Source organism: Papaver somniferum, chromosome 3, assembly GCF_003573695.1.
Source record: "Papaver somniferum cultivar HN1 chromosome 3, ASM357369v1, whole genome shotgun sequence".
Taxonomy (NCBI): Eukaryota; Viridiplantae; Streptophyta; class Magnoliopsida; order Ranunculales; family Papaveraceae; genus Papaver; species Papaver somniferum.
Genome location: NC_039360.1, coordinates 56,714,569 through 56,777,331, shown reverse-complemented (window position 1 = coordinate 56,777,331; position 62,763 = coordinate 56,714,569). Strand labels below are relative to the sequence as shown.

The window sequence follows — 62,763 nt, the reverse complement described above, 5'->3', positions numbered from 1 at the left end:
TTTAATTGAGTTTTCTGGATACAAATTCATGTTTCATGAGATTTGTTAATGTCCAAAGAAATCCTTATTTTCTTGTAAAAGTAAGGTCGCTCTTGTTGTTCTTTCGGGAATGACATTTTATGGGGGAGAGTTCTTAATTGAACTTGTGCTTAATTGCCAAATCTTTGTGGGGAGTGCGGCTGTGGAATATTGTATGAGTTATATTGTATCTTTATAAACTCTTTGATGAATACACTAAGTTTCGACTATGTGAAATCATCGAAACAAAATTGATATGTTCTCATTCAGTCATGAAGTATCTCTTTGAGAATTGCATTATGATCCCGCTAGTTTTCGTACCTTTACCAATTTATATTGAGAAAATGGGGAGAATTATTTTGTAGTTCACACAACATATACATATGGTTTATGGATCATTATGTAAAGGGGAGTGGTCTTCATTGTGAGATGAAGTATTGACTAAGGGGGAGTGATACATATCACCGTAGTATTATTATCTAAGTTGTGATACAATTGAACCTTGATGTTGTGTAATAATACTATGACACTGTATAACAATAATTGAGAACATCTGTTTTCTTATTGTTATGGATACGGATCTTCAACAAATATGATGCTGATTGAACACGTTCAGAATCACTGGAGTGCTTGGAATGACGAAGAATTCCAGGAATGTTAAAGAACCAAGGAAATCAAGCATTTGGATGAGAAGCTACAAAGTTTATTTATTTTGTAATCCATATGAATTGATAGATTTGTCACTATAATTGACAAAGGGGGAGATTGTTAGAGCACTGCTCGGTCGAACTCGCAAGCGTTGCTATCTCAAGCTTGTTTGTCAAGTTTATTTATCAAAACTATAAGTGTTGATTTCCAGTCTACTTACAGCTATGTCTCGGATTAGGATAGAATGTGTAGTTGAGTTTTAGACTTCACGACGTTCATCTATTAAAGACGAAGAACTACTAAGGGGAGCTTTTGGAACTTCATCAGCAAAAATTATGTGGAGACTTGAACTCATCTATCACTCAGAAGTCTATTCTATTATATATCCTATTGAGACAAAGTCGTATAGCTATATAGACTTTACATTATACATATTTGATATTTCGAGCTGAGTTTAACTCGCTTATATCTTTCTTGAAATATGTGTTGGAAAGCTTTTTGCTTTAACCACGTTCATCATTATTCTTGACGAAATTAAGTCAAAAGATGATCATGTGAAAATCTCCTGGTAATATCTTGTTATGTACCTAGGGTCCCCTGAGTATTATTTTGGGTGCCTAGAGAGCTATTAGTCATTGGTCCATTGTGAGTGTGTGTTGGCCGAGCAGATGTTGTCGCGTGTCTATCTTAAAGTTGTTGATGCTAGGGCTTCTGATTGGTAGGTATTTATTTTGTAATAGAGAGAGAGATTGGGTAATCTTAATGAATGAACTTCATCTTCTATGGCTGCGTTCACCTAAACCAGATCTTCTTCATTTTTTCTTCTTAATTCGTCTAGTCTCTTTCTCTCTACCGTCTAATCTTCCCCGTCTATCTCTGATACCCCTCTTTCTACCGGATCTTTATGGAAATTGTACTAATACCAGTACACATCTTTCATGATTTGTGTGAGACAATCATTTGATGTAGGATCAGAATGTTTCACATTGATCATTCGATCACTTGAAAATTGCTTATAAGCTAATAGTTTGTGTGAGACAGCTACTGTCGTCTTTTAAGAATGTTTCAATGATTGAAATTGGAGTTAAGAGCTAAAACCCATGTCTGGATACATTACGGTTTGTGTACTTAGTGTACGAACTGTTTTGACAGAATTCATGACCGAAAGTTTGCATACCCGTTCGCAAACTTATTCATCTGTTTAAGTTAAGGTGCTTAATTTTACATACTCGTTCTCAAACTGATTTAACTGTTGAAGTCCGTGAACCAAGTTTGCGTACCCATTCGCAAACGGTTTCAACTGAGTTCGGTCCGGAGCTAAAGTTTGTGTACCCGTTTTTAAACTGTCGGCTTGTGACCAGTGTCCGGAACTTAAATTTGCGTACCTGTTTGCAAACTTAAGTGGTTCAAGTTCTTAAATCGGTTAACTATGATTTCATACTCATGAACAAATGCATTTATAAATTAAGGAATGCAATCTTTGCAAACCGTGGCTAAAATGTTCATGAACTGATTCTTTTGAATCAATCCGATTTTGCTTCAATTGTGTCTTGTATACTTCTGTGAGAATATAAACAATTGAAAAACTCTACGAGTAACACAATTAGATTCATTTGTTTATCAATTGATCTAGAAATGTGATAGGAGCTTAAAATACATCATTTGAATATCAATTTCATATACTTTTCTTTACTATTTTCTCTTGTATTTTTGGGTATTATGCTTGTTTTGCATTTTGTAGGTATCTTGGAGTCATGTGATGTGAAAGAAGGTAAACCTGAGCTTAATTCATTGCTTGGTGAACTTGGAATCTACGGATTCGAATAGTGTAAAGACGCAACACTTTAATGTTAAAAATAAAAATCAAAAATTACTAGAGCACCTTAACATTTTTGCTCTAGACAGCCAACTGCATGTCCTTGGCTTTGTATTCATAGCAGATTAGTCGAGTTTAGTTATTTGTATTCATAGCAGAACTAAGCTGGAATTGCTTCCAAGTTTCTCTGCCGTTGCACCAAGTCATGCCACCGACTAGCAATGGTTCGAGTGGTTATGAGCTTCTCAAGATGAGTCAGATACGGAACTAAACCGAGGAACCAGTGGAAGAAAGATAGTTTTGCTATCGTTGATACAGTTGAGAAAGATTAGTTTTGCCGTTGAATGGTGATGAACAGAATGATTGTGATGAGGTTTACAGGCTTTTGAACTTGAGAAGAATCAGGACAAGATACACGAATTAACAAAGGATCTGTACATGGTTTTCTTTTCCGAGAGAAGTCAGGAAAGAAGAGAACTTGTCTCTGCTGTGTTACCAAGTAATGACGCTGGAAATGAATCAAATAAAAGGATTGAATGTTTTATAAACTTGGGTTGTGTATGAAATTTGAATTATGTGCAGGGAAGGAGATGGAATAATCTCTAAATCAACAGCAAGTTCATCTCTAAAGCAACATAAAAATGCACGTAATGTGTTTGAAGAAATGCCTGAATGACACAGCTCTTGCCAACCTCAACTGCACTAGATTTGCAGTCAGCTAGAGCATGGGTTCTGGGTCTGTTTACCAAGGGTTATTTTCGGCCTAGTCAAGGTTCTTATGGCTGGTTATGATGGGTTGAGCTGGTTTTCCATATATGGCAGTAAAGTAGCCTAAATTGTATAAGAGTTTTGAGCTATGAAAACGACTGAAGAAGTACTACTGCAGCCGTAGATACAACGGATGAATGGAGAGGATTCAAAGTGGTGTGTGAGTCCAGTTAGAAGATTAATAGTTGAGCTGGATTCAAGGACAAGTTTCCTGAAATTTGGAAAGAGTTTTACGTGAACGAAAGTGAGTTTATGGCACTGAAATTAGTGATGAACGGATGGGATTTGAAGTGTTTTAAAGTTTGTGCGTGATAAGGAAAGTTGGGTCTTTACCCGATTCGATTTTGCAGGAAGATATTGAGCTATAAAAGAAGACCTAACTCTACAGAAAAGATATATCCCCAATACCCCTCACGACTACTTCACCACCTACAGAAAGGAGCTCTGCTCCTCTCCAATCGCTTCCATTCCATCCGCCAGTTCTGCATCACCTTCACCACCTGCATATCCACCATTACCATCAGCATCCCATCTGCACAACATACATCCACCAGTTCCATTCATCCACCTGCATCTCCACAGCATACTATCACCTGAAGTTCACTACTACCAGCAAGTTCATCCAGTACCAGGCCTTGAGCAGCAATACAGCCACCACCGGAGCACTGCCAGGCCTGAGTTCACAACTACAGCTTCCATCCACCACCTACTCCACCTGACCATATTACAGGCAGCAGCGAGCTTGGGAAGTTCAACACCATCAGCTTCACAGTACGCAATCGCAACACAACAACAGTAGTACATCCATCAACCACCGAGTTACGCCGCAGCCTACCTGTTCGCGACAATCCATGGCATCCACTACCATTCCATATTCGCATCTCCACCTGTTGTTGCTGTTTCGGATTGCTTATTGTTTTGCTTCAGTCATTAACTCCGATAGCTAAATTCTTGTTTGGTTAGGGTTATTTCAAAACTATGTGACGTGTCTTTGATATTTTATCCAAGTTAATCTTTCTTTACAATATTGTTTTATTGCTTGTCTTCTACTATGCGTATGACCATGAGTTGTTTGCGAGTTATTTAAGTAGCCAATTAGATAACTTGTATGCAATACTAAAGCTAGATTTTAGAACTGTAATCTGTAATTGTTATGGTAATATAATCACAAGTAGCAAAGCATCAACGTTGCAATGGGATGTTGTGAATTTTGATGTGTATTTGACAACCCTAAGTTAACATGTCGAACTTACGAGCATGTGGTTAGGATCAATTCAACTCATAGAACATATCGGTTGGTTAAGTTACGCTAGAGAGCTTATTCAAAGTGACTTGATTGACTAGACACGAGTAGAGAACTTATTCTACGAAGTGACTTTGGAGTTTTATAGACTTGTTGAACTTATAACTTGTCTAGGATTGTTAGTAAACGTATTCTGAAGAAGATTCATGTTCACTAGTGGAGAAAAATCCCTAATCATTCTCATTCGCATTGTTCCATTCATATTTGTTTTGTAGTTTTTCCATTATTCATATTTTCAGAAATTAAATCGACAACTTTAGACTCAACTCTCCCTTAGGAACGAACCTACTTATTATTGTGCTACTTGTTAGTGTAAGAAGAGTAAAGAATATATTTTTTGTGAGTTTGACACCTCATCAAAAATTGGCGTCGCTGCGGGGGAACAGTCGGTAGTTTGAGTTGTTATTTAATTTTCTGATTTTGCATTTAGTTTTCGTTATAAACTTTTACTAATTTGTTTGCTTAGAATCTTATTTTCAGGTACAACAAATCACTCGTTTTGCGTGTGCACAATTGGTGACAGAGGTAAATCTTTAAACTAGTTGTGTGCATAAGTACTTTTCAAGATGAATCCTTTCGAGAGTAATGCATATGGCTCACAAGACCATGCATACTATGGTGATCAATTTAACTCTCAACCTTATTCTTATGACTTCCAACCATACTTAGGATATAATCGAAACCAATCTTTTGGATATGATAAACGATCACAAGGATGGTATGATAGTTGTACTTTTAATCAGTTTAATTCTAGACATGTGCAGATGCTCGATCACATTCTTTATGAGCTAAAGGAAGTAGAACAACTTGGTAGACAACCAACCGGACCTTGTTTCAATGATTCTAACCCAACTCCGGATCATATTTATGATCATTCTCCCATTCAAAGGGATGAGACTTGGGCTGGAAACTATGAAAGTGGTGTTTATCCAAGTTTGGCAGAGCAATCTTTAAATCAGAAATTTGATATTGAATCTGCCATGATGCACCAAATGCTTCAAACAGCAAAACAATTTTGTGAATTTCAGCTGAGTTACAATGAATCACTCCAAGAACTTCAACGGAATATAGACAACATCATAAATGATATGAATCAAATCCAAGAAGAGCGGAACAAAGAAGAGACTCAAACTCATTCTAACATTCCCATGGAAGCCAATATAGAGTATGATGATTCCGAGGAAGACGAATACTTAAGTGTTTATAATGATGGTGTAACTAGCTCAACTCTTGATCATGATAATGATCATTCACCTATTCAAAAGGAAGAAGTTGAGTCTAGAAACAGTAAAGTTATTAATGGTAAGACTTACGTTGTGTATGAGAGCGATGATGAATATGACTTCTTTGTGAATAACACCCCTAATTCAGAGATTGTGAATACTTTGAATGAGAAGTCAACTTGTGATGAAGACCGTAAGGATTACGATGACTTACTTGGAGCAGATTTCGATTCTGATGATGAAGATTTGCAAGTTATAGATGCAGAAGAAACTGATGAAGAACGGTTGAATGAGAATGATGATACTTGTGATGTGAGAATGGAATTATACAGCAGTACCAAGAATCTGGTAATACAAGAGATTTCGCAAGGTTTGTATAACCCTTTATATGAGTCTCTATCTAATGATGATCCTCCCAAACTTGAAGTAGTTTCTCATAGAGTTGTTAACCCGACTTTTAGGAAGATATCTCACTTGGGGATGAAATTGTGTGCTTCAAAAATATTATCCGAATTTCTTGCTTCTAAGTATCCACCATATGTGTTTGAGTCTAACGCCATGCAGGTTATCCAAGAGGAGGCGATAGAAGTTCCATCCACTTATGTTTTGTATACACTTCCGAGTGTGGAAAGAACTAAGGGTTGGGGTGACTCTCGTGGGATGATAATTTCATTTTTCCCACTATTTTCAGATTGTACGTTGATATATGGGGAATCTATTTTGAACATTACTCGTATGCGTCAATCAGGTGAACAATTCCAATTCTTACTCCCTTGCCTTTTTCAAGTATTCCTCATATTCTTTTTGCAATGGTTTGAAACACTGAGGACAATGTTTGATTTAAGTGTGGGGGTAGGGTTCTATAAGAAAAAATTGACGTATACAAAACTCTAACTTTTAGAGATTTTTGAACAATTTAGAATGAACACTAGCCTTTCTAAGTAGATGGATTTTTTTTCCGGCAATGAGGTATATTTCAACTGAGTCGGAATTAGATGCCAACTAAATAGCTAGTTTAGTGTTTATCCTCTATGGTTCAAAAGTAGCTATGAGTTGGAGTAAGATTTTGTGGGTATATCTCTAGTAAACCCTCACGAGACTATAACTCATCCACTAGGGAGTAGGGACACCTAGGGGTTTAAAGGCTTGTTATACATGCTAAGTGTAACCGCATCCCCAACGACATGGAGTTGTTGTATTTTAGTTTTGTTTTATTTTCTCGAGGACTAGAAAAGAATAAGTGTGGGGGAATTTGATAGGAGCGTAAAATACATCATTTGAATATCAATTTCATATACTTTTCTTTACTATTTTCTCTTGTATTTTTGAGTATTATGCTTGTTTTGCATTTTGTAGGTATCTTGGAATCATGTGATGTGAAAGAAGATAAACCAGAGCTTAATTCATTGCTTGGTGAACTTGGAATCGACGGATTCGAACAGTGTAAAGTCACAACACTTTAATGTTAAAAATAAAAATCAGAAATTACTAGAGCACCTTAACATTTTTGCTCTAGACAACCAACTGCCTGTCCTTGGCTTTACTAAATCTCAAGAGTTATTAGGTCGAGTTCAGTTATTTGTATTCATAGCAGAACTGAGCTCGGCTTGCTTCCAAGTTTCTCTGCCGTTGCACCAAGTCATGCCACCGGCTAGCAATGGTTCGAGTGGTTATGAGCTTCTCAAGATGAGTCAGATACGGAACTAAACCGAGGAACCATGGAGGAAAGATAGTTTTGCTGTCGTTGATACAGTTGAGAAAGAGTAGTTTTGCCATTGAATGGTGATGAACATAATGATTGGGATGAGGTTTACAAGCTTTTAAACTTGAGAAGAATCAGTACAAGATACACGAATTAACAAAGGATCTGTACATGGTTTGCTTTGCCGAGAGAAGTCACGAAAGAAGAGAACTTGTCTCTGCTGTGTTACCAAGTAATGACGCTGGAAATGAATCAAATAAAAGGATTGAATGTTTTATAAACTTGGGTTGTGTATGAAATTTGAATTATGTGCATGGAAGGAGATGGAATAATCTCTAAATCAACAACAAGTTCATCTCTAAAGCGACAGAAAAATGCACATAATGTGTTTGCAGAAATGCATGAATGACACAGCTCTTGCCAACCTCAACTGCACTAGATTTGCAGTCAGCTAGGGTATGGGTTCTGGGTCTGTTTACCAAGGGTTATTGTCGGCCTAGTCAAGGTTCTTATGGCTGGTTATGATGGGTTGAGCTGGTTTTCCATATACGGCAGTAAAGTAGCCTAAATTGTATAAGAGTTTTGAGCTATGAAAACTGCTGAAGAAGTACTGTTGCAGCCGTAGCTATGAAAACGGCTGAAGAAGTATTTGTTCCATTCATTTTTTTTTTTTTTTGTAGTTTTGCATTATTCATATTTTCAGAAATTAAATCGACAAATTTAGACTCAACCTTCACTTAGGAACGAACCTGCTTATTATTGTGCTACTTGTTAGTGTAAGAAGAGTAAGGAATATATTTTTTGTGAGTTTGACACCTCATCAAAGTGTTAAGACGAACAAGGTTAAGAGAAAAGTTCATATGGCTAACTTCATTTAACTATTATTGAGTCAACTCAATATACACGTTTAGGTACGGTTACCCATATCTAAATGAAGGTTTATTCATTTGTGTGTAACAAGCTAAAGACCATCTAACGGTGGAAAGATATTAGCTTGAATCTTGAATCAGGTTTCATCTAACGGTGAATATTGATTGCTTTGTTCCAAAGTTATCAAACCCTGATTTGAAGACTATATAAGGGAGAACTCTAGCAACTGGGAAACCTAATCCCCATACCTCCTGTGTGGCACTAGTTGCGACTAGATTCGAGTCTCCTTTAACCTAGGTTTTTCCTAAAATCATTATAGGTTAAAGACTTAAAGACTTCATCAGGATTCTGAAGCCAGACCCAACAATTTTCTTTGTAGTTGTGGGTTCTGATCTTACTTTGTTCTATCGTATTGAGTGCTATCTTCTTTAAGATTTGATCGAGATTTATCTCCGATAGGTAAAATATAAAAAGTAATCACAAAGCTCTTCGTCTCATTCTTTGTGATTCCACAATAACTTTTTCTGCTACCATATAGTTAAGTTATTGTGAGGTGATTGATATTTGTAGGCTGGTCTTCGGGAATATAAGACTGGATTATCAATTGGTTTTTGTTCACCTTCATTTATCAAAAGACGGAACAAAACTTCGTAGGTATTTCTGTGAGAGACAGATTTATCTATTCAAATAGATTTTTCTGTGGGAGACAGATTTGTTTATCAAGTCTTCGACTTTGGGTCGTAGCAACTCTTAGTTGTGGGTGAGATCAACTAAGGGAATCAATTGCGTAGAGTCCTGTTGGGATTCAGAGGCGTAATGAACGCGATTGTACCTTAATCAGTGTGAGATTGGTTAGGGCTCAACTACATTCCAGTCCGAAGTTAACTTGTAGTAGGCTAGAGTCTGTAGCGCCTTAATATAGTATGGTGTTTAAATCTGGACTAGGTCCCGGGGTTTTTCTGCATTTGCGGTTTTCTCGTTAACAAAACTTCTGGTGTCTGTGTTATTTTTTTTCCGCATTATATTTGATTATATAATTGAAATATCACAGGTTGTGCGTAGTTCAATCAATCGGTAAATCCAACCTTTGGTTGCTGATTGAAATTGATTGACGCTTGGATATTGGTCTTTGGTACCATCCAAGTTATTTCTCATATTGATCCGGCTCACAGATTTCTATCTGTTCGATTGCAGATTGATTTGAGAAATTGAGATATAACTCTTGGATATATTTTCCTTGATTGAGTCTGACTGTCTAGTTGATTCTCTTGGAATTATATTGGAGTCATACAGATTTCCTAAACAAAATATTGAGTGTGGTTGTTAGAACCCCGCTTTTTCAAATAAGATAATATTTTTTTCAAAATTAATTAGAAATAAGAGTGGTTTGTCTTTAATGAGAGCCTTCAACTAGCTAGGAAAATCACTGAACCATAATTGTGTTATTTTACTTGACCTAATTTCTTTTTCTAAATAATTTGCAACCTCATTATACTCTCTAGGCACATAAGTGTGTTTGCAAGAAAGAAAAGTTTTTAATAACTTTTTACAGTCAATGATGACATTATTGTTTGTCCATCTAAAATACTTAACACTATCATTTATTGTCTTTACTACATTTAGTCAATCTCCTTTCAAATGCAAGTTTTTAGTAACAGTTCTCTTGCCCATTTTAATCGCTTCTAGTACTTTTATAGCTTCAGCTTGCTCTTCATATTGAGTTATCGCTGCAATTAATATTGACCTCTACATTTTCCGGTATCAGAAAACAAAGTCAGACCATATCCCATAAAAAAAATCCTTTAGCAAAGATGTATCAGAATAATCTTTTGGAAGATCCTATCAACCACCACTTAGACTTTCTCTTTTTGATGTCCAACATCCAAGTTCAACCACGAATGCGTGGCATATTCCCCCAAATCCAACATGCGTCCAATGGTTTTGTTAGCTGTGATATGGAATTAGCACGGGGGTGCCAAATGGTTTGGCATTGCAGAAAATACTTTAACGCCAAATGGTTAGGCGTCTAAACGAATATTCTCTCGAAGAATAGTCATCAGACGCCATACCATTTGGCGTCAGCCCTGGACGCCCGATCATCTGGAGCCTTTTTGAATATTTGTTTGACCTTTTTAATACTACATTCCATTTACACTCTTGCGTTCTAATTCACACTCTCATTGATAACATTGGTATTGTGGTCGAGATTTAAAGGTTCAACGAGGAGAATCAATTTCACGAAGCTCAACTAAGATGCTTAAATGATTTTGTTAATTTCAGAATGCGACATGAGATAGTACATACATTGATTACTGAATTCTAAATCTAACTCACTTTTGTAGGCATCACGGCTGCACTTATCCCGTGCAACAAGCCTTTAAATCGCTAGGTGATCGTAACGGTCGAGTGGTGTCTCAGGAGGGTTTACAGGAGGTATACCCATAAAACCAGTAATGCTGGTGTGGGTTAATCTTCGTCTCCATCTTGAGGAGGATTTGGTGGTTGCGTCGTGTTAAGTTCCTGGAAATTTCCCTTTATGATTACATAACTTTCATAAAAATTAAAATATCTGTCGGTATCCTGAGCGCATTTTATGTTTGCATATTTCTCCTACAAAAACCAGCCAAAAGTAGGTTAAAGTTTTTTTATGTTTCTATAGAGGAGATCTGTTATGTTCAATATATTTTTTTTTATGCATACGTATTCTCTCACTCTTTTTATTGTAACACCAAGCCTACCCTTTATATTTGTCTTTGTTCTTTGATGAATGCTTATGAATTCTTGTGCATAGTTACCGAATACCTAGTAGACGGAACCAAATGACGCTGAACCTCAGGGAGAGTAATAACATTCACCCAAGCATTTGTGATAGAAACATCTTTCTCTGCGGTATACAAAAGCATTATAAGCATGTTGTACTTACAGAAACCTTGAGAAGTTAGATGAACTGATATTTTCAAAGGAGGTGGAAGTGGATATAGAGGAAAATATATTATTTGGTGTGTGTTGTTTGGCGTGCGAACAAGTGAGTTAATATGGAATACACCGTGACAATTGTGACTTTAAATCAATTCTTGAAACATGTTATCCAATCATTTTCTCTTCCTAGTGTAACAGTCCTACGCTAAAGCATTGAAGTTTAAAACTTATCCGCTTTTGAAAACTGGTTGAATGACCCAACAAAAAACTCTGACATGTTAGTCACTTTACAGGTAATTGAATTGTATTTCGTTCAATTTAAATTACTTCCATGAGTTTTCATTCACATTTTTATTTGTCGGAAAATAATAGAGGTGTCACAAAATGTCACTCTAGAAAATGTTATTTTTATTAATTACTGGAGGATATTCAAAAGGCAATGTCCTAACTCACTTAATTTTCTAGGAATCACGGTTGCACTTAGCATGTGCAACAAGCCTTTAAACCGTCAGGGCACCTTGGTGGACGAGTTCTATCTCGTGATGGTTTACATATAACTTACCCACAAAATCTATTAATCCTTCAAAGCTCTCGCTACAAGATTATCATCAATTTCACCCCTTAGTCGAAATCGATTTACATTGAATACTAAATCACTAAATTCGTGAATTGCATTGGCTATGCTTACATGTCGACAGAACAAGCTAGCTTCATTACGGTTGTTTGGGTTATTGGTTTCAGTGCAGAAGTGTTCATGTATGGTCTGCCAATGACTTTGACTTGGAACACCATTCATCCTGCGTTCTTCACCCCTCTTCGGGTAGTATAGTACCAAGTTTTTACAAAGAGATAAACCTTCCACCAAGGTAAACTCCACAGGATTAATGTAAGGTTGAACCATCTTTCAAAAAATTTAAGTAATATAAGTTTTATGTATGATACCATATGTATAAAAGGTGTGTGGATGTGTGAGTATATATAGGAAATTGAATACCGACAACTTTTTTCCCCGAAAACATCGTCCAACGGGCATATAAATGGATTTATTATTATCTGATATAAATGGTATATCAGTGAATTATTATTTTGAAGATAAGGTCCATCAGCTTTATAAATGGATTTATTTTTGGAGCAGAAGGCATCATCATCTTTACCAATAGATACATATTTCAGAAATATCGTCCAACGGGGAGTATCTACGTAAGTGAATTCGAATAAGGTTTCAATGATTTTATTAATTTCAAAATGCGACACAAGATAGTACATCGGTTAAATGTAATCAATACTCGTAATCCTAACTCAATTTTGCAGGCATTGCGGCTGCACTTAGCATGTGTAACAAGCCTTTAAACGCTAGGTGACCCTAACAGACGAATTCTGTCTCGTGAGGGTTTACAACATACCCACAAAATCTCTTATGTTGGTGCATTTTTATTAATCCCGATCTCCACTTTGCGGAGGATGTCCTTCATCAGTAAGTAACATTCACAAAACCTGAAATCATGTCCTGTTGATTCAAAGTGGAGTCTTTTCGCTTAGGTTTCCTACATGAAACAAATAAGAACTAATTTAGTATTTCATATTTCATTTAAGAGTGTTTTAAAAACATGTTTTTAACTGAATATCAGTTACAACATCATTCGTGTTGCAACCAGATGGAAGGTCTCTGAAAATTTTTGCTTGGATGATAACGTTTTGTTTGACCTCTCTTTTTATGGATCCAATCATGTGTCGTATAACTTGATTAGTTCTTTGGTGAGGATTCCCAAATCTACCTACAAAAATGTTAATTGATCCCATAAATTTCATTAGAGAGTGCGAGTTGTAATTTCATTAGCATCTGCGGCGTAAAAAATATATATCCAAGCTTGGATGATTGTTGTATCTTTCTTTGTAGTGAATCTAGCAACCATAATGACAAAACTAATTATAAAAAATATATGTAAAAAATAAAGTTGATGTCCACTACTGGGAAGTGTTATTCTCAGTACAAAGGACTGTATTTATAGGCAATTTTCTAAAGGATGTGTTGTCCCTAACACTCACTCTTTACTGATACGTGTTGTCCGAACTGCATGATAGTATTTTGACCTATCCTGACATTCATTATTATCGATGTTAATCATGCATCATGTCATCCCGTATAATGAATGTCATTGATAAGTCTTTTCGAACGGAACGCCAATCATCCTATCAAAGAATTATTTTCTCGAATAGTAGGTCCAACAACTTGGCTAAATGCAAGTAACAACACAAAAACACTTTCTTAATAACACTGTAACATTAATGGAAGCCCTGTTTAAGATTTGGAGATTTTATGCCATATATGGTGCAATGTTTATGATAAAACAACAACTTTTTATTAGGTTGAAGGAATGCGCAAAGTGATTGAAATATTAAAAAAAATAAAGATGCACGAAAAAATTATTAAGCTATGTCATTTTCGCAGGATCCACGGTTACACTTAGCCCAATTAACAAGCCTTCAAACCCCTGGGTGAACCCAGAGGACAAGTTTTGTTTAGTGAGGGTTTACATAGCGGTGCAACCATGAAACCAATGATTTTCCGGAGTTAGCCTTTACCTGTGTCTGGGGTATCACGTGCTAACAGTTCGGGGTCCATACAACGAAAGTTATGCCTCAAGTCGAGGTAGCAATTATGAAACACAGGTTGCGTTCCTTTATTTTCCAAGTATAAGTTTCGCGCATGTGTCTCCTGCAGTGAACCAAAAAATACCAACTTAGTTGGGAAAAATTCTCTTTCAGCAGGCATATTACGATAGAAAGGTATCTAGAGTGCAACAAAGAGTTGGAACTCCCTCTTTATCATGGTCATATGACACCGTAATGAGTTCCCCGACTGACCGTTATGCCTATAATCTCGGTAAAAAGTTGTGTTACCCGATTCCAGAGTTCACTAGATCTCATGTCTGTCGCGTTGGAAACGTCACAGTAGGTCCTAATAAGTGCTCCATCTTCCGCTGCGGAGAACCTACTAGCCATGTTTGGGAATGAAAATGGTAGAACAAAACCAAAAATAAAAGTAAAGGAGAATATTTCTAAATTGAGAATTTCTATTTCTAAAAGCGGGTGTGTATCATTGTCGAGGAGTATGCCTATTTATAGCCAAAAATTAATATACAATGTTCCCATAAAAAGATATATGAGTCACTAGGTTTATATGTCATAGAAAAGATTTAAATCTATAAAAGAAGGAAGAGAGATTCATGATAAGATAGTAGTTCACCTGCGTCGAGAAATTCAATACAATACCAGACTTGACAACACAATGTCTGCAAACTCGAAATTAGTATGGCGGGGCTCGAGGGCTACTCATAGTTTCATAACGTGGTGTCAACATCTCGTCAGATACACATTATATATATAGTAGAAAAAATAAAAGGTTTCTTTAATGCATTGTTATGTCTTGCAACCCTTCCTCATTATTCAAAATCAACGAGTTCATTTATAGGTTTTAAGGTCATTCAGAAATTGAAAAACCTTATTGTGGGGATATTGCACGCCTTTTACTTGACGGTTCTTCATTTTCCCCCATAACTCCTACAATAATGAAACATTAACGTTAAATATATTTTGTTTCAAGATAAATTAATATACATAGATTAAACATTCACCATTGTTTCAGTTGTCATTACTTCAGGATCTCGTGACGACATCAACTTGGAAGACATAAAATAACTACGTTGCTTCCTGGATAACCCCGTACCTATCATTTATGTTTTCCACTGTTTTTTCTCGAGTATTTCCAAAGTCTCTTTTGTAATAGTGCCATACACATTTCCAGGAGACTGAATTTGTTATCCAGCCTCGTCTAACTCCTTCACGCGAGCTTTGGGTCACCCAAGTTTCATGATTACCGAATCTTCCGCAGAATCAAAGACGGCCATTGTAGTTTTGGATTTTATTTTATTTTAAGTGTCTTCAAACAAAAGATATTTACTGTTTACAGGAGATGTATAAGGAAACAAAAGTTTTAATGTGTGAAATATCCTAAGATGCACAAGGCCTGCCCTGCCATATAAGCGGGGTAAGCGAAGCTTGAGGCCACACCAAGAAGGAGGCCACAAATTTGAAAATGCATCTTTTAGATTAAAATGATAGAAAAATGATATTATGTCAAATTTATAGCATATATGGGGCACAATGGAAAAAATCGACTTGCTAGGGGCCACTAATAAAAAACAAATTTTTGAGGGACTTTTTTTTTGGTATTTTGTTATTTAAAAACTTTCTACTTAACAAGGGGTCACTAGAAAAATTTGGCTTTAGGCATCCAGAAACGCAGGACCGGGTCTGGCTACCCATACTTTTATATGATCCAACTCACTTATTGGTCTCGACATCCAATTTTTGCTTTATTTCATTGTTTGCAAGCAACCTTTACTGTTTACAAATTACCTTGCTCTGAAAACTCAAAATGAGAAGACGTGTCAGTGCTTTTCATTCGTCTAAGCCATAACTTTACTTCGCAGTAGGGTTGTAAACTCGAAATGATTGGACGTATCACTATTATTCATTAATGTCACTGTCATTCATCGACACTAGCAGACGTATCACTCCTTCATGATATGTCTGACCCGATACTTTATCTTAGTGATATTTATTGCAACTTCTGGCTTTTTATTTAATCTCATCCGGTGAGCATAGTGTCATTCAATAAATGGTACGATAAAGACCTTGTAACTTTTCATCAAATTAATCATGCGTTCTAGTACTAAAGAAGATGTTGGTGTTGTGGAAGTCTAGATTTCAGTTGCAAATCAATGTCCCTCGGAGTAGGTGAAAATCAACTAAGCATTTTTTGGAATTGTGTTTTTCAATCCTTCGAAGAACTTATAGGGAATGGAAACAGTAGAACGAAGATCTCAACTAAAAAAAGATTCAATTTGATTACCATCGAAATCGATACTTTCGTTACAATTCTAGTTTAAGTAAACATAGCTCATCCTGCATTGTCCTATGAAGCTTCCGTAAGTAAACATATCTCCTTAATAAATAGTATATCTAACCACCACAACTATTAATAGTTATCCCAACTTACTTAACCCTTTTATTTTTTGATATACGAAAAACTAGAGCTCGGATCAAGTTTCGTGAAGACACAAAGAAACCATTTAACTATGATGAATTGTACAAGTTCTTAAAGGACATAGTTCCGGGCAACAATGTAGTATGAATACATGAGTGTAATTGACTTTTAATAAAAATATCGTGTAATTTTTGATGCTATTAGGTTGAAAACAAGTTCATTCATTGATAATTTAAACTACATAAGAGGTACAATGCAAATAACTTAATGCAACACTAGAAATCAAATACTTAAACTTATAACTACAAATTAATGCAAATAACTGTTAAGCAGTTCAATAGCACTAGTTATGGCCAAGACGAATCATAATCTCATTTTTCATTCATCTAACGACCACCTTGTCATTCTCGGGCAATGTATCCATATCAATGGCTAGTATCTTCAAGTATTTTTCTCGTTGTTTGTGTCTTGCTAACATGTCATTGTCGATTGGTAAAGTTCTAAGATGCCCACCATCATCGTTTTGATAAACCATCCTTTATTGAGTTTATTATCTTTGCCATTGTAACCTCTGTTGACTTTATTCTTTAAGAAAATAACACCTCTTTCAGTCCTTTATTTCTTGCTCTGGCCTCACGTCAGTTTCGTTTGGCTAGCTCTCTCCCTAGACCCCTCTCATATTCTTCTTCATAAAATGGATTTCTTCGTGTCACATCAGAAGATTCACCGGCCGTAGCTTGTGAACCTTGTAATATCATCCAGCATGATCCCTGGAAGGGTTTGTGGTGTTGCTGTTTCACGATAAAAAATCTCGGATTGAATTATGCGAAGTGCGCCTTCAAAAATTGGAATCAAACCCTTTAAACCCCTAAGTCATATAAGCCTCCACGTCACGCGGTGAGAATACCCACCCTTGGGTGAGCGTCCCCGCCCCCTTGAAAATTCTCCATTCCACTTTTCCTCAAATTATATGAATGTAACACTAAATACTAGTTTCGGTTAAAAAAACGGCATAAACACACCGGAGAAGAAAACAAAAGATAAAAATCCATTATCACGCCGGGAAGAGAAAACTGAAGCAAACTAAAACCCTAAAACCACAACATAATGTTTGATGAAGCAAAACGCAAACTTGCAAGGAGCATTAGACCTTCTCTTTTACTGAACAAAGATTCTATGTGCATATGAGATATTACAGGACTCACACAGGCAATGGTATGCTTCAAGTCCATAGAAGTATACTTCAAAACAAAACACACTAACTCTATGTCCGTCTCTTCTTAAAACTTTCTCTCCCTATTTTTTCTTTCGATCTCTTTCTTTCTCATCGTACACAGTCTCATCGTATGCAGTATGCTGTGATCTTGACTCACCTGTTTACCTTCTCGAGCAACAACAGTGATTCAGTGATTTTGGTGTGTTTGTAATGAAGGTGTTTTTTTTCTTTTCGTTTTTCTCTGATTTAGTTTGATTACCTCTAATATTTGAATTTTGGTTTTTGTAGGTTTGATTTGTAGGATATATATTTGAATAGACTGAAATTATGTTTTGGCACAATAGGGATGCACAGAATGTCTCATACAAAAATTGATAGCTAACTTTCGTATATTATTTTTATGTGTTTTTTTTCTTCTTTTTAGATTCTTACTTTACGTTGAACTTAATTATATTGTTGCGGGTTGTTGATTTTTTCAGGTTTTTTTCACAGAGATTAAAATCAGAAAGATGTGTGGTTTAATCTGATTGATTCTGCAAAACGATTAGGTATTAAAATTATTAGCTTTTTTGTTTGTTTGTTTGTTTGTTTGTTTGTAATCTGATCGATTTTCATCTTATTGTGCAAATCTTCCAGTTTCTCAATTTATTGTGGCACTCTTCGGTGAAACCCTTATCCTTCATCCTTGGTGATTCAGCAAATTCGATCATCTCTCTCAAACGAAATAGCACGTCCTGGAGTGGTTTGTCTCTCAATTTGTATTTTATTTTTTCCCTAAATTTTGATTAGGGTTTTGATTATTCTTCTTGGTAGGGTTAGGGTTTTAGACTAATCGTGAGAGGTGCCGAAGAAAGTGAAAGTTTTAATAAGAACTGTAAGTATTCTCGTGGAGCGTCTTCTAATCAAGATTTAGTCGTCGTATTTGTTTTGGTGTTTTTGGTAAGAGACTGCACGTGCTAGATTATTTTTTTGTTTTTGTATTTAGTTCTAAATCTGCTGGAGATTCATATTTAGCTGAAATGAAGGAAAATCGTGTTTCCAGAATATTAGACCATTAATAGTGATCGAAATAAGATTAAACTTCTTTGAATAGAGTATTTACGTACTGAAACCGCTAATGTTGTTGAACTTAAATTTGTGGGTTCCTTATGGTTTGGGTACCAAGAAATGAGAATTTCGAATGAAATTCCATGCTTAGTTTTGATCGAATCATTTAGAATTTCTAAATAATGAAGATTATGAAAGTTTGTATTTTAACTATGAAAAAAATGGATTTTTTATGAACTTTTAATGTTTTTAGCATGAAGATTTTGCAAGTGGCGATGAAGGTAAGAGAAGAAAGTCCATTGTTTAGAAATATGTTTAGTTTTTCATTATCATATGAATTTCAACAGGGGATTCTCTAATAGAGATATTTGCTGAGGTTTATGAATCCCTAACGGAGATTTTGAAGTGGATTTAAAAAGCATTTTTTAATTACGAAATGTTCTAACTATTTTGTGTTGGCTCTGCTTTTGATTAACATAGCTAGACTACCCAATGGCAGGTGGGAGCAGTGTAGTCAATATCGGCCGATACATCGGGGATATTTTGGATATCGGCCTTGGAGCGGTAGGATAAGCATTGTATCGGCGATACGATATCTTGGCGATAATATTGTCCGATATTATCCGTATCGGCCGATATATCGGGGATATTTCGTGATCCTATTTTTCTTAATAAACATGACGAAAATGATGAATGGTTGGATCCACAGAACTTGGAATACTTGGCGGTAGAAGGTGATAATGTAACTTTGGATGATTTGCAAGATATTCTTGGTAAAGAAAGTCGGTCAGTTGGTAGTAGAGGTGCATGTAGCTCTCGAAGTAAGTCTACTTACCCAACCGACTCTGAGTATGATGGATATGATACTGATCAATTGATGCTAGACACAGATTATGGACTACTTGATGGAGCTAATGGAGTTACTGAAGATGATGATATCAATAGTGGCTCGTATGATTTTGAATAAGACTGTAATATCCTTGTTTAATTACCATTTTAGGTAGTAAACTTTAAAGTTGTTGAAATTACTCTCTTGTTTTTGGTTTGAACTTTTAACTTGTTTAATTACCATTTTAGGCAGTAAACTTTTAAGTTGTTGAAGTTACTCTCCTGTTTCTAGTTAAAACTTGTTTATTTATCATTTTAGGTAGTGAACTTTAAAGTTATTGAAGTTACTCTTGTGTTTTTTGATAAAATTGACGGTAGCTATAAAATTATGGTCTCTAAATTTGGAATCGATATTATATCGATATTTGAACGATAATATCCCTGATATAGAGTCGTACCAGTGTATCGGTCCTAGCCGAGATAAACCGATATCCGATATTAACTACATTGGGTGGAAGTGTCATAGTTGATGGAGTGGCTAGAGGAGATCCATAAAAGGAGTAGCGTTTGGTATTTTGTAAACACTAACTCTATCTCTAATTATGCTCTCTCAGTCATGCTCACGGTGTTTTGAATTTTAACAACTTTTATACTCCCGGGTCACAAATTCACCCACCTGTAGTGACAATTAGCTCTTATTTTCAGTTCGTGAAATAACATGATTCATGAATACTGTATCCTTACGTTTGATTACAATTCGAGACAGTTATTGCGGCTTCACGTCCTTTATGCCTCTAAGTGAACTCTACGATCCTAGCAGAGAATTTCTTGCCAATGATACAGTAATCATTGAAGCCGAGATTATTGTTCGTAAGGTTGTGGATTATTTGAGTTATGATTAAAAAAAAAAGAAACATGCTTTGTTGGTCTTAACAATCAGGGTGCAACATGTTACATGATCTCTCTACTTCAGAAAGATCAGGGCCTGTTTGGTACAGTTTTGAAAAACAGTTTTCAAAAATAGTTTTCCACTGTTTTAAAAATATACCCTTTTTTCCTTGTTTTCATTTTCTAAAAATTGTTTGGTAAACTGTTTTTGAAAACAAGGAAAACCAACTAAATCAGATCAAATGTAAAGATTCGTCTAAGAGATAGTGATATTAGCCATGACTCACTTGCAGTCATTCCCCATCTCTTACTTTGTTCTGAAAAGAAGAAAATAATAAAGAAAAGAAAAAAAGAGAAAACACAGAAAACAATAATTTGTTGTTTTCATTTTTTTGTTTTTAAAAACAGAAAACAGATAGAAAACATTTTCTGAAAATGTCCTTACCAAACGCGTTTTCTCCTATTTTCTGTTTTCTCTGTTTTTAAAAACAGAAAACTGTTTTTGAAAACTATACCAAACAGGACAGATTTTCATGCGGAATCTCATTTTCAATCATTATAACTTGCCCTCTGGAAGCATTCCTCTGGCTTTGCACAACCTATTTTACAAGATTCAATACAGTGACAACAGTGTTGCAACTAAAGAGCTGAAAAGATGTTTTGTACATGACATGTATGATTCTTTCCTGCAGCATGATGTGCAAGAACTCAATATGGTTCTTTCTGAAGAGCTCGAGGATAAAATGAAAGTACGCACTTTCGGCTGATCTTAAACAAAATTACAAAGTACTTCAATACCTAGAGATGAATTGTGTTGGTATGTCTGACATCTGCCACTGATTTCAATTTGATCTTTGTCTTTTTGGTTAGGGGACTGTTGTGGAGGGTACTATCAACAATTTTTTGAAGGACACCATATAAACTATATTGAGTGCATCAATGTGGACAACAAATCTACAAGAAATGAGTCATTCTATGGTATTAATAACTATTACAGTTTGTTTGTGCTTGACTATATTGAGTCTGTGATAGTTTTGGGGTTCATTGTGCCGGAAATACAGCAATGAAGCTGCTACTACTGCTATTAAGGAACCATAATGGATGAAAGAGATTAGGACGGGGATTTCGAAGCGGAGACGAAGAAGAAGACTTGAATTTGTGATAATTCCGATAGAAGATTTGTGATGTTCTTGAGTGACCATCGATTTGAGATGAATGGAATGATATTAACAAGCTCTTACGAGTCACTGATTAGATCAATGAAAGTGTACCTGAAGTGGGAGGTGTCAAAGCTGATGAAATAAAAGTGTTTCCTTCTTCCTAAGCTTTTGGATTTCTTTGCTATCTTCCATTCAAAATCCTTTCACTTTTTTTTTTTCATTTTTTTTTTCTTTTCTACATATTGAACCATGGTGTATCGGAGACTCTCTTATAAAGGCTATGGGATGAATCATCAACGAAATGTACCTTCTGTAATATGATTTTGTGTTGTAATTAGGAAGTGATAAATTTCAATTCTTCCTTCTTTCCCCTCTCATTCGTCTATCAAGTGGCCATCTCCAAACGATAAGTTTTTGGCTGGTGGCAAAACAATGAAATAAAATAAAATTTAAATATGACATCTTCAATGGCGCTTAAAATTATGTCATATGTGACAGCCTATTGCAAAATGCATACGATTCTCTTTTTACGACTGTATTGTGGATTTTGGAGTCACTGTGAAAGCAAACGAAGATCAATTTGTGTTAACCATTTTTTTACAAATCCACTTATTATTATTTTACATATCAAATAAAAAATCCCTAACGCTGGGCGAGGCAAAGCCGAATCACACCAAATCGAAATCCGTAAGCATGCATTGGGACGTGGCGAGGCGAAGCCGAGCCATACCAAATCAAAAATCCTTAAACATGCATTCGGACGGGGAAAAGTAGTGTATGTCCAAACTAAATCAAAAAAATCTAAGCATGCATCGGGACGGGACGAGGCGAAGCCGAGCCATACCAAATCAAAAATCCTTAAACATGCATTCGGACGGGGAAAAGTAGTGTATGTCCAAACTAAATCAAAAAATCTAAACATGCATCGGGACGGGACGAGGCGAAGCCGAGCAACACCAAATCAAAATTCGTAAGCATGCATTGAGACGTGGCGAGGCGAAGCCGAACCATACCAAATTAAAAATCCTTAAGCATGCATTAGGAGAGGGAAAAATAGTGTCTGTCCAAACTAAATAAAAAATTCTAAGCATGCATAGGGACGGGGCGAGGCGAACCTGTGCTAAGCATGCACCGGGATGGGGCGAGACGAACCCGAGCTAAGCATGCATTAGGACGGGGCGAGGCGAAGCCGAGCCACACCAAATCAAAAATTCTAAGCGACAGAAGGGGTAGAGCCCCGCGACACCAAATAAAAATACATTGCGGGGGCGAGGCGAAGCCACATCATACCGAACCAAAAATATGGTTAAAAGAAGAAAAAAAATGACAGTGGATGATTTTCGGGTCCGCCCGGTGCGTAGCACGGACACAAAATCTAGTATCATATATGTCTTCATTTTTTCCATTTTCTCCATCCTCTTCGCATCCCACTTCCCAATTCCCCTTCGCGAGTCAAATTTATAAAGGGAAAATTCGGGGGAGACCCAAAAAAAATAATATTCTCACTGTCAGGTCCACAATTAGTTTTGGGTACAATGACGCCCATAATTATTTTCGTGACACCCATAATTATATGAAATTATTAAAAATGTATGCATGACAGGTTATGCATCAGGGGTATAATTGGCAACGCAACTTGGATATAACATATCTAAAAATCCGCGCCTTGGAATTTTATAAATTTTATATCGTTGGAAATCTTTTTAAGAGAGCTACGCAACGAGTACAAACAAGAATATCAAATTTTTGTTTTTCACGAAAAAATCGGAGGTGATCATCGTTTTAGGCAAAATTTTCGAAAACTTGATACATAACCATTATGCAGCCACCAAAAACGATGCATAACACATTCTGCAGACGCATAACGAATTATGCAACCATTTTCTTCACTGCATAACAAATTAATCATTTGGATAACAAAGTTATGCATCTATAACAAGTTATGTAACCATTTTTTTGGTTGATTTTAGTGCGTACATAAAAAAATTTGATGCATAATGCAGTATGCATCCATATTTATGGATGCATATCAGGTTATGCATCTATTTTCTCGATGCATAAAAGATTGTGCAACAATTTTCTCGATGCACAACGCATTATGCAGTCATATTCTCGGATGCATAACAGGTTATGCATCCATTTTCTCGATTGCATAACATGTTATGCAGATATTATTATAGGTGCATAACGTGTTATGCAGCCTTTTTTTTTGTTGGTTTCAATACTAACAAAAAGTAGTTGCATAACGTGTTATGCAACCATTCTCTGTACTGCATGACAAGTTATGCAAAAAAAAAAGGTTGCATAACTTGTCATCCACCTACAATAATAGCTGCATCACGTGTTATGCTACCGTTTTCGGGACTGCATAATAAATTATGCAACAAATTTTTTTAGATGCATAACACCTGCAACACAACTTTTTGTCGATCTCCAATCACTGTTAACAGCATCTCAACTTCCTTCCCAACATCTTCCAGCATTAAATTGAAAACGTATGATGGTGCAATGAAGAAGGCGCTCCTCATCATAACAACAACAACCTTCCCTCACAAATATCATGTGAGTCTTACTAATCAGTAAAGCAAACTCCCTCTCATTTCTCGGTCTAGGTGAATCTGTAATCATCATCAACCTTCAACAACTTCACTCCATTTTCAATTTAATATTATACTATAAATAAACAAACAACACCCCCCATGGATCCATTCCTCGAGTTTACTCCAACACAAAGCCTAATTAGTTTGTTAGTTTGTTAACATGAGCCTTTCTCTTTACCCACTAATTAACTTTCAATTGATTGATTGCAACATTCTATTAACCTCCGCTCATTCTCTAGCTACTCTTTAATTTGGAATCTTAATCCTACTTCGTATTTAAGGAGTTCGTTTATCTGCTAATGTTATTCACAGGAGGTTTACAACACCAATTTCCTAAATGAGGACTGCTGAGAACAATAATAAAGGGCGATAAACGAGAAGATGGGGACAACAACAAACACAAATGGGGAGTCTATCGTCTTTGATTATCCGAGAAGATGAAGAGGAAATTCAAATGCAAGCAGAAGAAGAGGAATGTTCCGTATCATCAGAATCACCATCTACATCTAATGAGGACCGCCGGAACCACACAAGCAGCAGTAGTAGTTCGAAAGAGTCATTTTCTTCTCCGCCGCCACAATTGAACTAGCCTATTAACAAAAACTCATCTAGTACCATTAGTAATGTCATCAAAGATGATGATGCTGAGAAACCCCATCTGGGTGTTGTAGAATCCAAAGCAATAGAGAACGTAGATACAATTCTTAACCCCATCTTCAAAATCGAGCAATTTCAGCTCAATTTCAACCTTAGATTCAAAACCCTAACTTCATCAACAACAACAATTGCAGCTGTAATTCTCCTTCCTCTTGTGTTCTTGAAGGTAACAGATGTAAAACCCCCTTTAAATTCTCGAATCTTTGTAACTTTCCACTGATTTTATCACCCAATTTCATAGAAAATAAATTGAAGATGAAGAAGAAGAAAAAGAAAAAAAGAACGAAACAGAATTTCATAAATTGTGGGTTTGAGAATAATTGTTCTCTAGAAAATGGGTGCGCGCCTTCAAATTTCTGGGTGTGGGTTTCACAGTGGGGAAGATCCGAAGAATGGGTCTACCTGTAGTTTTCACATTTATAAAAGGAACAATTTTTTAGGGACCATGGTTTTTTTGAGGGGACCATGGTTTTATTAGGCCACCTTCCCTATAGTTATAAGGGGTGTCCTAAAGCATTGAAATGACTAACCTACCCTTCACCTAATTTAATTTAAAACCAACCCAATAACCACCTATATATACATATAACCACCACCACCTCCCACCATCGCCGATTACCACCACCACCACCAACCACCGATTACCACCACCACCACCGCCGATTACCACCACCACCTCCGATTATCACCACCACCAACCACCGATTACCACCACCACCTCTGATTACCACCACCACCAACCACCACCACCACTATATATATAGCTTAATTTAAAACATTAACAAAGATATTCTCACAAACCCATTACTTGTTATTCATCTTTGGTTGAATAAATGAGAAGTAATCATTAAAATGAGTTGAAAATGGAAGTTGCAGAGAGGTTTAATGGAGGGTTTTTTCACAGAAAAGTTCGGTTATCAAGAATTAATTTTTTCTTAAACGAACTCAGAGTTCGGTTGATTCGCAAAAAAATACTTTTAACCGAACTCCTTGTATTAGAACAACACAAGTCCATAAGTTCGGTTCCTTCGCAAAATAAGGATATCACCGAACTTTAGTTTACGAAAATAATGAGAAGTCCACAAGTTCGGTTCGTTCGCAAAAATGTTAAGTTTTCTTTGTAACCGAACTCTACCTAACCGAATATTTGGGTTACCTACCATGTTAAGTTTTCTTTGTAACCGAATTCTACCTTTGAAACTTCATAACCGAACTCTACCTAATTCGCCAAGAAATAAATTTTGTAGTAACCGAACGTTTGCCTAATTGCATATATGCATATATAAGCCCAGTTCGGTTGATTCGCAAAATATGTTGAAGTTTGCGAATCAACCGAACTTCTAACATTAGGTTACTTTTAACCTGCAGTTCGGTTGAGAACTTGGTTGCGTTGAAGTTTGCGAATTAACCGAACACACAAGATGTACCCAAATAAATTGTTAAGTTCAAAGTTCGGTTACCTACCATTTTATCCTAGGTAACCGAACATTACACTGTACGACCAAAACCTCCATTAACGAGCGAGTTCGGTAACCTGCGTGTTTGGAAAACGTAACCGAACTACACTTTCAGGTGTGTTCGGTTACATGTTCTTGACATATGGTAACCGAACTGGCCCAAATCTACATAAAAAATTTCATTTTTTTTGAAAGTTTGGAGCAATTCAATCAACATTATCTAAGTTTGAAGCCTACCTGGGTACCCAAATACCCTCCCTCCGGTTGTGGTTGGTAAAATCTATCGTTTTTCATGTTTTCCTTCTTCATCTTCTCTAACTTTACTCTCTCAATAATTCTACTTCTTTAAAAAAAAAAACCATCTGATTTTTTAATCTCACTAATTATCTTTAACTTAATCATCTCACTAATCATTACACTAACTATTATTAACACTAACTAATCATCACCCAAAATTAATCAGGAGGGTAATTTAGATATTAATATAAATATCTAGATAAGGGGTGACCTAGATTTATTTCTAATGTCTTTACCCAAAATAAAACCATGGTCCCAAAAAAAACCATGGTCCCAAAAAAATCGTTTTATAAAAGCTGATCAACCAATTTTACTCCAGTACACATAAGACCAAGGCCCAGTTAACTTACTACCAACCTGGTCAGAATCTCGGATTGGAACCTCAATCACCCTGACTCACAGCCTAGAGGACATAGAAATACGTGTTCAAATTAAGATGAGGCGGGAGAAAAATCACATTTCTTCGCTTCTCTTCTAGGGTTTATCTTTCTACCCTAACCAGTGGCAGTGGAGACGGATTTTAAGCACACAGGAAAGTTTCCATCAAATCTTTAACACCATCAGGCATCCAATTAAATCAACGGAGCATCTCTCTTACAAAACCCTAAAAAAAGCCCCAAAATCTACATATGTGAAGCATAAATCAGCTTCAAATGGCTGTAAGTATGAAATCTGGTGCAGGAATTGGTGGTAATTTTGTTCTTACTCCACACAAAGTTTCAGTATGCATCCTCTTACAGATTTATGTACCACCAGATCAAGTGTCTGTGCCCTTTCCATTCACCTCAGTTTCTCAACACAATCGCCTCGGTTTGTTCTTGCTAGCTCTCACTAAGTCCTGTGATGATATTATGGAGCCACAGTTAGATGAGTTAATAAATCAATTGAAGGAAACTGGAGGAGAATTATATCATTGGTTAAATGAAAAATTAACACACAAACTTTCATCTCTATCTTCACCTGATGACTTGTTTAACTTGTTTGGTGATCTTCAAGGTTAGTTCTCACTCGTCATATTGATTGATCTTCTTGCGCTTGGTTTTTTTCGTCCTTCTAATGCATTTTGCTAATGGTACAAACTGATTCAGGTGTCCTTGGAGGCCCAGAATCAAGTGGTGTGGTTGATGATCAGATCATTTTGGATCCAAGTAGTCACCTGGGGATATTTCTGAGGCGTTGCTTGCTTGCATTTAGTCTGTTGTCATTTGAGGTAATACTAGTTTACTGTGTTTTTAACAGCTGACGTTGAAGAGAAGAACCTTTGCATATTATCACACATTTAAATCTTAATGGTTGTTCGCATTAAGAGTTTGTTTTACTATAGGTTTACCGGATTTTGTTGTTACTGAAACATGTGTTCATTTTCGGGTATTTATGTCTTGAGTCATTCCAATGTTTTTGTATTTGATTGAAAGAGTAATTATTAACATGTGTCGGTAGCCTGTGCAGATCTAGATCTTATAAACATGTGTTGGTATTGGGTTATGCTAATTGAGCTTTGCTTCGCATATGGATCTTGGGCATAGTCTTTGAAGCCTTTGACATGGTTGGCTTTCTTGTATATATGGATAGGTCAAGCTGTTTGGCTTTGTGAAGGGTCCAGAGTCCTTTTCATGGAGCATATTAGAACATAATCTTCTTAGTTCATTAAGTATGTGGCTGATATAATACGGGGCAAGTTATAAGGACTAAGGAGTTGAGGCCTGAGGGTCAATATGTATTTTCATTTGACTAACTTTATACTCCCTCTGTTTTTGGAAAAGAGATACTTTCACTTTTTCATTTTATCCTAAAAATAGGCCAAATTGAAAAAGTGAAAGCATTTCTTTTCCAGAAACGGAGGGAGTATTTTGTTTGCGTATGAACTATGAAACCTATAGTTGAACTCCAGCTAATATGTCAGTCACTTTTGCATGTTTCTAGTCATCCACATACTCTCTTTTGTAATCTTTGTATATTATTGTACAATTCATGACGAATATTTCTGCGTGAAACTTTCATGTATGATTGTCTGTTTTACTCTTTCTTTTTCACTGACAAAGTTAAATTTGTTTCTTGATACCTTGATTACAGAAGAACTTACATGTGTTGTTGAAATATTACGCAGGGTGTTTGCCACCTGTTGACCAACATAGAGACATATGCTAAGGAAGCCCTCTCATCTTGCTCCAATTATGGTTTGCCTGATGAAGATAATGATCTCGAAGAGATGTTGGAATATGAGGACACTAATCTCGAGAGTTTTCTTGGTAAAGTTGCTGAAGATATTGATGCTAAAATTAGAGTTGCAGAAACTTTTCCGTTCCACATTCATGCACCTAAATCACTTCTTGGATTGGTAGAAGAAGGTACAATCTGTTACAACATTCTCAACTTCTTTATATAGCCCTGATAAAATATTTTATCAGAAAAAGAGAACATAAAACTTCTTCAGAATTATAGTCTCAGATTGTCACTGTCAAGATTCCTCGGTTTGTGCTAAAGAATTTAATTATATTGCTGAACTGGTTTTTACTTTTACTGATCCATATATAGTGACACTGTGAATGTTATTAAAGAAACACGAATCCACCAATTGCATTTGAATATTTGATGTCTTTATGCATTAATTTCTCTTGCTTTTTGGCGCAAGTTAGTTGAATTCCCCTTCCGCCCAATTACGAATATCAGATCATTCCTTTCTTTCTTGCATATTTTTTCCTTCTGCTGCATGTTTTTTTTTCTCTCCTTCTGCTTACTTTTGGTATTGGATTTTTTGTTGTAGCTCAACATGTATTTGAGTTTATCTAAAATTCCTCATGTACTTGCTGATGTAGAGCTACACTCTGAGTCAAAGATTAAGCACACCGGTGCAGGTGGACATTCTAGTGACTTTGCACATGAGCCAACTGATGCACTGAGAGGCAGTGATAACAGCGGTGGCCTTTTCTTACGCATGAACTGGCAAGTGCAAGGGTACTTAAGAGAGCAAGCTGATTTGATTGAGAAGTAAGTTATCAGCTGTTGATATGCAATTCCAGTTAAATAAATAGATTTTGTGGGTTCTTTATGGTTAATTTTTCTCATGTGGCAGGCATGGTAGTTCGTTTTCCTTGAATGCTTTTGAGTCTATCCTACAGCAGGTTCAAAAATTGGCTCCAGAACTGCACCGTGTAAGTTGTTCACGCATACATGAGAATCATTATTATGTTCATCTTCAGTTTAGTGTGCATATCGTTCTCTCATGCTAAGAAGCCTGTTTAATTCTTGGTAGTCGAGTGTTCAAAACTTCGTTTCATCAGAGGTTATACTTTTCGTTTTTATTCCAGGTTCACTACTTGCGTTACTTGAATAATCTTTATCATGAAGATTACCCTGCTGCGTTAGAAAACCTTCACTGCTATTTTGATTACAGGTAGATATTCGTGCTTTCAAACTATCGTTGTTTGCCATTTTGGTACATCACATAATCTAACTCATTAGAATGGTTGTAAACAACTCAAAAAAATTATCTCTCTCTTGTGATGTATCGTAAGCAATTTTGTCATAATCAGGATGAAATCTTAGAAACTCAGACGTAGACATGCTCTTTAATTTCATGCTGTTACTGCAATAACCTTATCAAGATTTTTAAAAAGGTCAAATGCAGTTTCTTTATTGAACAATTATATAATCCCACAAAAAGTCACAGTAATCCCTAGGCGAGTTGGTGAAATCTGTTCGTTGACTCAAAAGAACTGGTGAAATTGGGGAGGAGTAAGTTTAATCTTCAGAATTAGGTTTCTGTATATCAATTGATAACTTGAATCTCTACGACACAAAGGTTATACGGATCCACAAGTTTCTAATTTTGTGGCTGGGAAATGTTACTATCAAATTATGAGCAATGTGTTGCCAGTATGTGATAGATTGCAATGTGGGTGGAAGGGGCTTACACAAATGGAAACAAATCGCCTCTAGTCCACTACTGATGGATTGTCTCTTTTAAGGAGATTATACGATAATGACGCAAGAGTATTTCCTGAATGTTTTCATATTTACTATAACTTGTACGAGAAGAAAGGACATACTCTAAGTTGTCTCTTTGACATTTTGCTTCGTGGTTGTCATGCATGAGTTTGGGTTGTCCCACTTGAAAAGATTAAGCTCTTTGTTATATTCCCTTTACACCGTTATGATCTATGAATGCAAAATGACTTCTGTTTTATAAGAAATATACTGTTTCAGTTAATATGCACATCCTCGTAACACTTGTCTGTTTTCATCGGTGCAAACTTCAACTATCATGTGCTTTCACATTAATAACCATTTACCTCTTCGAGCACAGTGCTTGTTTGGAACGGGAACTAAGTAGTCATTTTATTCATTATACTTGTTTTATTATTTATGGTAAATATCAAAACTAACTCAAAAGCTGTTTAATGAAATGATTCTAATTTATTTACTTTAATATGCATTAAAGTGCAGGGGCGGAAGGGATTGATATTACTGCATCTTCTCCTTTAGGTAGTTTTGGAAGGTACGGAATTGCTTTGTTGTGCTTGGGCATGATGCATTCTCATTTTGGGCATCCTAAACAGGCATTAGAGGTAAAATTGCAGAAGTTGCTCTCTTTCTCTCCCCCTCTATATATAGATATAGGTATAAATTCAATGATTTTTATCTCTCAGGTTTACCAGATCTCTCTCTTCTTTTATTCAGTTATGTTTTCTGTTGCTCTAAGCTTTCCTAGACTAAATCATGTTTTTTACCCATGTCCAGGTCCTAACTGAAGCAGTACGGGTTTCTCAACAGGTAATAATCTTGTTAGGCTTGGTTTTGTGGCTTGATTTCGTAGTGCATATTCCCCTGCACAGGTCCTCTCCTGTAATCCAGTTCATTTTGCGAACACATTATGTAAGGTAGAACATAGTCCTTACCACGTGTAATTTTTTTTTGCAGCATAATGATGATACTTGTCTTTCATACACCTTAGCAGCTATCTGCAATCTAATGTCAGAGATTGGTATTTCAAGTGCAAGAGGAATAATTGGCTCATCATATTCTCCTTTGACTAGTTTTGGTACTTCACTGCCCATCCAGCAGCAGCTACTAGTTCTCCTGAGAAGATCACTAAATAGAGCCGAGGATTTAAAGCTAACACGGCTGGTGGCTTCAAACCGCCTGGCAATGGCAAAATTTGATCTAACGGTAAAGATTCTCTACAAAATTGGTTTAACAAGCACAGGATTTCTTTTCTCACGTGATAATAGTTTCAATTTCTGATGACTTGATGCTATTGACGTGGAGGTTTTTAATTTCGACGTCATCACACACCCAAACCATCAGACTCAGCTGAGTCACTTCATCATAACCCTACGCCACTTTTCTGAGCAATTCTTTTCTCTTCAAGTAAAATATTGTTCTTCAAATCTTTGGATATGATTTGATTCATTTGCTTTGCATCTATTTAGCTTCCTTTAAGGCGTTCAGCAGAAACGAGACCGCTATCTGCTTCTCACCTTCCTGATTGTTTTTATGTGTGCCCATTTAGCTGTCTAGACTCTAGTTAATCTTAGATTTCCTAGGATGCTGAAAACATCAATAGTTTATGAGAAGTTTTTTTTTTTTCAGTTTAGATTCCTCACAGTAATCTATGCGTGCAAATAGTTTGCAGTTGATTATCTAGTTTCTTATTGATTCTTTTGGTGTTGCATTTTTCTACGGTGGTGCACCTCATTAGTCATTGTCCCTCTGGTAGTGAAGAACCAACTTCGTGTTGATACCTGTGTTCTGGTTGGTTGAGTCACTTCTTGATACCATTTTTAGTATTAAGAATGAAGCTTGGTCTCTGAGAATGAAGGTCCAACAGAAATTTCTTGTTTTTGATGGCGAATGGGAGGATGTGATAAACTATAGTCTGTGTTTTGTATATTGTAAAAGCAAGAAAGTTTGTTTGAATTTATAACTGTCCATTTCTTGGTTTCTCACTGGAAAACTTCTGTACTTGGCAGCATATTCAAAGGCCATTATTGTCATTTGGTCCCAAATCCTCTACAAAGCTCAAAACTTGTCCTGCTAGTGTTCTGAAGGTACTAAGAAAATGTCGTGCGACTTAAGTCCTGTTAAACTTATGATTAATCGCAAGCTAACTCTTTTATTTGCTTATTTTTTTCTGCTTAATGGATTAATGCAGGAACTCAGGTTAAGCTCTTATTTGCTTGGTGAGTTTGGATCAGATGGCTCGTCGCTTGAAATTGATGGTGTTTTTAGTACTGCATGGCTTAAGAATCTGCATAGACCAATGGCCTCGTCAGTTCTGTTGGAAGAAAATGAACCTGAGAGCGGTTATGATGCCTTCCGATTTGGTACACAACCAAGCTCCATTCCCGGGTCTGTACTGCAATTAGCTGGTTCTTCATACCTTTTGAGAGCTACCGCGTGGGAGCTCTATGGCAGGTGAGTGTTGGACGTTTATTATTCTTGAGTCTGGTAATTCGTTTGATGACTTTGTTTATCTATATGGTCACATCTCGCCCTCAGAGCGTTTGGATTCTAGAAGAATATTAAGGTGCAGTAGTGTGGCATTTATTCTGCTAGAGATGATTTCATGAATTAGTTATTCTTTAAAGATTTTTCATTAGTTATAACTGAATGAATGTTCACCGATTAACTGGATGTCAGACTCTGGATTTGTCTTCAAGCCCAAGCCCAAACCAAAAGCCCAATTTTGATATATTTCCAATTTCATCAGTTATAGAAATTATGTTACCAAGTTAGTTCATTGGTTGATTGTAACCCATGTTTACTTTAGTTAGTAACTATACTCTTTTATGACTTTCTGCACCAATGTTAGTTTATTTGGCATGTGGCATACTTTTATGACTCCTGTTCAAATGATGAGTCTACAATGGCTTGCGTGGCCCACATGTCAATCATCCGAGACCTGCATTCAAAAACAGCATTGTAACTCTGTAATCGATTGATTGCAGTTAGCAGTAAAATTAATGGGCAATAACTGTTGGCTTCTAGTCTTCGTATTATTCATTTACTAGCTACGATGTTCAGTTTCTGCAATGAAGCATATATATATATGTAAATGTATATTAATGGGTTAGAATGCACACTACAATTCTCTGTTGGGTCGTGTAAATACTCCACCCAATCCCTCTCCTAACTCAACCTCGAGTTCTTCAATTTGCTCTTAGTTGGTGTTTGCTTGCGCGGAGTTTCAGTTTAGTATTAGTTGGTGTTTGCTTGCACGGAGTTTCAGTTTAGTATGAGGGAGATGAAACCACTAGCTGCATATATATATACATACATATGGAGCAGCCTTAGGGGCCCTGTATAGTCTTTCTGAAGCCATTACAGGGTTTGGGCTTCCGTTATGCCTAGATTGTATATGCCAAGTGAAGTTGGATCTGAATGTCAGTTGACGTATCATTTTTCTTTGCATTTCAGTGCTCCCCTCGCCCGACTGAATGCACTGGTTCATGCTACTTGTTTTGCTGATGCTTCCAGGTGATTCACATGCTCAACCCATCGAAAATAAAGCTACTGCATACAGCTATATTTTTCATTTTGTGTTACCAATTAATCACTTAATTAACGAGGATTTTTTCTGACAACTATTTGACTTGTTTGGGATGCAGTTCCTCTGATGTAGCTCTAGCATATGTCAAACTTATCCAACATCAAGCAGTATTTAAAGGATATAAAGGTCAGTTTAAAGGCTTTAATCAACAAGCTATTTTTCGTATCACCAATTTTCTTGCTTTCATAACAGCCTTTTATAATTTGCAACTACGGGTCTGTATCATGCCCTAGTTGTTCTATTACTTCCTTGCTTCCTATCTACAGCAAGCAGCTTCTGAATATTTTATTGTGCATTGATAGCTGACAGAACAAGTTTAGAATCTGGATATGTTTTCTGATCAGAAATTGCACTTTGTTCTTTCCCAACTCCTCAGCTTTAAATCTCATCTTGTTATTTCTGCAGAAGCATTTTCTGCTCTGGAAATGGCTGAAGGGAAATTGTTTTCGGTGGCCAAATCGCGTATCCAGCTGCTTAAGCTTCAACTGCTTCATGAGCGCGCTTTACATCGGTTCGTTTTTTTAGGTTCTTTATTATTTTATTTTGAAATCTGCATTACGTGCAAAAGAACAAGTAAATATTTAAACTCTTTAATGTGGGGTGATTATAAACAGAGGAAATCTGAAGGTAGCACAACGAGTATGTGATGAATTTGGATCGTTGGCTTCATCTGTTACGGGTGTAGACATGGAGCTGAAAACGGAAGCAAGCCTTCGCCATGCACGTACGCTGCTAGCAGCCAACCAGTTTAGCCAGGTTTTTTGCTCCTCACCAGAAATGTTAGTGTACACTTAATGTTTGACCATTTGATGTTAAAAACTAATATTCTTTTTGTTACAAAGATAGAAGACGATGCTGCTTTAATTATGGAGGACCAAATGTTGATAAACTCCCCTGAATATGTGCTTAATCGGAGTTCTTACCTCTGTGAATAACCTAAGCGCTTAGTATTTGTTATCACCATATTGCATAATAAAATGGGCTGTACTTGAAGCAGTCCAACCTCAACTCTTAATCTGGTGCTGATGATCTGTCTTTTCCAGTTATGGAACTTCATAAGTTAACCAATTTCACCAATCTAGCAGTCAATGCATGTTTAATGGACATAGTTTGAGAAAGGTAAAGAGTCCCGTAAGAATAACTCAGAAATTAAACAAAGATAGCTGCAACAGCTTGCAAAGGTGATATCTTTGTACTGTTTATCCATGTGTCAGACCACTTCCAGTTCCACAATCTTTAATCTTAAGTATGTAAACAATGTGCTATTTTTTGTATTAATGTTGTGGGTACTTGATGTTTATTAGCAATCTGTAGAAATGCTAGCTGAAGATATTATATTTTACCAACAAATATTTTCTCTGGTTAGATACTGTTGTCAGGCTACATAATAATTCTAAGTGGTACTAAAAAAGAAATTAATGTTAATGTAGTTTTAGTTATTTAATCAGGTGGAACTTTTTGTGTTGCTTTTTGTAGGCTGCAGCTATAGCACACTCACTATTCTGCACGTGCTATAAGTTCAATCTACAGGTTGAGAATGCCACATGTCTTCTCATGCTCGCCGAGATTCACAAGGTAAACAATGTTTGTTTTTCTTTAATCATGTAGCTGGTGTACTATAGGATGGAAACTAAGTAGAGGACTATAGAACTATACTACTGGAAGAAGGCTTGCAATAAAAGATGTGCATCTCAATCAAAGGCTCGAATCTCAAATCTGGATGATTCAAGCATACATTATCTCTATATTTAAAAACAAAAAAAAGTGTGGTAACATTACTTAACCTTGGAGATGATAATATAGTAGAAAGAAGTGAAATTTGCTGTGTATTTAACTCCAGTTACCTTTATTCATGTTGCATAATATATGGAGAATTAGACAATCACCAACCATAATAAATGGAGGAGCATCCAAACTTTCAATAGCACTCCATAGCGGCTAAATATGTGCCATAGATTTTGTATTTAGCAAGAGCACATTAAAAAAGTGCACGATGGGTTCCCGTAAAACACGTGTAGTTTGAATTATCCATTTGCAGTTTTCTGTATTACATTTAGACATCCTACTAAGTGTATGCAAATTATAATTATTAGAATGCTAAACATCTTTTTCTCTCCAGAAATCAGGAAATGCCGTCTTAGGCCTACCTTACGCATTAGCAAGCCTTTCATTTTGCCAATCGTTCAACTTGGATCTTCTTGAAGCATCAGCCACTCTGACACTTGCAGACTTATGGTTGTCCCTTGGATCAAACCATGCTAAACGAGCACTGACCCTTATACATCGAGCTCTCCCAATGATTCTTGGTAACGGAGGGTTGGAGCTGCGTGCCCGAGCCAATATTGCAGTTGCAAAATGCAATTTATCAGATCCAAGTTTTTCAGGTACCATAATTCTTACTCACTTTTATGTCCTTGGACATTCATATTCTATTGTGAAATTTTTTGCGAAATGGTGCCTGAAGGCCAATATGTTACAAGAGGTAAACAAAGAGAAAAAAATAGATGTAAATGAAGAATCGTATGATAGAAGGACACCATCTGGTAATTTCATGTATATACAACCAACGAAATCAAGTTTAGCATACATGCACCGGGGAACTCCAGTTCTTCTCTTCTGGGACCCCAGCAGCCTGTGAAAAGAATATCTTTCTGCAATACATCTTTTATAAATACTGTACAAGAGGTAAACAAAGAGAAGAAAGTAGATGTAATGAAGAATCATATGAATACAAGGACACTTGCTGGTAATTTCATGTATACACAACCAACAAAATCACGTTAAGCATACATGTAACAGGGAGCTCCAGTTCTTCTTTTCTGACACCCCATCAGCCTGTGAAAAGTACATCTTTCTGCAATACATATTCTTGACATATTGGGACTACTTTTATTAGCTTTCAACTTTCAGGAAGTTTAAAGGTACTTCTGGAAAGAATATGGAGAGAGCAGTGGTGCAGTGTTACCAGATGTTGGGGAGAGAAGCGTGGGTGTCTCAGTGAGAACTCAGGCAAGTTGTGTGTCAATAACTTAACCACGAATATGGAATAATTTTCCTTCCGAGGTCTGGGTTAGGTTATAGATACTGTTGCTTTACGTGATAGGGCCCAGAGATCGAGGTCTACTAATACTCAAAATTCGTAGAATTTACCCTGGCATTAGGTATTATTGTCCGTTCATTTACATGCACAAACATCATGAAAGTGTGCTGCCCATTTCACAAGGAATCAGAATAAGAGTGAGTTTAAGGGGTTAGCCAGAGACTCTGAATAGGACATAAATGTAATATGGTCTTGGAAACTCCTTTAAACCAGTGAATCATTATACCGTGCTTACTCCAAGTAATCTTATCAGAATCTGATGATGCAAGTCCTAATCCAATATGCTTCATGAGGATGTTCAAATTTTGCTGTTAAAGTTCGTTCCTATTCCTACCAGAAACCTTATTCTTGGTTAAGGTCAGCAGGTCTAATGCGGTCCCTGCCATGGTTGTTATTCAAATAGGGATCCTTTAGGTGAGCTAGTCTGATCTTAATACAAATGCGTAGATTGAAATATGCACGGTGAAGATAAAGATGGTTATTCCTGAAACTGTTGGATATTAACTGATAATCTTGTTCAGTGTTTATATTTATCAATTTTTCACATTTTGCTGGTCTCCTAAGGTTTTCTTTCCCGTTTTTAATGCTTAATCCAGTTTCTGAAGATTCTGAAATGGTGTTGGATTCTTTGAAGCAAGCTGCTGAGGAGCTCCAAATTTTAGAGGTGAATCTATCTTTTAAGCTTTTACTTTGCTTTCTACTTAAAGTCGTCATCCATAGGATATCAGAGGTTATATAGCCTGAAACTCCTATATTTTGTCAGTTCCTCTGTACGAGTGCTCAAATGCTGTTCGTGTTTATGTGCTCGACATTGCAATATGTGTTATATCTCCATACAACAATCACTGGAAGGAATATCTTTTTCTTTATTCTGCTTAGTCTTCCTTCTGGATGTATTCCATATATGACTTTTGATTTTACTTTAAATGACCAACCAAAGGTGTGGAATTTTGTTAAACCTATGTCCAACTAGGCGAGTGAAATCAAATACTAGATGTAAATAGTAAATCGATATTACATACCCCAGATGTGCTGCTACTCGTAGAATGTTTTGTTGTTTCTTCCTAGTCTTTTCTTCTTATATTTTCTTCTTTAAGCGAAGATAACAGAATGATATTATATTGTCTTGGTCCTTGCAGTATAATGAAATGGCAGCCGAAGCGTTCTATTTGATGGCCATGGTCTACGACAAGCTTGGTCAACTGGAAGAACGAGAAGAAGCTGCATCTTCTTTCAAGAAACACGTGATTGCTTTTGAAAAACCGCAGGATGACAACAATCTGCTGTTTTAAATGGCGTTATAAGAGGACAGGCTGAGATCTCATCGACTTTTGTTAGTTTTTTTGTACACTGTTAACAACATTTTATCAGATTAATTGATTTTTTATTTTGGGTTGTGGGGTAGGGCTAGTTTTTTTTTTTTTCTTTTCCAGAGGTATAGAAAAGGCTTTTCACCATCGACAAATGATGTATTTGGGGATGTGGGGAGTATGTATTATTATTAATGTACAATGTAATTAGTGCCATACAAGATGGGGAATGCACCGAACTATTTCCATACTAATCAATGGTGCTTCGGCTCCTAGATTTAGACCTCAAAGGGTCGAGGCAAGGGGACCCATTGACCCCGTTTTTGTTTGTACTAGTGGCAGAAATCTTCTCTAAGCCGATGGAAACAGCTATGGAAATCAACATGTTCAGAGGTTTCAGAATTAATGCACTTGTATTCTTGGATGCCAGAGAACTTGAAATCTTTACAAGTATCTGAATCTATTAGGAGTGAATCTTAACAAAAGCTCGGTGGTGAGCATTGGAGTTGACAGGAAAATAAAGGTTCTAGCAGAGATCCTAAATTATGGTGTTGAACTAGCACATGTGATGTGAATCATGTGATCATTGAGAAGTTTCTGAAGTTAGCTCCATGGAGAAGAAGATTGTTCTCCAAGCCTCTCATGGTCTAGAATCTGGGTAATGGCCAATCAGGCTCATGGGAGGGAATTTTGGAACAGTATACAGGCTAAACACAAAGTGGAGCTAGACTTCACTACAACTGTTGAGAATGAGGTTTTTGAAAGGCAGTACTTCCTTGAAACCAGCTTTCCCAAAGGGCGAAGGCATTTAGTTTGGCAGAAAATAGAGAGGGAATGAGATTCTCTAAGCGAAAAACAAAGGAATGGAGGTCCGGCCTTTGTTGTTCTTTACTCAGTTGGGTCTTTTGGGGAGAAACAAACAAAAGAGTAAAGGCAAGAAAGAGGTAAAGAGGTGCAGGAAGGAGGACTTCATCAGCGAGGTGAAATGCTCTCTGTTCCATGGGGTGCAGCTCAAAACCTACTTAGGACTGTGTTGTTTAAGGAATCTATTACTCATTGGAAAACTGTATCAGAGTGTCTAAATCATTGTACTTAGTTCATTGTACTTGATTTTTAAGCAACTGTAACTGTAACTCAAAAGCAATTTATGAGTCCACTGAACTAGGGAGGACAATTACGACCAGACTGAGCTTGAGTACCCATGAGAAATCCTTGTGTGACAGCTGTGTTCTTGAACATCATCTGCATAATGTTGGCAAAAAAAGTTGATTAGAACTTAATCTAAAAAAATTACTAACAAAGTAATATCCTCGCTATTACGTAATGTACGTTCCAACTATACACTGATAATTTTTTCTCTACTAACAATTTACCAAGTTTTTGAGAGACAACAAACTATCTGATGCCAACTTCTTAATCTTGTTTCTTTCTTTATTGCACAATTTATTAACAAAAGTACTGCCAAGTTGGGGACCATTTTAGGGCAACATTAAGACTAAAGATCAACTGTTTGCATAAGCTAAACCTAAACAATGTGAAACCCAATTAGCTCCATAATACTCACCGCTAAGCTTTCCAAATCCAAGCTCAAACGCTTTCTTAAAGCACTGGATACGCTTGATGCAAGCTGCTCCCCTTGTTGCTCAGTTGATTTTTCGTTAATCTGTATCATTCAGGTTCTCTAAGTGAACTGCACTTATACTTTAAAAGCTTCCAATTTTGAGGGAATGAGATTCTCTTACCTCGGAGAGCACCAAGGAAGATGCTTTATCTATTATTTCATCTACAAATTTCCTAACATCGGCACCATTAATTGAGGGTTGGACTGCATTTTTTGACTTTTCCTTCACATTTGGAACATTATTCGACTGCTTAGAACTAGAAGTTTTTCCTACATCCACCAAATAAGAAAGAAGAACAGTCTCATAAGGATCTTGTCACTAAAATTGAGCGAAATTTGCTAAACAAAAAATCATGGCAAAAAAGAAGAAAGTTACCCAGCAATGACAGCATAATATACTAACTACTGCCACATAAAAAGTTTTTAACAGATGGGGATAAAATATCAATGAGCAATGCCAGTCTAGCGCAGAAAAAATTTCATCAGTTCCCAAAGGATGTAGACTAATGCATGGCACTGAGACCAAGGCAACTGAATTAAGCAATCCTAACAACACCCATTTTAACTTCATAAGAAACATCCATACACCAATTCTAATTACTTTATAAAGAAAATACACCACACAAATGTACGGGAGGATGTTTTTCAGTATGGGGATAGAATATCAATGAGCAATGCCAGTCTACCGCAGAAAAAATTTCATTAGTTCCCAAAGGATGTAGACTAATGCATGGCACTGAGACCAAGGCAACTGAATTAAGCAATCCTAACAACACCTATTTCAAGTTTCAACTTCATAAGAAACATCCATACACCAATTTTAATTACTTTATAAAGATAATACACTACACAAATGTACGGGAGGATGTCTTTCAGTATGGAAGTGCTTTTGAAAATTGGCATGGGTAGATACACAAATAACTTTGCCAGATTTTATTTTGTTTCAGATGATTTGTATATTCAGTGAGGAACCATATGTGCAGCATATGCAGTCATAGACCTACTTTTACAAAGAACTGTAATTATATATAATGGTAAAACTTTGGGGAAAAAAATTCAGTGACTAACAGGTGAAGAGGTACACTTTTCTTCCATGTTTAGAAAAGAAACAAATTATGAAACTGAGAAAATCAAATCATGACAACTGAACGGTTTACCTGCAGTCACTTTTGGCTTATTCTCTGTAGGAACATCGTTTGAAGTGGAAGGTTTAGCAGTTGCGGTATTTTCTGGCTGATCAATCAGGATTGGCGTGACAGATGTTACAAGAGAAGCAAGATCAGGAGGTTGATCCTTTCCTACTTTTGGGTTAGCCTACTAAAACAAAGTCATGGTTGTCATCCATCATAAGAAAAGAGACTAAAAGGTAAAACAAAAAGAGAACAATCAAAAAAAGTAGAGCTTTATATCACCTCAAAGTCCACATACGATGGATCTTTTCCAATTGAAATTAGAAACTTGTCAAGATCACCAGTAGAAAGTGCTGGAAAAATTACCAAACCATCAGTGCCTAGCTAGCTCAGATTCTCTTATTGAAATGAAAAAAATACACAACAAAATATAAACTCCTCCAAATCAAAAGTATAATCGACATTTTTGGAAGATGTAAACTTCAAGGGAAGTCAACCTCCCAAGTTGCAACCAGAATTAACTCTAAACATATTTTATTTCAATCGGTGATCAAACATCGACGGATACAAAGCCCCTTTTATAGGGCTAACACTTGGACCACATATTAAGCAATTGACCTAAATAGAGAAGGAAACTAACATCTGACTGCACTTACAATTACACAGATACATTTGAGTTTCGAATAAGTCATAAAACCAAACCAAACCCACAACATTCCACTATATAGCATATATTCATGAGATACGACATGGCCTTGCATGCCAGACCAAGCCTCTAAGTTATGCAAATCAGAATTCTTCTTGGTGGGAACCTACAATTAATGTAATATGATGATAGTGCCACATCTTCCATGTAAGTTGGGATCTGGTATCTTTTTGTTTTACTATGGTTGTTATTGTGCTGTTCTCCTCTTTTTATATATTTTTTGGACGAGACATCCGAGAGCGAGACAATTCCTCAGTATGAGTCTTTTATTCTAATCTTGTGTACTTTCGCCTTAGGGGTGTTTCTCTGATTAATGTTAAACAAGAAACAAAGAACTCTTTTTCCAAAATAACCTTGCTGGCCACAAAACTAAGCACACTCATTATACAAAAAGTAAAATTTAAAGAGCAGACAAGCTGCATGTACGGGACTTCTACAAAGTGAGACCAATATTACTATTTCTAGACTCTTTTATTATCTGGTTTAAAATATTTTGGTGCCCTCAGTGTTTAATGAAAATCAAATTTCACAATTAAAATATTGAAAGAAGACTCAAAGATATATCATGCAAGAAGCTGCCTGGTGACAAGATCAGTTGTCAAAAATAATAATTGAAGCTTGATAAATTATCTTTATAAAATGTTTTGTCAAAAAGAAAAGAAAAGAAAAAGAAATGGAGACTTCCAAACTTACAAATTGTGACATCGTTTGAAAGTGGGTGGAAATAGCAGCACTTCTGTGTTTTAAATCCTTGATCCAGCAATAGTGTGGCATTTCTTTAAGATACAGGTGAAGAATGTGATTAGAACACGAATCACTTGTTAAATAAAACAAATATGATTCAACTCCAACTGTTGCCATGAAACTGCTATATTGTAATCGATATCTGTAAGTCATGAACTGCAGTTCTACTAATAAACTTGAAAACAATTTCAAACTGATGTTAACTACTATGCGTTCCAGTGTTTAGACAAGATCTTCAGATAACATGTAGGTAAGGATGCACGGAAGGTCAGCAATGGTACAACCTAATCATCTATTCTAATGTTCATAGCAAACACAGTAGTTCAGAAATATGTTAAGTTGAGCATGTTTATTTATGTATACCAAGTATTTAATGCTCGAAAACACAATTATCTTTGGATGAAATTTGACAATGAAGTGACTAAACTATAGTCCTCTCTCTCTCTTCTTTCCTCTGTTTTCATGAGAAATGATGTATAACCTACAGCAGCCTTAGGTGCCAAAATTCTAACTCAAGTTGATTAGTTCTCACTCGCCAAAGGAACTGCTATGCTATAATTTCTGGAAAGCTGCACAAAGGCTAACCCTCAATTCCAATTTCAAGCCTCTCATAAACCAAAGTTCCATTTAATCATTCATCAGAAAGTAATTTAAGTAGATAGTGGTTCCAGCAATCTTCTCTATGTCCATATTCCATTTTGATTCCTAGAAAGTGGCCAAGCAGCTAACAGTAAAGACGTAAGAACAGTTCTAATTAGCAATCTGAGACAAAGGATTGACACAATCTACAGCTAGAGAAGGTCAAAGCCATTTGAGCTGGTGAGAATTCTAATGCTGCAGCTTGAAACCTCTGACGTGTAAGAGAACTATATAAAGTTTACTGAGCTAGTACCATCATTTTATATGTCCTACTACTCTACTTGAATTAGAAATAGGCCCTTAAAGAATATAATTGGAAAATGGTATTCATGCTAGTTCACGTATCATCTGTAAAGGAGGTTATTATTAATGAACCTTTTAAAATAATGGAAAAAAAAGGCTGTATGAACAAGGATTGCACAAGATATCTCTGTAGTAACACTTAAACAAAATTAACCAGCACTATTGCTACTAAAGATCAACAGGTATCCTCATACTCTGAGTTAACACATACCTTGCAGAGTCATTCACTAATGCAAACGGCGTGACACATCCCAGCGGCACCTTGAAAACGAAAAAAAGTAATGTCATAAGAAACTGAGGAAACATAGCATACTGCAACCAATACAGTGAATAACATCTAAGGTACTTTTATCACAACAAATAAATAAAGCAATATGTTATCTTAATTACTGGCCCATTCAAATTTCTGGTCACCAGCACAACCAGATAACTAATCGAAGAGCGATGTTCCTATGACACAAATCAAAAGATCGCATCGGTGACAGTCAGATAGACAGGGAAGTATGCAGTCTAGAAAAGATGAATAATACCAACTGCAAAACTTTACTGGAGTCTAAATTTTATAATCACTGCCATGTACTATTAGATTTTTTTCCGATGACGACATGATAAATAAAACACACAACTCTTATGAGTTAAATTGTAAATATATGAGATTCTTAATGAGGAATAAACCAACCTGAAGTATCTCTTCTAAACCTCCCACAGGAGCCATTCGTAAACCTCCTTTCCCCAACCCAAGCCGGACGGACAAAACTACTCATTATCCAAAACAACAAACAACACTCCCCATTAATAAACAAAATATTAAAAGGAACTCTTCAGCTAAGTAAAACAAAAATAAAAAGAATCCCCATTAATACCTTTCAAATCTACATAGGTAGCAGCCAAGGCGCTTACAACGTAATACCTACTCTTTTTATCCTAAAAACAAATCAAAAGCAACAAGTTGTTGTATCAATACGGTATCAAATACGGTAATCTTGAACTAATGTATATGCTGAAGTCACAGGACACCAAAATGTACCTTTAAGAACAAATTTTTGCTTAATCCACCTTCTAGATGTCCAACGTACTTTGCTTGTTCCTCAACAGTCAATACAACAGGATGATCATGCCGAACAAAATCAATTTGGAGCTCCTGCAGACAAAATAAGTGAATGGAAATAATTAGGGTTTAGATAATGCAAACAAAAAGAGTCATATGATGGAATTGGAATTGAAGAGTTGGAATGAGATGAATACGAGAACCTGTAGACGTTGGAGTAGCTGATCTTTGGTATAACCCATTGTTTAGATTTCTGGTATCTCCCCACTACAACTCCTTGAAGATTCTGAGACTCTAGAGCTGGGAAATAATCGGCGGAAGGAAGAGGACTCAGATTCAGGATTGTGTTTGGCGTTTTGGGTTGGGAAGCGTTACTAGAGACGGATAATTCATCCCAATGCATCGGATGGGCCTGGGCTCATATCTTGTATTCATTGCGTGAAAATAAAAAGTGAAAACTACAGGAGACCCATTTTTCAGTTTTTCTTCACCGTGAAACCTACGGGCGTGTAACTTCACGCGCGCAACCATTTTTGGAGAAAAAATTCTCTGAACCATATTTTTCTAAAGTTATGTTTTATCAGGGAGACGAGATAGAGAGAAATTTCCAAAAATCTCTGTATCGCAAAGCGGATCGGTTTTTGATCTTCTCTCGCACCACAAATTCATGAAGATCCCAACATTCGTCATCACCATTGTTCACAATAGAGAAACTAAGAAAGGAAAACACTGATTGGAGACGGAATTGAAGATGAAGAGAAATGATTGCTAACAGAATTGCAGGTCTTCGAAAAATTCCTTTTACATGCATCTAACTCTAGTAATTAATTTCTCAAAAACCCTAATTTAGAAATCCCTAATTTTTATGAGATTTGCTGTTGTTGATATTCATGGGAAATGAGGAATTGAGAATATTTGGGAGACAGTGAGATGGATTTGAAGAGAAGAAGGAGATGTAGTTGCCACTGATTTGAGGTCGAGATTACAATAGAATTGTTGTGCCATGGATGGGAAGATGGTGGTTGCTTCGATTGAGTTGAATTAAAATGCAGAGAAGAAATGTTGAATGAATTGCTGAGATGGAGTAATTTTACAAGGGGATTCTGTGTGAGTTGAATTTCGTTCTTGAAGCACTAATGAATTATGAATGTTGACTGGTGTATGAGAGATATGTTTTTTTTTTTTTTTAATTGCATGGAAGGAGATGAGAGTCATGAGACAGTAGTTAACACCAAATTCATCCATGGTCACGTCAAGTCACGTACAACAGGTGTTTGTAGAAATGCACTATTAGTTTTTCCTTCCAAAAGACGTCCATCCTTACTGCCATAAGCTGACCCAGGAAAATGGAATCAATCCACTCGTTTGAACATAATGAATGCATCTCCACTTTATGCCCAGAACGGCAACACCTGTATCCTTAAACTCTCTTTATTTAAGCAATTAGTTAGCGACTCGTCATTTCAGAATTCCAGTACAGTCGCATGAAAAACAGCTGGAGGTAAATTCTTCTTTTTTCTTAACCAATTGAGTGCACCGGTTTCACAAGTCAATTTTATTTTTTGAAAGGTAGGACCATTCATTAACTGAAAAAGATGTTACATTACTAACGTTAGAAGTCAAATTACTAACGTGTTATGCATCAATTTTCTTGTTGGAAGTGAAATCAGCTAAAAAAAAATATAAATATGAACGCATAACCTATTATGCATCTACAAAAATGTCTGCATAACCTGTTATGCAGTCGAGAAACGGTTGCATAACATATTATGCATCAACTTTTTTGTTACTATTGAAACCGATAAAAACAAAGACTGCATAATTTATCATGCACCTACAATATCATATGCATAACATGTTATGCAGTCATGAAATGGATGCATAACCTGTTATGCATCTGAAAATATGGCTGCATAATGCATTATGCATCAATTTTATCTGTACACACTAAAATCAACCAGAACAATGGCTACGTAACTTGTTATAGATGCATAACTTGTTATCCAGTCGAGAAAATGGTTGCATAATTCGTTATGCGTCTGCTTTTTCTGTTGGATTCAGACATATATAGCGTTTAAGTGGTTGCATAAACCAAAATAATATATGCATGAACAAAAATATGTTGTATAACGTGTTATGCATCTTTTGTTGTGTCTGCATATTGTGTTATGCATCTTTTTTGGTGACTGCATAACGAATATGTAGCCAGTTTTCGAAAATTTTCCCTAAAATGATGATCACCTCTGATTTTTTCGTGAAAAACAAAAATTTGGTATTGTTGTTTCGTTGCGTAGCTCTCTTAAAAATATTTCCAACGATATAAAATTTGTAAAATTCCAAGGCGCGAACTTTTAGATATGTTATATCCAAGTTGTGTTGCCAATTATACCCTTGATGCATAACCCGTCATGCGGATGCATAATCCGTCATGCATACATTTTTAATGATTTCATATAATTATGGGTGTCACGGTACCTAAAATTAATTATGGGCCTGACAATGAGAATATTATTTTTTTGGGGCCTGCGCCTAATTTCCCCATTAAAAATAAGATGTTGCCTCTTAGGGTGAGCAAAATGTCGGGAACCGCGGATTTCCATATCCGTCCGTAAAATTACGGGTGAAATTTAATCCGCAAGATCTGTGAACCGGATACGAATGGGATTTTCAAATCCGCACTTTTAACGATTTAGTGGGGGTTAGACTTAAAAATCCGTAGATTCACCCGTACTATATGAGAGTAAGGGAAATTAATAGAAGTGTTAAGGATAAATATGAGAAATTGATATTATGGAGCTTACCTTGTATACCAAGCCTGTTATATTCAATTCCTCTACCGTACCCTCATTGTTACAGATGATTCCATACCACTTGCATGGGCTGATTGTACTTGTACTAGAATTTCTATCCGAAGAACAAAAGAGCCCAATTTAGAAGAGCTTCTACTTCTTCAGCTGTTGCTCCTTCTAAACAAAAAGCAAACAAAAAAATTGTAGGATGAAACCAGCATAAATGCCACTACTACTAATGAAGTACCAGTGGAAACTTTCACTTGCAGCAACATTTTGAAGAGGAATTTCTATCGATAATGCAGCCTTTGATTGAGTCAACACTATCAATGAAGTACCATTTGTAACTTTGACTACATCCGCGGTTAATCCGTATCCGTCCGCATCACCCATTGATCCGATGATGTCAAATCCGCGAGTGATTGGGTCGGACATGGTTGCATTTCCCAAATACGCAACTTTGACGGATTGGACGCAGGTGACCCCTAATCCGCATCCGTCCGTTGCTCACCCCTACTGCCTCTAGCGAAATCCAAAAAAAAAAAAAAAATCCAAGAAAGGTGTTTTTAAGACCGCAAGAATTTGGAAGGGGCAGGATTACTGTATAGGTAGTGGAATAAGGGATATTTTAGTAAACAGTTGTTTGTGGGTAAAAGCGTTTTGCTAGTTAAAGAGTAAAATGATGGAGTAGGCAGATGCTAAATGAAGCAAATCGTCTAAACCCTTAAACAAATGCAGTGTACGAGAGACCAATCTGTAGAACTCTGGCCTAAACCAAGAAATGGTTGTTCCAGATTCAATTCAGTCACAAAAGAAGGAAACGAACGATCTGTAGGGAGGGAAGCTAAGAATGTGTTGAGATCAGCGGAAATTGATTGATTGTGAATGTGTTAAATTGCTTTAAAAATGATTTTTTTGTGTTTAACCGAGAGAAAGCTTTTGTGTGTGATAATGATAAATTGTCGTAAGTTACATGTATCATAGGTTGAGGAACATATTTGTAAGTAGAGGTAGTTAACACATGGATCTCAAGTAAGTGGTGACGGTTGAAGAGGAGTGGAAGAGTAGGGAAGTGGGACATTGTAGTTACACCAGTTCCGCTTCATTAGGAAGACTTGGTGGTTGTCAGACCACTACTCCATTTACTCCTTCTACCGCCATCACAACTTACTCACTTTCTCATCGTGGATGTATTGCTATATCACACATGTTGTAGGCTGCCAGACCAAAACCCTAGTGAATATCCCCTCTTGTGACATTATTGATGTCTCGATCATGGTGAAGTCTTTGCAGACGTGTATTTTATTTGGTTAGTTGTTGACCTAGATGTTATTCTCAACATATTGATGAGTCTATCATGGTTCTCATTGATGAGTGACTCATTATGTTGGTGAATGAAGCACAAAGTGCATGTTGAGATAACAATGATGCTTTGTGTACCATAGACGTTAAGAGTCTGATATAATTTGATGATTGTGACATATCGTAGTGTCAACTGAGACGACAATGATACTCAAGTGATCTTATTGAATCATTAGGCATAAGTCTATGAGATTGTTGGATCGATCATAGACCAATATATATGTTTATATATATTATTTAAATATCCCTCAAAATTCTCCCCTTAAAATATACCCTTATTCAATTTCTGAAAATACACATACCTTCTGAAAAGTAGAAGCAACTAGCACAAGTTGCTTTCAGAAGTGGATGCAGCTAGCACAAGATGCTTCCATAAATGGACGCAACTTTATACAAGTTGCTTCCAAAAAGTGGAAACAACTTTCTCAAATTGACTCCAAAAAAATTATTTTTTACCCCTCGGGAGTATTTGTGCAAGGTCAAGAAAAATGGAGGGTATTTATAACATTCCCACTATGTATATATACAGATATTCTAAAATATTGGTAAACAAGCCAATGAGATATTGGTCAACAGACCAATGAAATATTGATAGTTGAATCAATGAGATACTGATGGCTGGGCCAATTTGATTGAATATCAATTGCAAGATAAATATGAAATATTGCTAGTCAGAGCAATTAAATATTGATCGCATGACCAATTGATTCATTGATGAAAGTATTGGTAACATGACCGATATTAAAATAAATGGTGTTGAGACCTAATTATAATTATTTATGCTCCTCAGAGCATTAGGTATTAAACATAATATGATAGATGGACGAACCAAGGGATGGTAAAAAGAGGACCATCGGTGGAAAAGGGTATAGACCAATGGTGGAGGTGGGACCGGAAATGTGGTGTACATAGGATTCACCAAGTGGTCCACAAAGGATTTGGTGTAAAAAGGATTAATTGGTGTAAAGAGGACCAATTAATGATCAATGGTGGTGAACGGACCACCATGGTGATTGCGAACCATTCGTGGATGTTTTGTATTGGTTCCTCACGTATTATTTTGGTATTTTCAAAAGAGTTTGATCTTAACTAAAGTACCTGATTTTGTTTTAAAGAGCGGGTGAGATTTTATTTTAAAAACCAATATATGAAAATATTAAAATAATAAATTTTAATATGTTATATGGCGTAAAGACCTAATAGTAGAGGGACCATTTGCTTTGTAAACCATATAGTTTGTGGAGCAATATTTGATAAAATATGGAAGAAAAAAATAGTTGATTTAAATAGGAAGTCCTCGATAAAGGAAATAATAAATAATATTTAAAAGCGGGTAGCTAGCTCAGCTGTTTATCCCCGTTCCTCACAGGTTTGATGCGTTCCAGCCTCCAAGAGATCCCAGTTTCGAATCACCGATGACACAATACCGCAGAATTTGACATGGAAGGTAGTGTTAACTTGCTCCCCTTACGACATAATCAACCCCCTATCTGTTTCGGCTCCCTTGACTAGTTCCTCATGAGGCTCGCTGGTAGGTTAGCACGACAACCTGTTAAACTATTGAGGTACATGTCCGCAATCAGGTGAATAAAAAATAATAATAATAAAATAAAATAAAATAAAAAAGGAAAAAGGGGGGACCGACCAAAATCGGTCGGCCAGCTAGCCGTGTGGGCCCCACCCGTGTTTCCTTTTTTTATATATATTATTGTTATTATTTGATTATTCCTTTCCTCTTTAGACCATATTTTGATATGCTCTTTTACGCCATTTTCGGGACTAATCGGTGGTGGTCCATATGTCCGAAAAGCGAATATTCATTATTAATTTATCCAATTCTACTGAGAAATGCAAAAAATTGATGATATATTTCGGTGAAGATGAAATATTTTCTGGGAATTCGATCGGTGAATATAACACTAGAATTTACTATTTATAAGTTGCTCTATACTAGTAGACAATCTATCTAGGGGCATTATGTTTATTCGAAAACAAGGTACAAGATGGTAGTAGTACCATAACTTTGAATATTTATTCAACATAGTCAGGGAACACCTGGATAGAAATTGTTATCAGCACCACTAACATTTTTTTTGACAATATTGCTTTATACTAGTGGTCAATCCATCTGGAAGTTGCCCAATCATTGTAGATTCAATACATAAGTGAATAATGAGTCATACAATGTTAATAATAAAGTATATAGAATACTGAAAGCTCAGCCGGGCGAGGCTCTAATATTGTTATTATATTTGTTATATATTTATTCTTTGAAGAGGTTACATGATTGATTAGAGATGCACGTAACAAGATTTTATTTTAATTCTCTTGCGGAATATGAAATATGAATTTCATACTTCTTATGCTGGGTCAAAGACATACATAATTCTGATATTCTCTAGGTGATTTTATAATATTAGCCTTTGTCAAAAATCTACCATCAACAATAGCAAATCACTAAGTTATCACTTATTTTAAATTACTATGACACCTTTTCTATTTTATAGACACTAAGTTAAGTTTGTTTTACATACATTATTTTCTAGTACCAAACCGAGGGATGGAGGGATGCAGCCCCCACCGTTGGGTGCAGGACGAAGCCGTGCAAGATACTTGCTTTTGTTGACATTTGTTTTGGAGTAGTGATATTTTCTTTTGTTGAGAAAGTGAGATGTAGGCTTGTGAGTAGTAGTGATTTGTTTTGACTCGATAAGTTTTGAATCATGGAGTCAACTTGACATGCTCATGAGACTGAGAGTGCGACACATATATATGCCTGGCAGTGTGTCGTGCTTGTACGAGACTAAGGTGATATCGCTTGGCTCTGATGTCATGTAGTTAGCCGGTGGACATGCCCATGATGTTCAAGTCGATAGATTAGTCATGTATAGAGGTGTATATTGGGATGAGCCAGCACGTTTATGGCACAACACAACACGTTAAAATTCAAGCACAACACGGCACAACACGTGACCGGCCCAACATGGGCACATCACTTTTGTTTAATGTGTTGTGTTGTGCCAGACAAATAGGCACATTAGTACGGTACAACACAACACGTCAAGCGAAGAAAGCATGCCACGTCATGCGTAAAATACTACATAATTCATCACATTTGATGAATATTTCACAAAAGAATCATTGTTTTAGCCAATTTTTGACATTTTATTTTCGTTATGCTAATTTATTTTTGTAATAATACATGTACTAACGAAAATAACTCAAAAATATTTATTTTGGAAAATATAAAATAAGTGTGCTAGCACAGCACAGCACGACACAGCTCGTTTATTTTTCTGGCACAACACAACACGGCACGCCATTTAGTACAGCACACCACAACACGTCTGAATCTCTGGCACAACCCAGCCCAGCACGCAACACGCTAAACACGTGACTTCGTGGACTGGGCTGTGTCGGGCCGACACGTTTTACTCCTATAGTCATGTACATGCTCATGACACGGAGGGGGAGGCATGTATATATGCCTGATAAGAGTCTCTCGTGTTTGTACGAGACTAATTAAGGAGAACGTTAACTGGACCAGTGAATCACTCGGAGATCGTACCAGGAGTCACTCATGAGGCTTACAAGTTTGACGCTCACACGAATGAGGCCCTCACATGGGTGATCCCATTCCCTAAATTTACATGGTGGGTTACAAACCCTAGTTTTTGCACAATAGACCATATATGAGTCGCGCTTCATGAGTCATCTTTAGGGGTGAGCATTTGGCCCGTAATCCGTGGATTTAATCGGGACCAACCGTTCATTTGCGGATGGATGCTCGGACCGTTCGTTAATGGGTTGGATGCGGATTGAATTTTAGAAATCCAACGGACAACGGACCGGGCCCGGATGTAACCTTGAAAATTCGTTGGACATCCATATCCGTCAAATTAAGGACATTTATATAGTTCTAGAAAATATTATGGATGATTTTGGAATTTTTAAGATGTTTGCTTGGGGTGTTGTACATGGCATATTTATATTTGTATTACATATATAATATATGTAGGTTTTATAAGGAGTCATTTGTGTCAGCTTATTTTCTTTACTATAAATTTTAACTAAAACAAATCCATTGGATTATCCGCATCCAATACGTCCATCCATTGGATGCAAATCCGTTGGATATGGATTGGATGTGGATGCCAAATTTAAAATCCGTAGTGCAATGCATTGGATGCGGATGAGGCGAAAACCGGTCCATACCCGTCCATGCTCACCCCTAGTCATGTTAATACATGAAAATTAATAACCTTAATAAGGGGCAGGACTTTCATTCAGGAGCCCATGACCGTTGGATTACTTAGGGACTAAACCCAAGCCCTAGGAACATGCTCACATGAGAAAGGAAAAAAGAGGAACCGATGAATAAGTTAAGGATAATTTATAGGGAAATCGAAGTTTAGTAATCAAAGAAGTTTAAAGGACGTGTGTCACAATGAGGTGAGAAAGAGAAGTGCTCCCTCTGTTACTTTTTAATAGGTCATTTTCTTTTTTTGAGAAAATTAAGGAGATTAAGAGAACTAATTATTGAAAGTGGTCCTCTAGACACTTGTCAATAAAAGAAGTGAAGTGAAATGGTCCCCATGACACTTGTCAGCCAAAGAAATAAGTGAAATGGTCCACATAACACTTGTCATCAAAATAAGTTAAAAGAAAAGTGGTCCCAGAAAATTAAAGTAACGTTTGACTTTCCCAATTAGGAAACTGACCTATTTTTTTTAAATATTTATTTATAGAAACTGGCCTATTTAAAAAGTAACAGAGGGAGTATATAAAAGGAAAACAAATGATTCTACGGAAATGATCATCACTCTCTTACTCTTATAAAAAAAAGTGCAATACTTGCTGGGACTTGGACATTTATTTCTTTCACAATTTTGCCCCTAAAACATTTGACGACCATAGTGCGAGACCTAGTTTCTCATCCTGTAAGATACACCCTGGGAAAACTATCCAAGCCTTGGCGAACAATACAGGCTTAGTCTTGCTGATGTGATAATCAAGGACGCGCGAGATGACAATAAAGAGGAATTGTGAGCACAATCCATAATCAACAAGTGAATGAAGGCGATGCCAGCAGGAATTGCGCGTGTTCGTGAAGCAAGGCGGAAAAGAAAGACTCCTTTAAAAGTACCCCCCACGAAAATTCGGAGGTGATGAGGGTCTGATAAAAGATAACTCTTCGTATGGAATATCGGAAAATGCAATCGCTAAGTACGTATATAGAGGCGAACTTGTTAGAGCATTGCTTGGTCGAACTCGCAAGCGTTGCTATCTCAATCTTGTTTGTCAAGTTTAGTTGCCAAAACTATAAGTCTTCATTTCTAGTCTAATTATAGCTAAGTCTCGGACTAGGATACAAAGTGTAGTTGAGATCTAGACTCCACGGCGTTCATCATGCAAAGACGAAAAACTACTCAATGAACTGGTGGATCTTCATCGACAAAAAGGTATGTGGAGACTTGAAATTATCTATCACTCAAAAGTCTATCTACTCTATCTCCTATCTTGAGACAAAAGTCGTATTGCTATAAAGACTTCGATTGTACACATTTGTTATTTCGAGCCGAGTTCATCTCGCTTATCTATTTCTCGAAATATGTGTTGGTAGTCTTTCTCTTTGGCCAAGTTCATCTTTACAAGTGACGAAAGTCATGTTGATTATTTCAATATCTTGAAAATCGCTTTGATGAAAAATAGTGTGTGAATAACCTCTATTTAACATCCTCTAAGAATGTTTCAATGATTGAAATGAGAGTTTAGAATATATAACCTTGAATGGATATAAACATTGTATGTGAACTCATACTTGTGTAAGTCCAAAATCCTTGAACTAAAGTATGCATACTTTACTGGTTCAGGATGTCCGGAAGCTAAGTCCTCATACCCGTACGTGTACTGCCGGAAGTTCACATCCCGTGAATTTCTGCTGGAGTTTGTGAACTGAAAACAAACTCAATCCGGGTACTTAAGTATGCGTACCGGTATGCATACTTGATTGGGTTATTTTCTAAAAACGAATAAACTAAGACATATATAAACTAAGGAATGCAATCTTTGCAAACAATGGCTATAATGTTCATGAATCGATTCGAGTGAATCAAAATCATTTTTTCTTCGATTGTGTCTTATATAATTTTATGAGATCTAAGCAATTGAACAACTCTCTAACTAGTTTTTTTGAGTCATTTGAACTAGTTATGGTGAAGATGAATAAGGTTGATATGAAAGTGCTCATATGGCTAACCATTGGTTAACTACTGTTGAACCAACTAGGTGTACACATTTATTTACACAAACCTAAATGAACGTGCATTTCATTTGTATATAACAAGCTAAGTTCGATTTAATGGTTAAAAGATATTAGCTTGAATCTAATAAGGTTTTCATCTAACGGTGAATATTGAATGCTTTGTCACCAAGGTAACTTAGATTGCAAACCCTAATTTGGAGACTATATAAAGTAAAACTCTAGCAACTGGGAAACCTAATGCCCAGACCTCCTGTGTGATATTAGTCGTATAATCTAGAGTTGATTATCCTTTAATCTTAGGTTTCTATCGAGACCCTGTAGGTTAACGACTTGAAGACTTCATTGGGATTGTGAAGCGAGACCCAACTATTTTCTCTGTAGTTGTATGATCTGATCTTGTTGTTTCTATCTTGATTGAGTGCAATCGTAAGATTGTCTTGAGATTAATTTCTCCGATAGGCAAGATAGAAAAGTAGTCACAAACATCTTCGTCTCATCGTTTGTGATTCCACAATATCTTGTTTCGCTAGTCGGTTAAGATTATTGTGAGGTGATTGATATTTCTAGTCTGTTTTTCAGGAATATAAGTCTGGTATATCAATTGGTTCTTGTTCACTTTGATTTATCAAAAGACGGAACAAAAATCGTAGGTATTTTCGTGGGAGACAAATTTATCTATTCCTGTAGAATTTTCTGTGTGATACAAATTTGTTTATTAAAGTCTTCGACTTTGGGTCGTAGCAACTCTTAGTTGTGGGTGAGATCAGCTAAGAGAATCAAGTGCGTAGTATCCTGCTGGGATCAGAGACGTAAGGAGCGCAACTGTACCTTGGATCAGTGTGAGATTGATTGGGGTTCAACTACAGTCCATACCGAAGTTAGTTTGTAGTAGGCTAGTGTCTGTAGCGGCTTAATACAATGTGTGTTCAATCTGGACTAGGTCCCGGGGTTTTTCTGCATTTGCGGTTTCCTCGTCAACAAAACTTCTGGTGTCTGTGTTATTTCTTTTCCGCATTATATTTTGTTATATAATTGAAATATCACAGGTTGTGCGTTGAATCGATCAATTGGTAAATCCAACCTTTGGTTGTTAATTTAAATTGATTGATACTTGAACATTGGTCTTTGGTACCGTTCAAGTTAATTTCTCTTGTATTCAATCAGGCTCGCAAATTTTTATTTGTTTGAGTTAGGATTGAATCGAGAAATTGAGATATAACTCTTTGATATACTTTTTATTAAGATTGAGTCTGACTGTTTAGTTGATTCTCTTCAAAGTATATTGGAGTTAGTCCATACGGATTTCTAAGCGAAATATTGGGTGAGGTTTTTGTACCCCCACTTTTTTATAACTATCGGGTGGTGAAGCACCACAATAAAACCTTATAGATTCTGAGACTCAAGAACATGTTTTGGTCGAGGAAGAAGGGAAATAGTCGCCGGAAGGAAGCGTATTTAGGATTGTTTTTGGAGTTTGGGTTGGAAAACATTGCTAGGGACAAATGTTTTACCCCAATGATTTCAGTCAGGTTCGAGGTACTTTATTTTCTGGTTAGGTACTTGGGTTCGAGTTAGGGTCTTTTGCTTGATCATTTGGAAACTATTGTACAATTTAGGGTGAGCATGGTCCGGAATGGACCTGTTTTAGCCTCATCTGCATCCGGTCCGATACATGGTGGATTTCAAGTTTGATAAGCGCATCCAATCCAACATCCAACATATTTGCATTCATTGGACGCGTGGATGGATAGATTGGATGTGGATGATCCAATGGATCTTTTCATATAATTACAAGGGGTTATAGGGAGGTAGGCAAATGAGAATCCCAAGGATGTTCGAAGAGTCAGTGACTCCAAGAGATTTTCTGGAAATCGAGAGATTTAAAGGATTTTGTGAGAGTATTTAGAGAGTCAATGTAAACTACAGAGAAAAAAGTAGTTGCTTTTTTGAAAATCATTATGATTTATAGAGACAGTTTTATTTAATTCAACATGTATCAATTTAGAATGCATGCATCTAAAACGTTTTGAGATTATATTCCCTTGTGATTACGATAAACATTGGCATACATGCCCCTTACTTTTGCAAGAACATGTATTTTATCCATAACACCAATTATAAACATGACTCTAATTACATGTGTTGTTATTATAATATTATATTGGGCCAGCGTTGTGGACAGTCTAATGCTAGCTTTGACTAATACAAGAGAGTGAACGGTCAATTCTAGCCTTTACAATTATATGGACCTTGTGGTAGAAAAGAAATGCGAAAACAATGACAAAAAAAGGAGCAAAGATAAAGGCTCAATAATATGATAAGTCTGGGTCATGGGTATGGAGATGAATCTGTAGAGGGTTAGAGATAATAAGAGAGAATCATTGTTGGAAGGTTGGGAATGGTAGAGATATTCACATATGGAAGAATAGATGGGTGCCAACAAAAAACAATCTGTTAAGGTCTAATTTTGTTTCATCTGATGTCAAAATTGTGGATCAATTAAGTTACAAAAACACTGGAGCTTGGAATGTTAATATGCTTGAGGCCATTTTTGATGCTGAAACGGTTAGGGATATTTGTCAGATTAGAATACCAATGAAAAATAAGGATGAGATTAGATGGACTCCAACTCTCAATGGTGAGTTCATTTTCAAGACTTCTTATAGAGTGGTGGCATACATGATGAATGGCCATAACCAAGATAGATTTAACTGGTGAAAACGCGGGCGGTACCAAAATACACCACCAACTTTTTCTTAGGAAACCTGTATGGAAAAACTTAAATACAATTCTGAGAGTTCAACTTAACGAATCTCAATCAAAGAATAATATCTAGAGTTGTATCTCTTTTCTCTCACAATTAGAATGTTTACAGAACCAAATATGTGAACCTAATTATGTGTAAGAGTTCTTGGACGATCTCAAAAATCAATATCCAAGAATCAATCAAGTCGTGTCCAACAAAAAATGTGTATATATTTATATTGATTTACGTACAACCTGTGATATTTCAATTATAAAGATAAACAATTAATGCAAAAAAAAAGAAATAACACAAACACCATAAATTTTGTTAACGAGGAAACTGCAAATGCAGAAAAACCCCGGGACCTAGTCCAGATTAAATTCCAAATTGTATTAAGCCGCTACAGACACTAGTCTATTACCAATTAAATTCGAACTGGAATGTAGTTGAGACCGAATTAAGCCCTCACAATAATTCAGTTACAATCGCATTCCTTACGCCTCTTGAATCTCAGCAGGACTCCGCGCAAATGATTCTTTTAGTTGGCGTCCTTTACAACTTAAGAATTGCTTCAACTCAATTGAATACTTTAAACCAATCTTCCTCCCACATATAAGCCTATATGTGTGATTTCCTTTTTGATCGTAGATCAACGTGAGACTGGAAATCGATAACAATAGACAAAGTCTAGCTAACCTCAAAATCCGGACTTATGCTTCCCGAAGAGCATCCTAGACTGTTATTCACCTCGCAAGTATTAAACTTGTGAAATCAACGAAGTCTGAGAAGAAGATAACTTTGAAGATTTCTATCTATCTATCTTGATTGATGGAGCAATCTCAACAATCAATCAAGACCAGAATACTCGAACTATCAAGATAAAAGATAGCTAAACCTGGATTCACGAATCCCTATGAAGTCTTTTTAGTCGCTAAACCCTAAAAGGGTTTTAGGAAGAGGAAGGCTCTAGTTTACAACTAGAACACACAAAGATAGTGTCGGGATTCAAAGATCCCAGTTGTTTGAGGTTCCCCTTTTATAGACTTTCAAAGCATAGGTTATTTTAGGTTTAAGCTAAGATATCTTTGGAACCAAGCAAACAATATCCATCGTTAGGTGAATCTTTGAATCTGATTTACATAACAAGATATACACTCTGGGTAGGATGAACCGTAACCGAACCGTGTACAAAGACATTGTTCATAAACGTTTAGCGGAAACTAGACAATTGAACCATAAGCTTAATCATTGTCATAAACACTTAAGACTTTAAGTTTGAATCACAATCATAAGTTATAATGTGATCAATCATGTCTATATAGTGTTCTTAGAGATTTATTCAAAAGCTAATTATCTCACAAAAATAAATTTATGTGCATCTGAAAATATTTGACAGGGGAACTACGTGTACTCAGCCTTGTTCGCGAATATATCTGTCATGGTACATGTACCGGATATGTGTACCTGAAAAAGCGGGGGTCTAACAACACCACCCCATATTTCGCTTAGCAATCTGTATGGACTAACTTCGAAATACTTTGCTAGAGAATCAACTGGACAGTCAGACTCAATCTAGATAAAAACAAAGATTTAATATCTCAATCTCTCGATTTGATTTCTACTCAAGCTAAAATCAATAGCGAGTCTTTATCAAAGAGAGATAACTTGGACGGTACCAAAGACCAATGTCCAAGGATCAATCAACTACATTCAACAACCAAAAGTTGGATTAGAGAAGTTGATGATCATGAACGCACAACCTGTATTATTTCTATTATATAAAATATAATGCGGAAAAGAAATAACACAGACACCAGAAGTTTTGTTAACGAGGAAACCCCAAATGCAGAAAAACCCCGGGACCTAGTCCAGATTGAATACACACTGTATTAAGCCGCTACAGACACTAGCCTACTCCAAGCTAACTTCAGACTGATCTATAGTTGAACCCCTACCAATCTCCCACTGATACAAGGTACAGTTGTACTCCTACGCCTCTGATCCCAGCAGGACACTGTGTACTTGATTCCCTTTGCCGATCTCACACACAACAAAGAATTGCTGCAACCCAAAATCACAGACTTGATAATAAGCGAATCTGTCTCACACAGAAAAGTCCATTGAAAGGATAAATCTGTCTCCCACAGATAAACCCTAGGTTTTGTTCCGTCTTTAGATATAAAATCAAGGTAACATGAACCAATTGATAATCCAGACTTATATTCCCGAAGCACAGTCTAGATTAATCAATCACCTCTCTACAATCCTTCCTGACTACACAAGCGGATTGTCGAGGAATCACAAACAGTGAGACGACGATGTTTGTGACTTATTTATCTTGCCTATCGGAGAACTCTCACGATCTCAAGCCAATCAATCGATTGTACTCGTACGATAGAATATGCAAGATCAGATCACACAACTACGATAAAAGTAGTATCGGTTTGGCTTCACAATCCCAATGAAGTCTTTAAGTCGTTAACTCGAGTTTAGAGAAGAAACTCAAGAGTTAATGGAGATCGACTCTAACGAGAGCACTAGTAGCACACAGACGTGTGGGGATTAGGTTTGCTCAATGCTATAAGTCTCCTTTATATAACCTTCAAATCAGGGTTTTGTCTTAGGTACAAAGCAAACTCTATTCACCGTTAGATGAAACCTGATTTAGATTCAAGCCAATATCTCTCAACCGTTAGATCGAAAGACATAGCTTGTCACGCACACTTGGGTGCACGTTTACTGGGTTCGAGAAAAACCATGCCCAAACGAGTACACGTATGTTGGTTCAACATGATAACCCAAAAGGTAAACCATATGAGCATATCATATTAATCATGTTCTTCTTCACCATAACTAGTTCAATTGACGACTCAAATGAACTAGTTAAGAGTTGTTCAATTGCTATGAGATCTTATGTAACTACACAAGACACAATTGAAACAAAGATGATTCGATTCGATTAGAATCGGATCATGAACATTATAGCCACGGTTTGCAGAAAGCATTCCTTAATAATTAATGTTTCATGTTCAGAGCACATCTTTAGATCATAACCTCTTAAGCTCACAAACAAGATCGCGGACTTAAGTTAATCGGTTGAGTTTTCCAAACTCAGCAGAAATTCTCGGGTCGAGAACTTCCGCCAGTTCGCGGACTGGGTTCCCAGACTGAGTTCGCGGACTTAGCACACAAACGAGTTTTGGAAATCCCAACAGAAATTCTCGGTCGAGAACTTCCCTCAGTTAGCGGACTGAGTCTGCGGATTGGGTTCGCGGACTTGGCAAGCCAATTCCACAATCCTACCGATTTCTCTTGATCAACAAAGTTCGAAAACTTCGGTTCAAGGAATACATGGTTATATAATCTAAACTCTCATTTCAATCATTGAAACATTCTCAGAGGGCGATATTCAGTCGTGAAGAACAACAGACCTTTCTCGTCAGAGCAATTTCCAAAGTGATTGAAACTTTCATGACTTTCGTCACTAGGTGAAGATAAACCTGATCAAAGCGAAACGCCTTACCAACACATGATTTTGAGTAAAAGATAAGCAATGAATACTCAGCTCGAAAAATCAAGTGTATATGATCTAGTCTATATAGCATACGACTTTTGTCTCATAAGAAGTAGGAGAAGAATAGATAGACTTTCGAGTGATAGATAAGTTCAAGTCTTCACATACCTTTTTGTTGATGAAGTTCCACGGTTCCTTGGTGTAGATCTTCGTCCTTGTCGTTGAATCACCATGAAGTCCTTGAGCTCAACTACACTTTTCCTATCCTAGTCCGAGACTTAGATAATATGCTAGAAATCAAGACTTTATAGTTTTGATCACTAACATTGACAAACATGCTTGATATAGCAACGCATGCGAGGTTGACCGAGCTATGCTCTAACAATCTCTCCCTTTGTCAATTTTAGTGACAAAATTATTAATACATATGGAATACAAAAAAGATAAACTTTAGTGGCTCCTATTCCATAATCCAATCTTCAACGTTTCTTGAAATCTTCGTCCTTCCAAGTACTCCAATGAGAGAAATAACAATTAAAGGTTGTAAGTTTAGTATCACCGTTGTTGAAGATCCGTAGCTATAACAATGAGAGAAATCAAGATTCTCGATCATTATTATACAGTGTCATAGTATTATTATGAACATCAAAGTCCAGTTGCATCACGACTTTAACAATAATACTATGGTGATATGTATCACTCCCTCTTAGTCAATACTCCATCTCGATCATGGAAACCACTCCCCCTTACACAATGATCCGAAAACCATATGTATTTGTAGTGTGACCTACAATATTTCTCCCCCTTTTTGTCAATAAAATTGGCAAAGGTACAAGAACGAGTTCATAATGAAATTTCCACAAGAGACATTTTATGACCAAAAGATAGACAACATATCATCTTAATTTAGATGCAATCTTATAGCCGAAGCTAATAGCATTCATCAAGGAGTTTTAAGACGCAAGATAACCCCTATAAAATTCCACAGCCGCACTCCCTGCAAGATATTACCATTAAGCACAAGTTCAAAAGAACTCTCCCCCATTTGATGTCATTCCCAAAGGAACAACAAGAGCGACCTTAATTTCGAAAGAAAAGAAGGATTTTTATTTGGACACCAAAAATCATGTGAAAGATTTTTTATATCCAAAACTCAACCAAAATACTCACAAGTAAACCCATGAATATTCTAATTAGAATACACAATTAAATCAAAACCACAAAAGTGATCAATTTAATTGAAAGTGCTCAACATAAGTAAACTCACGGAGCAACAGGCTACGACTAAGTTAATCATATGGAGGTGACTAACTTAACCATTCAAGTACTCAACATAAGGAAAACCTTACGGAATACGTGACTACATTAACCAATAAAAGATGATAGTGTAGCCGTTCATATACTCAACACAAGAACTTGTGGTATATATGAAAACTCAATTAGATTAATTACAAGAGAACCTATAAT

At 36.4% G+C, this 62,763-nt stretch overlaps 2 protein-coding genes across 3 annotated transcripts; one reads left to right on the top strand and one right to left on the bottom strand.

Annotated features, from left to right (window-relative positions):
- Positions 1 to 26,887: 26,887 nt before the first annotated feature.
- LOC113356216 (anaphase-promoting complex subunit 5-like) lies at positions 26,888 to 39,327 on the top strand. 2 transcript variants are annotated; one of them, XM_026599282.1, is made up of 20 exons: positions 26,888 to 27,463; positions 27,556 to 27,677; positions 28,575 to 28,815; positions 29,284 to 29,455; positions 29,541 to 29,619; positions 29,776 to 29,861; positions 30,909 to 31,035; positions 31,208 to 31,240; positions 31,388 to 31,636; positions 32,440 to 32,517; positions 32,622 to 32,884; positions 33,887 to 33,946; positions 34,078 to 34,145; positions 34,425 to 34,530; positions 34,634 to 34,775; positions 35,496 to 35,594; positions 36,139 to 36,403; positions 36,930 to 37,028; positions 37,716 to 37,783; positions 38,259 to 39,327. In XM_026599282.1, exons 1-20 carry the CDS (start codon positions 27,121 to 27,123, stop codon positions 38,409 to 38,411), a joined length of 2,853 nt encoding a protein of 950 aa, XP_026455067.1. In that variant the 5' UTR covers positions 26,888 to 27,120; the 3' UTR covers positions 38,412 to 39,327. The 2 variants fall into 2 exon arrangements, with proteins under 2 accessions (XP_026455067.1, XP_026455068.1); XM_026599283.1 differs by lacking the exon at positions 36,930 to 37,028.
- A 135-nt stretch (positions 39,328 to 39,462) lies between these two features.
- LOC113356217 (prolyl-tRNA synthetase associated domain-containing protein 1-like) lies at positions 39,463 to 44,991 on the bottom strand. The gene is made up of 11 exons (XM_026599284.1): positions 44,824 to 44,991; positions 44,600 to 44,713; positions 44,436 to 44,496; positions 44,252 to 44,328; positions 43,784 to 43,833; positions 42,580 to 42,662; positions 41,463 to 41,533; positions 41,208 to 41,364; positions 40,172 to 40,320; positions 39,994 to 40,092; positions 39,463 to 39,671 (listed from the first exon to the last, which is right to left on the bottom strand). The coding sequence occupies exons 1-11, from the start codon at positions 44,860 to 44,862 to the stop codon at positions 39,591 to 39,593; spliced, it is 981 nt and encodes a 326-aa protein (XP_026455069.1). The 5' UTR covers positions 44,863 to 44,991; the 3' UTR covers positions 39,463 to 39,590.
- Positions 44,992 to 62,763: the final 17,772 nt, after the last annotated feature.

Bases quoted from the DNA above. Each gene is read 5' to 3' on its own strand.
- LOC113356217 (XM_026599284.1), bottom strand. From the start codon at position 44,862: ATGGGTTATACCAAAGATCAGCTACTCCAACGTCTACAG. The intron at 44,497-44,599 runs GTACATTTTGGT...ATTTGTTTTTAG, and splicing joins GCAAAAATTTGTTCTTAAAG to GATAAAAAGAGTAGGTATTA. The intron at 40,321-41,207 runs GTAAACCGTTCA...TGGTGGATGTAG, and splicing joins TAAGCCAAAAGTGACTGCAG to GAAAAACTTCTAGTTCTAAG.
- LOC113356216 (XM_026599282.1), top strand. From the start codon at position 27,121: ATGGCTGTAAGTATGAAATCTGGTGCAGGAATTGGTGGTAATTTTGTT. The intron at 27,464-27,555 runs GTTAGTTCTCAC...AAACTGATTCAG, and splicing joins CTTGTTTGGTGATCTTCAAG to GTGTCCTTGGAGGCCCAGAA. The intron at 28,816-29,283 runs GTACAATCTGTT...TTGCTGATGTAG, and splicing joins TCTTGGATTGGTAGAAGAAG to AGCTACACTCTGAGTCAAAG.